A 70,646-nucleotide genomic window follows, 5' to 3' on the forward strand; every position below is an offset into this window, starting at 1 on the left:
TTTGTGTCCGTTGCCTCTCCCGAATGCATCATGATGATAGTCTGCTTCAGAAAGCTTGAGGGTGGGGAGTGAAAAGTTAAAGTGCACACCTTGCCTAGACTAGGGGCTGGCCTGCTGTAAGCGCCCAGAGATGGCGGCTGTGTCTGTGGGGCTGGCTACAAAATCGCAGAACCAGGCCCTGGAAACTGCATTTTTGTTATATTGTCCGTGTTTTATAAGCTTTCGTCTACCAAACATATTTCAGTCAGTTGGCATGGTCTTACCACAGATTTGGAAAAGTTTTTTTTTTTTTAAGTGTATTTATTTATTTTGAGAGAGAGGGAGAGAGGGAGAGAGGGAGGGAGAGAATGAGTGGGGCAGGGGGAGAGAGACAGGGACAGAGACAGAGAGAGAGAATCCCAAACAGGCTCCACACTCAGCGCAGAGCCTGATGCAGGGCTCGAACTCACAAGCCATGAGATCGTGACATGAGCCAACATCAAGAATCAGAGGCTTAACCAACTGAACCACCCAAGTGCCCTGCAAATTGTTGACTTTAAAACAGTTAATTTCATGTTATGAGACTTTCATCTCAATGAAAAGAAAAGAAAAGAAAAGGAAAGAAAAGAAAAGAAAGAAAAGAAAAGAAAAGAGAAAAGAAAAGAAAAGAAAAGAAAAGAAAAGAAAAGAAAAGAAAAGAAAAGAAAAGAAAAAAGAAAAAAAAAGCTTATGGGTCTATGGGCCCTCCTTCCCCATTCTCTCTTTGATGACTCTTAGGGATTCCAGTTAAGACTCGATTGGAAACCACAAATCCCTTAACATTATTAAGGGGAGCCTTGGGAAATGGAGGGGAGAGGCTCTCTTGGGGACAGAGAGCGGTCCCAGCGAGAATACTGAGAACCAGTCCCTGTGCTAAGCACTGAGGATTCAGCCAGCCATGAGTAAGACCCATGAGTCCTTTCTCATGGAGTTTGCATGCCGGTAGAAGAAGGCTGACAAACACAGGGAATCAGATGTCACGCAGGGATAGAGCTGTGAAGAACAACAAAGCAGGTAAATGGTTAGGGATGAGGTGGCTGGGGAGGGCCTCCAAGAGGCGGTGACATTTGAGCAAGCAATGCAGAGCAGATATCAGGAGAAGGGTGTTTCTGGTGGAAGGACCAGGACCAGCAAATGCAAAGGTAAAGCGAGGCAGGAGCACACTTGGTGTGTCAAAGGACCGTTAGGAAGGCCGTCTCAATCTGTGCCATTTCTGAAGAAAAGGGACTCATTCTGTCCCGGAGAACATAGTAGGCTGCTCCGCGCTTAATATACGCTGAGTCAATATTTAACCGATGCTCACTGACGGAAGGAGGTTGGGAAGCTGAACAGCGTCTGGGGTGGGGGTTGGAGCTACCCGGGCTTCCTGGCGCAGCTCCCAGCTCCCAGCTCCCCAGCCTGCTCCCTGGCCCCTGAGTGGGGAGCTTCTGGCAAGCAGCTCCCTGAGGCTTCCTGGGCAGACTGCTAGGGTGGGGGGTGCTTTAAGCAGTACTGAGTCCAGCAGCGCCACCCCGATGCTTGTCTTTAATTGGCTTCTCTGAGTATGGAATCCTCCATATGCCACCCCAGGGAGACGGTGCAGCTGGAAAAAGCCGCTCATCACTTCTCCACCTGTATGCTGGGGGTGGGGGGGGGGGGGAGGGCGGTGGGGAAAGAGGAGGTCTGGAGCTGGTAGGGGGTGCTGGGCAGAGGCGGTGAGCTCGGAGATGTTTCTCTGCTCAAATAACCAGATGCAGCTCCTGCCCCGATTTGGGTAAAGAAGAAAATGGAGAATTGTTTCAGGCAAGGGTGGAAGCTGACTTCTGCTCCTGAATATTTATTTCACTTTCCTACTCACCCTTGCTGGGTTGATGGGATTTTAGGCACAGAGGGTTAAAGACTGAAGACTCAGCGATTAATTGTAAGGCTCCCCAACTTCCCGGCTGGTTGGGTGATTTGCCTTATCTCTCCGAGACTTACTTTTCCTGTCTATAAAATATGGATTAATAGGGGCGCCTGGGTGGCGCAGTCGGTTAAGCGTCTGACTTCAGCCAGGTCACGATCTCGCGGTCCGTGAGTTCGAGCCCCACGTCAGGCTCTGGGCTGACGGCTCAGAGCCTGGAGCCTGTTTCCGATTCTGTGTCTCCCTCTCTCTCTGCCCCTCCCCCGTTCATGCTCTGTCTCTCTCTGTCTCAAAAATGAATAAACGTTAAAAAAATTAAAAAAAAAATAAAATAAAATATGGATTAATACAAAAGGGAATGAGCCCAGTAGTTGGCATATGGTGGCACTCAATAATCCAAATCTAAAACCCGAGGTTGCCTTTCCTTTCTTGTCCGTGGTTGAGAAGATTCCCTACTTCCTCCTTCCTGAGCAGACACCTCTTCACGGGGACCTCTGAGTCAAGCACCATTTCTCCCAGCTTTCCTTGGTAGCACACAGGACTGCTTCATGGGCAGGGTAGCAGCTGACCTGTCTGTCCCCTGGGCATGGGACAGCATTTTGGGAAATGGAATGGAAACAAGGATCTGCCACCACCACCCCTGTCCATGACCCCCACCCCACCCCCAGTCCTGGTGGTTTTGTTGCCCAAGATTCCTGATCCCTTTCTAGAAATCTCTTCCGGATCCTACCTAAATGGGCTGCAGGCTCCTATGGCTCTGTCTTCCTTGCCTCTCATTGACCATTCAGAAAGGGCCAGAGGCTGTTCTTGGTTTTCACCATCCACCAGGCGGCTTGACAGGTGCTGGGCAGGCTTATTGGCCTTCTGGAGTTACAGAGAGTAAATATTCCTTAAAATGCATTGTGGGTAAAACACGTGGTTCTCTCTCTGCTACCCTAAGCCCTGCCTAGCATCATTTAGGGAGAGGAAAAAGGAAAGAAGCAATGGGAGAATGGAGGGGGGCAGAAAAGTGCTTAAGATAAGGCTTGGCACAGAGTAAGTACTTAATATCTTTTTTTTTTTTTTTTTTAAGTAGGCTTCATGCCCAGCGTGGAGCCCACATGGAGCTTGAACTCAAGACCCTGAGATCAAGACCTGAGCCGAGATCAAGAGTCAGACAGACGCTTAACGGACGGAGCCACTCAGGCACCCCCTTAATATCTTTTTATTATTATGTTTTAATTTTTGTAGTTAATTGTATACACCTTTGACCAGGAATTTGGTTTTGTTTGCTTAAATTGTTATCTATCTGGGCACTGGAATTACAATGAGGGGAGACAGACATTAATCCCATACTCAGAGAATTAAATGGAAAGTTGCAACTGGGATCTGGGCTTTGAAAAAGGGGCACGCGGGGCTCAGAGAATGCTCAATGGTGACAATGGACCTAGCCAGGCTGGTGATGGAGGGCTTCCCAGAGGAAGAAACTTTAGGACAAAGATATGAAGGGTGACAAGGAATTAATTAGTCCAAGAAAGGAAGGAAAAGTATTTCAGGCAGAGGGAATAGCATATGCAAAGACCTTACAAGTGTGAAGGGCAGGCCCACATGATGGGGTGCATAGAGTGTGAGGGAGTGTGTTGTGAGATGTAGAAGGTGGGGCAGGCAGGGCATGTAAGCAGGTGTAGGAGTTTGGTTGTTATCTAAGAGAGAGATCCTTTGAAGGCTTTAATCGGGGAAGTTTATTTGACTAGATTTGCTCTTAGAAAAGTTCACTTTAATTGAGGGGAGGCCAGGGAGGAGGCAGAATGGCCATTTTGGGGGCCTACATTTTTTTTTTTTTGTTTTGGTCATTAAAATAATCTTTGGGCATTAAAGAGGGCACTTGTTGGGATGAACACTGGATGTTGTATGTACGTGATGAATCACTAAATTCTACTCCTGAAACCAATATTACACTATACGTTAACTAACCTGAATCTAAATGTAAAAAAAAAAAAAGAATATTTTTTTCCAGTTTTGGTAGGAATTTACCTATTTCTATGAAGACTTCAAATTTGTTGGCATAAAGTATGCCCTTTTTTAATTTTAGTAATAATCTCATTTGTGAATATAGCTACATGAAAAGACAAAATCTTCAGATATTTGGCTGTCTTTATCTTTAAAATTTTTTTTTAGTGTTTATTTATTTTTGAGAGACAAAGACAGAGCATGAGCGGGGAAGGGGCAGAGAGAGAGAGGGAGGCACTGAATCTAAACTGGACCCAGGCTCTGAGCTGTCAGCAGAGAGCCCGACGCGGGGCTAGAACTCAGAAACGGTGAGATCATGACATGAGCTGAAGTCGGTGATTTAACCGACTGAGCCACCCAGGTGCCCCGGCTGTCTTTATCTTTTAAACCTCTGTTTTAACTATAGTCACATTATCCTTTTCATTTATGATGTTACATATTGTTTCTTTTCCTTGGCCAGTCCTTTCTAAGATGCATCTAATTTGTCTATTCAGAGAATCAACTCTTGGCTTTGTTGGTCTCCATTGCATTTTTTTTTTTTTTTATTTTGTTGATTCCATTTGGTTTCTTATCATCTCCTCCCTTGGATTGTTTTGGGGTTTATTGTATTTTTAAAAAATATTTGTTTTGGGAGAAAGAGAGAGTGCGTGCACATACACGTGAATAGGGGAGGGGTAGAGAGAGAGGGAGAGAAGAATCCCAAGCAGGTTCCACGCTGTCAGCACAGAGCCCCATGCAAGGCTCGATCTCACAACTGTGAGATCATGACCTGAGCCGAAATCAAGATGCTCAACCGACTGAGCCAGCCAGGCGCCCCAGGGTTTACTGTACTTTCAAAAAATTTCTTAGATTGGATGCTTAGGTCATCAATCTGTTCTTGAGGGTATTTGCCTCGTAGCTGAACTCAGCTGAACCACAACTGGTTTTGAGGGAACTGTGGGGTGGGGACCCTCCACATGAAGCAGGACTCTAAAGGCCTAACCTTGGTGCGATTTTGCTTTCTCCCCAGACTGTAGTAGAATGATTAGAAAAGAAAAAAGAAAAAAACCATAAAGAGAAGAACCATATAGAGGAATCATTAGCCACAGCGCTTTGGAAGTTGGAAAGTAGATGGATTTAACAGGCCCGAGAAAAACCAAATCGCAAACTTGAAAAAGAAGCTGACTTATGCCACAAAACCATTAAGAGGCCCTGGAACCAGGCACGCCAGTTATATTGGAGCTGGGCACTTGGGCTAGTGGGGGTGGGGGGGACAAAAGAAAGCTCCTACAAGTTTGCGGACAAAAAGTAGATTTTATGCAAAGGATTATGGCTCAAAATGTCATTGGACTTTTCAAATAGCCTCAGCGGAGACCACAACACGATGGAGTAGTGATATGTTCGACATTTTGAAAGAAAGAGTTTGTGGTTAAATTGGTGATAAGTATTAGCAAACTAAATCAATGAGAAGAACACGTTAATTATTAACTCCAGGGAAAGCAAAATGTTATACAGAAAAAAAAAAAGAATAAAAAAGATAGTATCCTATAGAGCTCGTTTGACAATAGATTCGTAGTCATAATGAGGCAAATAATGAATATTGATCGAATCAGAATTATAAATAACTGTATTGGGAGGCTGATGATGGAGGAAGGGAGAGGTATGTACATGTTTTGTGGGATGTGTGTGTAAAGGCAGGGGGTTGGAGAGCGACCAAATCGTCCCTTTCCATGATGAGAAATCTTTACGTAATGCCAACACCTGAAAACTCAAGAAGTAGCAAATAAACTTGTTCTTTAAAAAAAATATAGTAAATACCAAAAGGACTGAAAACAGCATCTCTGGGACTGAGAAAGGGAGGGGGGCAGGCCGGCAGGGGGGCAGGTAGGGTCGGGGAGGGGCTTCAGGGAATTGCTAATTTTCATAATAAACCCTGTAGAATTTTTCAACTTAAATAATAATCTTCGGGGCGCCTGGGTGGCTCAGTCGGTTAAGGGTCCTACTTCGGCTCGCCATTCCTGAGTTCGAGCCCCACATCAGGCTCTGCGCTGACAGCTCAGAGCCTGGAATCTGCTTCAGATTCTGTGTCTCCCTCTCTCTCTCTGCCCTTCCCCTGCGCATGCTCTGGCTCTCTCTCTCTCTCTCTCAAAAATAAATAAACATTAAAAAATTTAAAAAAGCAATAATAATCTTTGAAAAGAGACAGAACAGGTTTATAATAGTATTCAAGTATTCCTTTACAATAGTAATTATTACTTGCCCCAGTCTTTTAAAAAACTATGGTACAAAACACGTAATTTAAATCTATCATTTTGGGGGCGCCTGGGTGGCGCAGTCGGTTAAGCGTCCGACTTCAGCCAGGTCACGATCTCGCGGTCCGTGAGTTCGAGCCCCGCGTCAGGCTCTGGGCTGATGGCTCAGAGCCTGGAGCCTGTTTCTGATTCTGTGTCTCCCTCTCTCTCTGCCCCTCCCCCGTTCATGCTCTGTCTCTCTCTGTCCCAAAAATAAATAAAAACGTTGAAAAAAAAATTAAAAAAAAATCTATCATTTTGTCCATTTTTAAGCATACAGTTCATTAGCGTTAAGTCTGTTCACAACGTTGTGCAACTGATCTCCAGAACTTTTTCATCTTGCGCAACCGAAACTCCCTACCCATTCGAGGACAACTCCGCATTTCCCTCTCCCTGCAGCCCTCGGCAAACAAATTCTACTTTCTGTCTCTGTGAATTTGACTACACTAGGTGCCTCGTACAAGTGGTATCCTACAGTGTTTGTCTTTTTTGTGACTGGCTGATCGCACTTAGCACAAGGCCCTCAGCTTTCATTCCTGTTGTAGTACGTGTCACAACATCCAGGAGGCTTTTGTAGGAGCCTGAGTGGGAGCCGATGGGGGCTTGGACTGGGGCTTTGGCAACACAGATGGGGAGAAGTAGACAAATCAGGGAGGTTTGGGGGAGGTGGTGAGACGGGGTGAAGCAGTGCTCCTGTTTTCAGCCTTGACCTTCAGAGGGGGCAGTGGACAGGTCAGTGGCACTCTGACTTGTGGGCTCCTTTGGAGGATGTGGGTGGAGGCGAGCCAGAGGCTGAGTTAGGAGCAAAGGAAGTTGAGAAAGAACCTCTTCTTTTGAGGAGACCAGAAGGCACAAAGGGCAAGCAGCCACTCTGGCATCCTTGCCCCTTTGGTTATGTCTTCCTACAGAGTACGGACCTCACTTCCGTACTTCCGGGCATCCCAGACCAAAGGCAGGGGGAGGTGTGTCAGAGTCCTGTCCTCTGTCCCTATTCACATACCACCAGACTGGACACCCCGGGGGTCTCCTCTGTTGCCTCGGGTCTGTTTTATCTCCCCACCCCCCCCACCCCCACTCCTATCTCCTCCAAGAAGTTGTGGGTTCTCCCCTCTGAGAGAGAAATTGCAGAGGAGAGAGTCCTGACCCGGACCCCCTCCAGCTGTGTGGCATCTGCTGGGAGCAGGCCCCGCAGCACACCTAGGGATGCTGGGATCCGACGCGAGCCCACCCTTGGAGGAGCAAACAGCACATGGATGTGGCGATTTGAATGGATGCAATGGTGGCTCATGAAAGGGGCCGTTAGCTCTATTTGGTTTGTGGGTGGGGGCGTGTCTGTGGGAGGGAGTTGTCAAAAAAAAAAAAAGGGCTACAGAGAAGGTGGGATTTTCTGGACCTGCGTCTGGGAGGATTTTTATCAGTTTGGAGGAAAAGGTCAGGGAGTCGAGGCCGATAAGGGAATTACAGGCAGAGGGAACACAAGAAACAGGTCCCGGTCTTCAGCTTGCTACCAGCTGGGATCTGCTGAGAGGTCCACAAGGTCGAGGTATACCAGGACTTTGGCATTAATCTCTCTGGCTGGGTAGGGGTGGGGGCGGGGTGGGGGGGTGAGGAACTTACCGCAGGGAAGCCGTTTAGGGTGGTGATAACTAAACGCATTTCCCGATTTTGGACACTTACTAGGACGCTTACTTGGACACTTAGTAGGTGTCCAAGGCCGTTGTGGGAGCCATACGAGTATTCATGTGTGTAAGAGTCCCAGCAGCCTTAGGCACTATTCGCCTTGAGGGTTCCCAGTTTTCCGAATGGGAGGACACCCAAGGTGGCACAGAAAAGCAAGGTAGGATTTGAACTGGGAAGTCTGGCTCCAGATCGACCACCGTCACCTGCTGTTTCCCAGGGCTGGAGGGGATTCGGAAGGAAACCCGTCCGAGAGTCGGCCTCAGGAGTTGGGATGTGGAAGAAGGGGAGGGGCTGGGGGTTGACGAGGGTGAGGGTGGAGACACAAGTCTCCCAGAGGTCCTGGTACCATTCACTGAGCTGTGGAACCAGGACAAAAGAGGGCTTTCCTGGCCTCAGTTCCTCTGTATGAAAAATGGGGACAGAAACACTATGGCCGCGAGCATTGAGGGTGCTCTGTCAACGTAGCCTGCCCGTTGCCGCTTCATCTGGGCCCTGCCCGCCGTTACACACGTGTCTGCTGTCCCCTCTGTCCCCTTCCTGGCCGCCTCTCTGGCACCCTGGGCACTGGGAATTTCTTTCTTGTGTCCTCACGGAGCTAGAAGTGGCTTTGAAGCCTGGCTCTTTAGAGGGAGAGAGGTTCAAGGGATGTAGGTTGGAAATGCAGATGGGTGGCAGGAGCACCTTTTATTTTGGTTCAGAACATCTGAGTGTCTCCGTGGGGCACTCCCCACCCCTGAGAGTGTGGCCTCCCCTTGTTGCAGAGAGGATGTGAAAGCACGGGGTGGGGGGGGGGGTGTCTGCTGTGAGCCTGGGGCAGGCAGGGCTGGACAAGACTGTCATCTTCCCGCCCTACCCCTGCCATTCCACCAAAATAGAAGGACCGAGGTGTCAGCCCTAGGGAGGGACGCCTTTGAAGCAGGAAACAGCCTGGGAGGGAAGGCTGAAGGAAGCAAGTGTGTTAATATTCACAGGGCAGCAGCGGTCATCACTGGGTTTTCTGTGTTTCTACGGCAAGCAGACAATCACCGGCCTCGCTCAGCGATCTCAGGGCCTGGGAGGCAAGGCCTGGGCTCGGCTTACAAATTGCTGGGTGACTGGGCAACTCACCTCCCTCTCTAGGCCTCAGTTGTCTCATTGGTAGCCTGAGGGACTGTGACTAGGTCCTTTCCTGTTGTGACATTTGTATCCTTGACAACTTGGTGGCCCATCCCTGCCTCAGCATACCCCCTCCTATCACCTGGGTGGCCCGGAGACTCTGGAAAGCAGCAGGGACCCACGCTGAGGGGTGGTGGGTTTGCCTAGAGCCCCCTCCCTGGGAGGTGGGCAGGGGCAAGAGGGGCGCAGGGGCACATTCAGAGACATTTAACAGCCAGGGGAGCCCAGGCATGGACCAATGCATTTGGGGGAGGGGGCTGCTGTGTCAGCTGGTAACCTTTATTCCTGGGGAACCAGCTGCGGGGTCCTGGGGGAGGGCTCAGGGAGTCAGAAAAGGGAACCATGTGGGGGGCTTGGGGCAGGGCATATGTATCAACCGGCGTGGAAACGGTTCAGCATTTTGGCCACCGTGTGACTGCACGAGAGACCTGCTGTCTGTCAGCCCTGTGTGTGGAGGGAGGGACGGGAAAGGCTGCTGGGGCCCAGGAGCGGCTTTCTGGCCATTTCCGCCGTCAGAAGAATTCCTTTCACTCAGAGTGGGTGGCAGGTCACTGTTTCCACTTGGCCCAGCCTCCCAAGGCCCGTGGTCACAAGGAAGGGAGGCTTCCTCTCCTCCGCGCCACCCCCCACCCCTCCCCGCTCTTTCCACACAGCACTGTGGCTCCACAGCCAGGCAGCGCTGGGTCCTCTGTGGCTGCCTCCCTCAGCCCTCTTCCCTCCCCCCTTGGCCCCCCTCCTCACTCATACCCCCCCACCCCCCAGACAGGGACCTTTCCCCTTGGTTCTGCCTGTCTGGCAGAGGAGAAAGTTGAGGTGGAGTTGCAGGGGGGGGGGGGGGCGGCAGGAGCAGGTGCAGGTGAAGGGCAGCTGGTGGGGAGGGAGACCCTGGATTCTTGGTGCAGGGCCCCTTCCCTGCCTGCTGCCCCGACTTCCCCGTGCGGCAGTTTCGCTTTCTATTTTAAACAGTTTGGGTTGGCTGCTTCCCTGCCTTCCTGCTGGGTGTTTATAGTGAGGAAAGTAATTGGTAATATTTGCACAGATGTGCTAGCGCGGCAGCTCATCACGGGCACCTTTACCCGGGGGACCCTCCCTGCCCCCAGCCTCTCTCTGCCAGCCTGAGGAGCCAGCCTGCAGGGGGTAACGGCAACAGCAAGCTCCCCCCTCTCCCAGGAGCCTCAGGCGCTGAGGCTCAGGCCGAGAAAGCGCCCTAGGCGCACCCAGAGGCAGGCCTCAGCTTGACCTGGGAGGAGTTCCTGCCCCTGCTGCAGGGACTGATCAGAAAGAGCCCAGGCTCCACAGGATGTGCCCTTTCTAAGGGACTGTGTGGGAGGGGAGCCCCTGGGGTCTCCGTTTCTGATTCCATTTTCTCCTGCAGAGTCTGAATTTGCTTCTGGGGTAAGGGAGGGGGTAAAAAGGAGGAGGAGCAGGTGATCATAAGATATCATCTGGCTTCTTCTCCCCTGTCTCAAGGCCTGAAGGCAGCATTCTGGGGGGCTAGGAAGGAGGTGGGGATCATCTGGGCTGTGAGACAGGGGCCTGGACTGCCCGTGTGTGCTGCCCACTGCCCATTCTGGGGCCTGGCCAGGCTGGCGACGGGGTGAGACTGCACAGCGGGCAGGGCCAGATGAGACTCCTTGGCCGCCACGTCTCCTTTACCCCTTACCTGTGTGTGTGCACCTGTGAGTGTGGGCCTGCATATTTGTGCACGTGTGGGCTGTACCTGTGTGTGTGTGTGCATGGCTGCACGCCTGTGCCTATCTGTATATGTGTGCACGTGCATGTGCCTGCGTGTGCTACATGTATGTACCACACACATGCATACATGTGCTTTGGTTTGTGTCCCCCCCATAAGCCGACCCAGACACAAGGATTCAATTGCACGTAGATGGCCGCAGATAGCAAAGCAGGGGAGTGAGGAAGAAGGTGGGGGGAGGAAGGCGGCCAGTGAGGGCCGTGGTCTCCAGCAGAATGCTGCCGTGGGCAAGTGTAGGACATGGCTTGGTTTCTCCCAGCCAGAGGGCAGAGAGTCGGGGTTATCTGTCCACCAGCTCCCATCGTCACTGATTGAAGCCTCCTGACAGGGCTGTTGGCTCTCTGGCACTTTGGCCCGTCCTTGGCCTGGAGCTGCAGAGTTCTCAGGGAGCAGCCTTCGATGTGCTGCGGAGGTAAATGCTGAGTGGTGCTAGGTGACGCCGCCGGGTCTGTTGCCGTGTGGTGGGTGTGGCCGGTGTGGCGGGGGCCGCTGCAGAGGTGGGGGGAGCTGCAGGAAGGACAGGCTTGGTCCTCTAGCCATTGGAGGTGAGTGGCAAACAGCCTCAGGCCAAGCCGCCGTGGGGGGCTTCCCCAGCTGGAGAAAGCCTCCTCACCCTAGGCCTCTCTCCTTTTTTGGATGGCCCACACCCAATGACTGTTTGCTGGGGGGGGGGGGGGGGTATAAAGGCCTGGCCCTTTGTCCCAACTTGGGTCAACTCTGAAGGGTATCCTGGCTCCAGACCCCACTGCGTTCAGGCCTGCCTCACAGTCTCACCTCCCCCTGCCCAGATCTGCCTCCTCCTCCCTTCCTCAAATGATATCCCAAGAGCAGCCCCTAATATACATCTGGTGCTAATCTCTGTCTCCGGGGCATCCAGCCCACGCAGCATGTGTGTGTGCAAGAGAGCATAGCTGTGTCTTGCCGGGAGGACATACAGGTGTGGGTGCGCCTGTCCCACCTCCCCCAGGGCCCTCCTCGCAAGGTGATCTAGACGCCAGGCTGGTCCCTTTGCTGGCCCAGGCAGGCTCCTGGGGGCCTCGGGCGGGGGCAATAGCTACAGGCAGCTCAGTGGAGCCTCAATCACCTGCAAGCTCTTGACCTAGAAGGGATTTTTCTTCAGGCACGGACCTTGTCTTGTCCTGCTTGGAGTCAAGTGCACGCCATCACCCTACATCCAGGCTACCCTGAGCAGAGCAGTGGTGGGGTGGGTGGGTACTCTGGCCACCCCTCCTCCCGAGACCTTCTTGAGAAGACTGCTGGGGGCCCAGGGCAGCACACGCACAGCTGGAGGTCAGTCTTGGAGGACGGTGGGCTGCAGGCAAAGATGGAGGCAGGCAAGGACACGAAGAGGCCCAGAGGGCACCAGTGTTACAGAAATGTTTATTACAAGGATAAATATATACAATAGGGGGATATTAAAACCACTGATCCTGGGCCTGTGGGACTTCAGGGGATGCGGGGAGTGGAGGGTGAGGCAATGCCTGGTTGGGGAGGGTGATGGGACAAGGTGGGTCAGTGGTCGATCCACAGTCCTGGCCTCTGGATGCAGCCTGGGAATGACCAAGTCCCCAGATCCTGCACAGTTGGGTCCTTTGCTTGAGCCTGGACAGGCCTGCCCTCCCAATATACTGCCTCCCCCTAGCTGCCTGGCTGCCTCTAAAATTCTGGATGTTCCCTAGTGGCTGGAGGTGTTGAGAGCAGCCCTGGTTAGGGACGTCAGTGAAGACGGCTGACCCCCTGCATTCAGAGGTGGGAAAACATCACTGGTCTTTGAGAGACATGTTGCCTAACCTTCTTCTCCGAGGTGGTGGGGTCCTCAAAAATGGCTGTAGTTTGGCTCCAGCCCAGATGCTCTAGGCATAATCCAAATAGTTTGGGAGACTCCTGCCATGTCCCTGTTTGTGAATACGAAGGGTTATGGGGAAACAAATCTAGATAAATTCTCCTCATCCCTCTAGACCTTGCTCAAGGAACACCTCCTCCAGGAAGCCTTCTGAACCCTGCTGGGCTGCCAGTCCTCTATCCTGCCCCTCATTTACACTCGTGACTCCCCAGGGTCTCTCCTTGCTGCTTTCCCACAGGGCTGGATCTAGGGCCCTGTGCTCAGTGACTGGTGTGCTAAGGGCAGTCTCTGGGATAGTATTAGCTCAAGACCTCCCAGGAAGAGCCCAGAAAAGGGTGATGGAGGTGAGGACCTGGTGTGGAGCAGGGAGGCCTAAGTAGTCTGGCAATATTGCAGGACCTCTGTCATTACATCTGCCTTTTGTTCCTGCGCAAGGAAGCTCTAAGACCCTGCCTTGGGTGCAGAGCTTCCGTGCCCGAGACTCTTCTTCTCTATCTAGACTCTATGGTGTCTTACAAGCCCGCAGGAGAGAGCCGGAAAGAGCAAGGGGTCCCTGTGTCTCTATGTATTTCGCTCCGGGTTGGCTGGGGGTCTTGGCCTCATGGGGCCAGAGAGTGGAGTTGGGGAGGCTCAGGTTGTCCCCAGTGTGGAGACTCCGATTAGCCAAAAGAACTGGGTCAGGTCCCCTACCCCCAGGTGTCCTTTTATCTCCCAGTAACCTCCTGCTTTTTCTCTGTGGAGAGGCTGGCAGAGTTGGGGAGTGGGCTTCTGGCAGGGCAGGCAACCCTTTGTCGCGGGGGTGGGGGGCGGGGGGCAGAATAGGCTGAGCTCCCGGCCGGCCTCAAGCCAGAGGTAGGTCCTGCCTAGATGGCTTGATGGGCAGCCCTATTCTCTCTTGCTTCCTGACATAGCCTGGGCTAGAGGGTGGTGTCCCAGACTCTGCTCTGGGGCTGGGGGCTGTGGACAAGAAGAAGTGACAGTGGAGCCGTGCAGGCTGCAGCCTGGGAGGCCTCCCCACAACAAGCCAGGATTGTGGGTTGTCTTCAGGGGCCGGGGCTCTCCAGAGAGTCTGCAACCCCAAGCCTCACTGCCTCCTCAGGCGGAGCAGGGGAGCCAGGATGCCAGGCCCTGCTGGCTCCTAGCCATGGCCATTCTGGGACATGTAAGCTGCCAGAGCCACCACCACGGCCACATAGAGACCGGCGCCCACGGCGATGGAGAGTGTGGCCAAGAAGAGGGCCCTGCGGGAGGTGGTGCTGGCCAGGCGGAAGTCTCCCTTGGAGATGGCCTTGCTGGTCTAGGGAGAGAGAGGTGCTGGTGAAAGGGGGTGTCCCCACGGTTGGGAACCCAGCCCCAGCCTGCGGGGGCTCTGACCCGGTCCTGCGCATGGAGGGTCAAGCCCTCCAGTGGAGGGAGGGAGCAGGAGCAGATGCCCTGGGCCCCTCGTGCTCTTACCCCCTGGGAGAAGTAGAAGGCAGCGATGCCCAGGGGCCAGAAACAGCAGAGCATGGAGAAGATAGTAAGGCCCAGGTGATCCCTGGGCGGCAGCGCCACGAAGTTGTCTTCACTTTCACTGTCCGTCGAGGTCACATCACTCTGCAAAACACGGGTGGGCTTTTGCCACCGGGCCCAGGACCACCAGTGGCAACGATGTGGGGCCACAGGTAGTGTCATCTGCTGCGGGGGGGGGGGGGGGGGGGGGGCGTGTCGGTTGGGCTCGGCCCGCTCTACCCAAAGCCTGAACTGTGGCCCACTGATTCCCTCCTTTGGAATTAGCACAAGCATACAAAGAAAGAATACAAGTGTCAGTGTGCAGGCTTGTGTATCATCAGACAGTAATTGGGAAAGAGGAGAAAGTCTCAACGCCCAGTGGCCAGGAGATTGAGTTAATAAGTGAAGGAAGAACATACAATGGGATACCAGGAAACCCTTAAAAATCACCTCGTAGACAAATATTAAATTACGTGCAGCTATACTGAGATATGGTGCTTGGAGGGGAAAATCTGGTTATAAAACTATGTGCAGCAAGATCTTTCAGGGGGGAGTAGGGTGGGAGAAAAAGATTGAACAAAAAAAGACTAGAACATCATCGACTAAAATAATAATGTTCTCTTCCAGCGGTTTTCTGTATTTTTAAATTACTTATGTAATTAAGAAAACAAGAATGATAGGGGCGCCTGGGTGGCTCAGTCGGTTAAGCGGCCAACCTCGGCTCGGGTCATGGTCTCGCGGTCCGTGAGTTCGAGCCCCGCGTCGGGCTCTGTGCCGACCGCTCAGAGCCTGGAGCCTGTTTCAGATTCTGTGTCTCCCTCTCTCTGACCCTCCCCCGTTCATGCTTTGTCTCTCTCTGTCTCAAAAATAAATAAACGTTTGGGGCGCCTGGGTGGCGCAGTCGGTTAAGCGTCCGACTTCAGCCAGGTCACGATCTCGCGGTCCGTGAGTTCGAGCCCCGCGTCAGGCTCTGGGCTGATGGCTCAGAGCCTGGAGCCTGTTTCCGATTCTGTGTCTCCCTCTCTCTCTGCCCCTCCCCCGTTCACGCTCTGTCTCTCTCTGTCCCAAAAATAAATAAACGTTGAAAAATAAATAAATAAATAAACGTTAAATAAAAAAAAAAATTAAAAAAAAAAAGAAAACAAGAATGATAAATGCTATTACAAAATTAAGCCATTGGAGCACCTGGGTAGCTTAGTTGGTTGTGTCTGACTTTAGCTCAGGTCAACATCTTGCAGTTTGTGAGTTTGGACCCCACGCTGGGCTCTGCACTGACAGTATGGAGCCTGCTTGGGGTTCGTTCTCTCTCTTTCTCTCTCTCTCTCTCTCCCCTCTGCCCCACCCCCACTCACGCTGTCTCTCTCTCACTATAAATAAATAAACGTAAAAAAATGAAGTCATCAACCCAAGTTTGTGTTTCTCAAAGTATGGACACAATCTGTGCCAGAAACATAGATTCCTGGGCCCCAAGCCAGGCCCACTGAATCTCAACACCTAGAGGCTGGCCTGGGAATCTGCATTTTAAACACAGCCACTCACCTCCTCCTCCTCCTCCTGGTCATTCTCCTGGCCCTGCTGCTCCTCTTGAACCCCGTAGGACACAGTCTGGATGGTGACATCCTCTTCTGCTTGGCCAGGTTCTGTGGACCGCAGCGTCGGCCCCGCCTGGGGCTCCCTGTTCTCTGTGAAGCTGGTCTCACAGCTGTTTGCCCTGGCTTCCTTGACCTTGTCCCTCCCCAGGAGGCAGGTGGGCCTGTACCAGGCCTCCACGGCCAGCTGCAGGGATCCTGGGTCCAGGAGCTGATGGGTGCGAGCCGAGCCAGCACCACCCAGGAGGTAGGAGTAGAGCTTCTCCTGGCATGACCAGCTGGGCGAAGCCTCGGGGTAGGGGTAAGGGCCATGGAGGGGGGCGGGGCTCCGAGGCAGCAAAGGGTTCTGCAGTTCACTCAGACTCTCCATGGTTCTGGGGGCAGCTCCAGGGAGGGGAGCCTGGGCCAGCTGAGCTGTCCTCAGAGGGCCTGATGGGCGAGCAAGACAGATAGATGCTGAGTCCGGGGCGCTGGATGCAGGACGGGAAATGTTTAAGAACTCAGGCCCTCGGACCCTGCCTTTACCACTGGCCAGCTGTGGGACCTTGAGATGGCCACTGAGCTTCTCAGAGTTTCCTTTTCGTAGTCTACAAATTGGGTGTAGCCACAGTACTCACCTCATAGAGTTGGTTCATTCATTTATCCTGTCCACACTTATCGGTTGAGCATCAGCTCCCCACCAGGCACTGTACAGATACTGGGGACACGAAGGTGAGAAAGGCAGGGAGCAGAGAGAGGGAGGAGGATGCACTGTCTTCACGGAGCTCACGGTGGCGGAGAAGACACCTGCCCTGAAGGGGAAGGACAGCAAGGGGCATAAGAACGTGCAAGGCACGGAACGGACACAAAGGTACAGGGAAGGCTTGGGAGCTGAGATGGAAGAGGACCAGTTGGCAAGGCAAGGGGAGGGGAACACATTTCATGCAGAGGCCTCGATAAGGGATGTTCGCTCTGAGAGCCTGGGAGAAGGCTGGTGCCTCTCAGGGTGGAGAGGGAGGGGTGAGATGGGGTGTGTGGCCAGACCACGCAGCCCTGTTTAGGTCTAAGGGGGCTTCAGGGGTCTTGGCAGGAGCGATAGGATAGGGTTTGGGTCCAGAAGCTTCCCATGGCTGTGTGGGGAGAGTGTCTTGGAGAGGGCTGAGCTCATTGTGACACCGATAGGAGGCTTTGCCATGGCTTCAGGTAAGCTGAGGACAGCTGGGACTCAATGGGAGGAGATGCAGAGAAGGGGAGGGGCCTTGGGAGATAATGGCAGGACTTGGTGGCCGGTGGGATACTGGGTTGAGGAAGATTTGTTGTAGGGTTGGATGGGACCACGCTTGGCTCAGAGCTCAGCATAGGCCACGTGCTAACTGCTGTCGATTCTTCGCAGAGGAGGATGCTTCTCTCCAGTTATGGTCTTAAGGGGACGCTCCTTAGACTAATCTTCCCTCTAAGGTTAGTTGTGGCTTTGGGAAGTCCTGTGGGATCTAAGGCAGGGCCTCTGGAGCACTAAAGTCTGGACTTGCACATCCCAGCTTGAAGTGTAGACACACTCATGGGCTAGAGTGTAGATGCCCACCTGGGAAGGACACACAGTAGGTGCTCAGGGTTGATTGAAGGAGGGAAAGGCAGCCTATAAATGTGTTTACAGCAAAGCCTACACACATGCCGGGTGTGGCATGTAGAAGTGGGGGATGGAGAAAGGGGGCAGGCCCCCCCAGGGACCCTACTCTCTCTTTCCCAGTCCCATCATGATGCTGAAGGGTGAGAGGGTCATGTCTTGCCCTGGATTTATAATCTGAAGATAGGAGAGTCAGTCTTGGCCTTGATACTTTGGGCAAATAATCATGCCCTTCTGGGTTTCTTCATCTGTAAAGTGCAGATGATAATTCCTCCCCAACCCACAAGGTTGTTCTGAGGATCCAAAGAGATGGCTGATGCGTCATTGTACATTGTAAGTAGGAGGGGCTTCTGTGCCACCCTAGGTCATTTCTGGCCTGATGGTAAAGGGACAAGTGTGGAGAGGGAATTCTGCCCCCAGGGAAGGTTTGTCTAGGCCCCTTCTCCACTCCCACCTCCTATCAAGAATTCACAGCCAGAGGGGTGCCTGGGTGGCTCGGTCGGTTGGGTGTCTGACTTTGGCTCAGGTCGTGCATGATCTCACGGTCTGTGAGTTCAAGCCCCGCGTCGGGCTCTGTGCTGTCAGTTCGGATTCTGTGTCTCCCTCTCTCTCTGCCCCTTGCCCACTCACACTCTGTCTCTCTCTATCAAAAAATGAATAAACGTTAAAAAAATAAAAATAAAAAAGAATTCACAGCCAGAGCCTGGCCATTTCTCTTTCTTCCCCCAGGGAAGTGGTTCGATTCTAGAAAGTTGGTTTTGGGGAAACCTGAAGACAGAGCATGGCCCCAGGAATAATGGGGAATGGGACAGAGTGAGGGGCAGGGGAGGCCCAGGCAAGACCAGGGGGAGGCATTGAGGGTGGGTCCATGGGGGGCCAGGGTCCCTTGGCTGGCCTGCTATGAGGGAGGAGTGAGGGCTGTTGCCTGCCTGGAGGCAAAGGAGCAAGAGAAGGCTATCCTGGCCATGTCTCAGAGGCTCTGAGCCCGGAGAAGTGTGACCTCTGGGGCTGGGGCTCCAAGAATGTCTAACAGAATCCTGGAAGGACCCAAAGAACGGCGTGTGGCCCGAGTGCCCAACTCTTCACCCAGGGAGGGCACGGATGGTGCTGGGCTGCCCTACACCTGGGGGCTCTGTTGGCACATTAAGCAGTTACAAGTTCCATTTGGGCTGTCACCCAGCTGTGGAAGGAGTTTCTCCGCATGCAGAGATGGGACAGCAGTTCTTGGGAGGGGCGGAGCTCATAAATGCCAGGGTCTCACTACTTCTCCCTCTTCTTTCCTCTCTATGGATCAAAATGCAGGGAGCCCCTGGGACTATAATAGGTGGACGGGTTCCTTCCTGCAGGTGGGGAGCTTGGAGTACCCAAGCTTGCTGGACTAGGCTTGTGCCTGAGCTCCTCTGGGCAGATTCCCAGCGGGACTGGTCTCTTCTGACCCCTGAGGGCAGTTTTTGAGTCCTTGTCGGAGCCTCCCCACACCAGCAGATGTGACGTGCAGATGTACAATTGAAGGGCACGGGAGCACAAGGCTCATGGGTTTGGGAGTCAGGTACACTGGGATTCCATTCCGATTCGCCCCCATTAGCTTCTTGATCTGGCACCTCGGTTTCCCTATCTGCAATAAGAGGGGTTGGATTAAATGATCGCTGATGGTGGCACTAGCTCTCCACGGGCCCATAGCCTCAAGGAGCCCTGCAGAAGTCAGCTCCCCCACTCCCTGTCCTCTGTCAAGGCTCAGGGATAGATGAGCACGCTCAGAATCCAGTGACGTACCACCTTCCCTATCGTGGCGCCTCGAGCACATTGAAGGAAGCAAAGGGAAGGCAAAGCATCTCCTTGTCAGATGCACAGCGGAGCCGTCGCACCATCCCGTGGCTTCCCAACTCCCCCTGGTCCTGCCCTCCATCTTGCCCACCCTATGGGATTCTAGGACATGGCTCCCAAAGGTCCCCGGCCTCTCCTCTAGCCGGTCTTAATTAACGCCCCCTCTGCTTACAGCCTCAAGGGTCCCTGTTGTCATCTGCGTAGGCAGAGGTATGTGGGCGCCTTTTGGCAGGGTGTGGTGGGGAGGACCGGCCCCAGGGCCCTCACAGCAGACTAATGCATCAAAGTCACCCTGCCCTATGTCCTGAAGGAGGCATAGGAGGCCTTGGCAATCACCTGTCCGATCCCCCCAGAAGAAAAGGAAGGATCCTTGTGGCCAGGAATCAGGCCCCAGAGCTCTGGAGAATGTAGGGGCACTTGCAGGGGACGTGTCCAGGACAGGAAGGGGCAGCTGGGTCCCAGCTCATTCCCCCATTCTTGCCAGCCATCCTCTCTTGGTCAAAGTACACCCAGCTGAGCTACTGAAACCCAAGCCACGAAGCCTTTCCTGGATTACGCTCTCCTCCACCACACCGTGCCTCTGGGCAGGGGCTTCTCGGCTTCATGTATAAAGATGTATGATCCTGGGTTTGCACAACAGGGACAAACTGAAAGCCACCCGAGTGTCCCACAATCGGGCGCAAGTTAAATAAATTGTGGTACAACAATCCAGTGGTACAAGGCCTTCGAACAGGTTTACAAAGAGGAATGACATGAGAAAATGCTCATTGCGGATTCAGTGAGAGGGAAGAAAAGAAAATGCTATGTGCCTGCAATCTTAACTCTGCCAAAACGTCAACAGTGATTATCGCCAGGGGTGGGAGCACAGGTGCTTTTCATTTGCCTTTTTACACCTTTTTTTCCTGTTTCCCATATTTATTTTTTACACTGAGCATGTACTTCTTTTAAATCAGAAAAAAATTGAGTGCGCAGATTTCTTCCGGGCCGAATTACCTAAAAGTGGTTTTAAGCCTTGCCAGGTTTGGGGGTTCCTTCTGGGTGTAAAGGCTGAGCACAGTGTCAAAGCCTGCCCTGACACAGACAGACAGACAGACACACACACACACACACACACACACCCTCCGCCTCCATAAAGCAACCAGGTTATGGGCTACAGCACCTACTCACAGTCCAGCCAAGGGTCACAGTTCTTTAGCAGGTCACGTTCACCTCCGAAACCTGCTCGGGCCACACGGGAGTCCGCTAAACTGATCCTGGGGACCCAGCACTGAGCCCTGGCCAGAAGGAGGAGGTGGCAGGTCTCCAGGCCCAGGCTTCTCTATCCTTAGCCTTGCCTGACATTTTGGCCCGTTGCTGAGGGCTACCTCTCCCTGTTCTTTGGAGTAAAGGACCAGTATTCAGAGGATAATTTTCATCTCCACTTCTGCCTGGGGCTCATGTGGGCTGTGTGTGCCTGCTGTATAGACACTACTGTATGTCTGCTTACTTGCTGGTGAGCGTGCCTCTGCGTGTGTGTGTGACATGTGCACACATGTGCACACGTGTGTGCATTCTGCTCCAGAGGGAAGACATGAGATGTCTGCAATTCTTTTCTCTTTTTTTAATGATTTTTAATGGTTTTTTTGAGAGAGAGAGAGAGCGAGAGAGACAGATCATGAGCAAGGAAGGGGCAGAGAGAGAGAGAGAGACACAGCATCTGAAGCGGGCTCCAGGCTCCGAGCTGTCAGCACAGAGACCGACGCGACGCTCGAACCCATGGACTGTGAGATCATGACCTGAGCTGAAGTTGGACGCTTAACTGAGCCACCCACACGCCTCGAGATGTCTGTAATTCTGAAGCTAAGGAGATTGCTCTCGATTGTACAGTTGGGCAAGAGGTCCGGGCCCCACAAAAGGAGAGGGAGGGGAGGACCTGGGAGGCCACAGCCCCCGGTTTGTTTCCTTTGGAGCTGAGAACTGAGCTGGGCCCTAATGTTTTCCACTTCCTGATTTAGAGACCGAGAGCACAACGCCACCTCCAGACTGGGGACAGGACACCATACGGGAATCCACTGGGATCCAATTACAGCCTCCACTAGAGTCTGATTGTTCTGGAGTCCAATTACATGGTGTAACATCAGTTTGCTTATCTATAAAATGTGTGGAAGGGTACAAGGGGTTCATTTTTAATAGCTCAGCTCAATACGACCCTGAGATTCTATTGGGAGAGGAAGAACAATAACTTAACATTTATTGAGCTTTTCATCACGTGCCAGGAACCTAACTGCTCTAAAAGCTCATCTGACTCTATCATTTCTAGTGGGAGAGTCACAGCTGGACAGGGGGCTTCCTCTTCTAGGAAAGAAGTGGCAGTGTAACCTATGTCACACCCAATTGCCAAGAACAGTTAGAAAAACTAGGGAAAGATACGAAGGCATCAAAGAATCACCAAGGGAGCAAGAACTTGAGAGGTCAAGTTGCCAAGATCCGAGAGGAAAAAGAAACACGGGGAGGTGAGTGTGACCCTTGGTGCCACTTTCCCCCTCCAGCAGTATCAGAGGCCGAGGCGGGGAGGGGATGGGAGTTCAGGGCCTGTTAAGGAGGGGCCCCAGGAAACACCCCTGGTTTTCAACTGGGACTTCTTATGGGGTAACCCCAAGGAGCAGGAGCAAACCAAAAACAGAGCAGCCTTTACAGGCACAGAAACCAGGCTTTGAATCTGCTCCCGCCTAACTGGATTAAGGTGATCTACATGCAGCCTCTGAAGCAGAATTGCCCAGGGCAGCGGTTCCGGTCATCGGTGTGCACTCACATCACCTGCACGACTTGGCCCAGGCTGCTGGGCTCCACCCTCACCGTTTATGATTCCGAAATAGGCCTGAGAATTTGCATCTCTAACAAGTTCCCAGGTGGTGTCGATGCTGCTGGTCCAGGGATCACACTTTAAGAACCGCTGCTCTACTAGTCACTATAAGAATAGTAGGGGCGCCTGGGTGGCTCATTTGGTTAAGCGCCCGACTCTTGGTTTTGGCTCAGGGCGTGATCTCACGGTTCGTGAGTTCGAGCCCCGCATCAGGCTCTGCGCTGATAGCACGGGGCCTGCTTGGGATTCTCTCTCTCTCTCTCAAGATAAATAAATACACACAAAAAAAATAACAGCTATGATTTACTGCAACCCCACATGAGCTAGGTGTTTCCTATGCTTCATCTCAAAACCATACAACCACCAGCGGGGCTGGTTGTGATTATGTCCCATTTTTCAGATAAACTGAGGCTCAGACAGGTCAAGTAACTTGTCCAAGATTAAACAGTGATGGAGACTGGAATTGAACCCAAGTTTCATTGAATCCAAAGCCTGGGCTCTCACTTAACTGCGCCTTTCAGAGCCTACTTGTGTGCCGAGGGCTGTGATAAATAGTGTGGGTGTGACAGTGTCGAAGACTTGGTCTCCAATAGGTTAAAACCGAGGGCCTCAGTGAAGGGAATGGGAAATGGGAACTTCGTGAAAAGATTAGGAGATGGGGGGGGTGAGTTAGCAGCCCAGGGGTGGTTCCCTAGATAACCTTAAGGTCTGGGTTCATATAGATACAGACTCATTGTGAGGACGTTCAGCTGTTGGCCACTATCTCTCGGCACAGCAAGAGTGATTGCTTCTAAACCGAAAGATAAAAGCAAGATCTTCTTGGCAAGGCAGAGGATTAAATATAAATGATTAAAATCCAGGGAAAAGGTGAAATTTTTACGATTGGGTGCTAGATCATCCCCTTGTCAGATAATGTGTAAACCATACTGCAAATTGTGAAGTGCTGTGGCTACGGTGGTTGTTTGCAGATGGCTTGAGGCTGGATTTGACGATCTCTGGTCTAGAGTCTTGGCTGCAGCTTGCTGCATCTGACAGTGGAGAGAGAAAGCCAGGGGTCTGGGTGGGGAGGAGGGCGAGGCCAGCGGAATCAGAATCGAGGGAAAATGAGAACTTGGCTTTCTTTGCTTCAGTTTGCCTCTTCAGGGAGCTAACACAATTGATTATCCTTTTTTCCCTGTTTTCAGCTGCTCCTCACTCCTGATCCTTCCTAATGGCACTTAAGCATATTGTAGTCTCTCTCGCTTAAAAAAGAGATCAATTGCGATGATTGCAAAACCCAGCTGTAAATACTTTGATACTCCTCCCTTCGAGAGGAGGGATACAGACCCCTCTCTCTAATCTTGTGACTGCTTCAACCACAGAGCACAGCAAAGGTGATGCTGTGTGACTTCAGAGGCCAGGTTATAAAAGGCCATGCATCCTTTGCTCACTGAAAGACTCACTCCCCCAACCCTGAGCCACCCTGTCTGTAGCTGGACTACTCTGAGGTTGCCCTGCTGGAAGGTCATGTGTGTAGAAGTTCTGGTGGATGGAACCTGCTGAGCCAAGCCTTCCAATCTTGCCAAGATGTTAGACATGTGAGTGAAGCCATCTTGGACGCTTCAAACCAGCCCATCTGTCAGCCAAATACCACTGCGTGACCTCTGTCCCTGCCATGTGGAGTGGAGTAATCACACAGCTCAACCCTGCATGGATTTCTGACCCTCAAGGTCATGAGGTAGAGTAAAATGTCTTTAGTTGTAGCCACTAAGTTTTGGGGGTGCTTAGGCAGTGACAGATAACTGGAATGCCTTTCCTCAGTGCCATTTCCCTCCGACAGCCCCTGTCCTCTCTTTCACTTCACAGTCGTGTTTCTCAGGAGCATTGTCTCTACTCACATCAGAATCCTTCAGCTCTCAGCTCACAAGTCCCTTCCTCAGGGAGATGTCCCTACATCCTCAGTCTAGATTTAGGCTCCTTGTTTATCTGCTCTCCAGGCTCCAATTCCTCCTCTCAAAGAGCTTAGCACAGTCTTTTTCTATATGTGTGATTTGTTGATTAGCGTCTTTCTCTCTCACCAGATTGTGAACTTCAAGAGGGTGGGGACTGTATCTTCCTCATTCGTGCAGCACCTTGCCTGGCGTATACTAGGCACTCAGTAAACAGTTGATCTCATGAATAAATGAGTGAATCAGTGAATGAGTGAGCTAGGTGTGCTAAGGCTCCCCCATAAGAAAGGACTTTCTAGGATCTGGGGTGGGTGGAGCATATCTGCATAATTTCTTGAGCAGTTAATTCAGACCAGTTCTTGGGATGCAAGAATAAACAAGAAGTGGTACCGGCTTTGAGGGGGAATACAACCAGCACATACGAAATTTCAATACAATGGAGTGAGTTGTGCTAAATACGACCAAGTGCTAGAGGTACACTGATAAGGGACTCCTATCCTGGGATGGGAGAGGAGGCAATGTCAGAAATTAAGAAGAGGCTTTCAAAGCATGTGACATATGAATTGAATCTTTTTTTTTTTTTTAGTTTATTTTTTGAGAGAGAGAGAAAGAAAGTGAGCGAGCAGGGGAGGGGCAGAGAGAGGGAGATAGAGAATCCCAAGCAGGCTCTGCACCGTCCGCACAGAGCTCGATGCGGGGCTCAAACCCACGAACCGTGAGATCATGACCTGAACCAAAATCAAGAGACAGACGCTTAACAGACTAAGCCTCCCAGGTACCCCTGAGTTGAATCTTCAAGGCAGAATCTGAGTCATCCAGGTGAGACAATGAGAGAAGGGCATTTCCAGCTGAGGAACCAGCACAAAAGCGTGAGGTAGTGGAAAGGAGGGGAAGCCAGGGAGGTTTGGTGTTGGTGGAATAAGACGGGAGAGGTGGGAAGGCCTTGAATTCCATGCAGAAAAGCTCTCTTCTGTGGGAAGCGGGGAGCCAATGAAAGTGGTAGCAAGAAAGTGACATGGTCATACCCAGTTTTAGAGCTCTCTGGCTGGCTGCAGTGGATACAAAGCACGGGAGGTGAATGAGAATGGTGGCTAAGAGTCCCATGAAGAGATGAGTACAAAAATGCAGGCAGGAGAGGATGGGGACCTAACCCTGATCTGTGGCAAAATGGATGGAAATGAAGAGTCATAACCAAGAAGGAGTCAGGAGGCTGAATGAACGGAACTTTGTGGCTAACTAGAAGTGAGGGAGAGGGAGGAGCCTAGAATGACTCCCAGCCTTCTGGTTTTGTCAATTAAGTAGAAGGTGAGGCCACCAACTGAGACAGAAAATCCAGGGGAAAGATCGCTGGTTCAAGAAGGCAGCCTGAGGGGTGCCTGGGTGGCTTAGTCGGTTAAGCGTCCGACTTCAGCTCAGGTTGTGATCTCATGGCTGGTGAATTTGAGCCCCACATCCAGCTCTGTGCTAACAGCTTGGAGCCTGCTTTGGATTCTGTCTGTCTGTCTCTCTCTCTGCCTCTCCTCTGCTTGAGCTCTGTCTCTGTCTCAAAAATAAATAGGCATTAAAATTTTTTAAAAAAAGAAGGCAGCCTGAGCACTAGTGATGACCTCTTCTCCTTCAGATTCTATTAAAGTGATAAAGCATATATTTCTAAAAGAATGAAATCATAACAAAATTGGAAAACAACAAAAAATGGTATCAGTGGAACAGAAACACTGAGGAATTTCTGGAAGATAAAGAGCAAATGAAATTCTTTGGTGAGGAAATCAGTGTTGAGAAACCTGCAGCCCCAAACAGAATAAGAAGTAAGAATAAGTCTCATTCAAGGGGGACGTCTGTTAGGGAAACAAACTTACCCAAGTTCAGAGGAAATCCGTACCAGTTGCCTATGCTAGTCAATACCTTCCTTTATTCGTAAGTCTGAGTGGACACCAAAGGATAATGAGGAACAACTCTATGAAAATAAAAGAGAAGGATTAAATACACAAATAGAACAATTGACCCAGTAAGATTGAAATCATTCAACTTATAGAAGAGATCTCTAAATTTTTTTCAATTCATATCCCCTGGGAGAAAAAAAAAGAGGACATTGTATCCATAAAATGAGAGCAGCCTGCTATGAAAAAGAACAAAGAATATGAAAGTGTTTTGGAAAATGAAAATAACTGTCTACATTTTCAAAAAATTTAATAAAGTGGGGTGTCTGGCTGGCTCAGTCAGAAGAGCATGTGGCTCTTGATATTGGGGTTGTGAGTTTGACCCCCATGTTAGGTGTAGAGATTACTTAAATAAATACAACGTTAAAAATTTAATGGAGAGACTGGATAACAGAATGGACACAGTTAAAGACTAACTTTTTAATGTGAAAGGACAAGTTAATGAAATATCCCAAGACATAGAGCAAAAAGACAAGAAGATGGAACATATGAAAGAAAGGTAAGAGACATGGAGGAGAGTCCCAGAGGTTCAACATCCATCTAATAGAAATTTCGGAAAGACACAGCAGAGACTGAATGGGAATGATGATGAAAGGAACAGAAACAGGAAGTGGTTCCTGAGCTGAAAAAACAAAAAAGAATATTTATATTAAAAAGGCCCACGAAGTACCAATCCAGTAAAATGAAACACACACACACACACACACACACACACACACACACACACACACACACTAACACAACAAGGAAGAGCAGGATAGGAAGGAGAAGTGGATGAGTTGGGTCTTGGGATGCTAGGGTAGAAAATCCACCTGACAGTTAGATGTATGCAGTTGAATCCCTGGGTCATGGTCAGGGCTAGAGAGAGACTTGAGAATTATCAATGGAGCTATGAAGAAAAGCAGGGCAGAGGAGAGGAGAGGGTGAAGGAGGGAACCCAGCAAAGAGAGATAGGATGGCTGGAACACTTCTCAGTTCCCAGGGGAGGCTTCCTAGGCACTTCCAGAGACATCGGTCTACCTTATTTTCTATCTGCTGCCAACCTGGGCTTCCCCTCAGAGCATAATTCATTGGCTTGGGGATGGATTTGTGGCTAACAAAGATGAAAATTACCGGGAGGATTGGGACAGCGGCACCACTACTCAAATTAGTCCATTTTCAAGCAGGAATCAAATCTTTATTCTTGCTGAAACAACCTGTCTCCTCACTGAAGCAGCTTGTTCCCAACCACTTAGAAGCAAATAGTACATCTAATGGCAGAAGATAACACACCTAACAGAGAGGAGAGGTAGAGCGTCAGGTCCTCACTCCCTGCTTGGTTTGCTTGAGGGAAGGGGGTGGTGGGTGCTGGTGGCAGCTGTAGGAAGGACGGAGAAGTGAGAATAAAGGAGGAGCAAAGAGAAGAGAGAAACTGAATACAAAGAGCAGGGTTGAGATTAGGGATGAGATTAGTCTTTATTGTCCCCCCACCTTGCAGCAGGGGGGACCTTATTCCAGCAGGATGCCCACCAAGCCCCTGAGAAGAAAAGGGGGTTAGAAAATGGCAAAGGTTTAAAGAAATCGGATGCTTTTTCTACTTTCTCCTTGGAGTGGGGTGTACTTTGGGACTGGAAGTCCCTCTAGGATTCATGGATGAATTGGCCTTTGAACTTGATGATAATTAATAATGTGCAGATGTCTCTAGATATTTTATTCTCTGCTTCTGTCATATGTGTGCCGCCCAGCAGAAGGGACCTGCATGGGTATATTTCAATGTTTCAATCTCTCTCTTCTTTCTTTCTTTCCTTCTTTCTTTCTTTCTTTCTTTCTTTCTTTCTTTCTTTCTTTCTTTCTTTCTTTCTTTCTTTCTTTCTTTCTTTCTTTCCTTTCTTTCTTTCTCTCTCACACACACATACACACTTCATTTCTTAATGACCATGTTACATTTGTCTATTCCTCTTCTTTAGATTCTCCCCACCCCGCCCCTGACCCCAGATAACCAGGATCACCTAATCTCTTCTTCCTTTTGAGGTGTTGCAGAAGGGGTCAAGTAGGACCCCCAGCAGGAAGTTGGCAGGTGGGGAACACAAGGAGTAGCCAGTGGGTAGTTCTCCCTGGTTGAGAGAGGAGCCAGATGTGTCTACCTTGGTGACCAGAGATGCCCTGCACTCTGACAACTCTGGGGGTGGGGTATCCACCCAAAAAGCTGCAGACGGTGGGAGTGGGGGTGGTGAGTTGTTCTAGCCCCAGCAGGAGGCCAGCACCCCCACAGACTAGTCTTGTAGATAATAAAGCCCCTCTCTATGCTTGCTGTGCTGCGCGGTTGCCATTACTTTTGTCATGAGGGTTAGTGACTGTCGGTTAATTCTGGAGAGCTGATTTTTGCCAGTGCTGCACCAACATCTGGGAGCCAGAAAGTGCTGACATGGGGTGGGGGGTGGTGGTTGATCCCCCACCCTGGCGGGGCGCTTAAAGGGTAAGTCAGGGGGGTCACTGGCATGGCTTACTCAGCTCTAAAGAAGTGCCAATTAGCTGAGGTTTTTCTGGATATTGGCTGGGCCTGCCACAGTTGAGGAAAATTGTCAGAGGAGCTCGTTTTGTTTTTATATAAAAAAAGCTCTCCCCAGGGATGGATCTCTCCTGACTGTCCCCTCTTCCAGTCTTCTTAGGAGAGGGGATCCAGCCAGGCAAGGTCCCTAGGAGGACATGGCTAAGAACTGGGCTCCTGGCTCTTGGCTACTCACAAGGAATGTGGTGAGGGGGGTGCTTTCCTAGAATCTTGTCCTGGAGGCAGGGGCCCTCCCAGCTCTGCCACTCTGTACACACTCATGGCCTTCCGGGAAAATAAAGAAGAGAGGGGGAGCTTAAGGAAATATCAGAAACATAAATGGCTTTTTCAGGTTCTTACTGCTCCCTTCCACTCCATTCATAAAATCCAGTTCTTTGCTGAAAGGATATTAACTTAGTCTTAAAACCAGGTTAATGAAGCTGGTATGCTGTGTTCAAGAACTGAGGGATTTGCGGTCTCAAGATGGCCATCAGAGAGCCTCCCAGAACATCAGGAATGTTAGAACTTATCTAGTCCAACCCTCTTTTACAGAAAAGAAAAATGAAGCCTACAGAGGGAAAAGAACTTGCTTGAGTCAGTGGCAGATCTGGGACCAAACATGGGGCTCCCAGACGTCCAATCAAATGCTTTTATTCTGAGATATTTTAACACTCCATTCTCTTATTTTACACCCAATTACCGAGTCCTTACTATCTTCCAGGTGCTATGGGGGAGGGGAAGTGTGCAGGGAGGCAAAGAGATGAAAACAACACAATCCTTGCCTTCAAGGAGCTGTTTCCTTAGATCTGTGATTCTTGGGGGGGGGGGGGGGGGAAACAACGAAAACTGTGAGTCAGACTCTCACCCTATATTATCTTCTATAGGTGATGATGAAAGAGAAGGGGGGAGGGAACCCTTTTGGCTCCTCAAGATTTATAAGTTGGGTTTCACGGACCCCAGGGAGGCCAAAGACAAAGCAAACCATGGTCAGGCTGGGAGAAAGGGGGTAGGGGTAACAACGATCAGATTACTTCCAGCCAGACTGGCTAGTGGATGGACAGCAGCTCATCCTGGTATGATGACCCACAGATGACAAGCCTTCAATCAGGCACATTGTTTCACTGAGTTCAAGGCAGTTCCCTGAGGTGGGCACAACAGCTACCTTATCCCCACTTTAGGGATGAGGAAACTGAGGTTCAGAGAGTTCAGGTAACTGGCCTCAAGCTGAGAAATGCCAGCGCTCAGCCAAGAACTCCTGGTCTAGTGCTCTTTCTCTCGGTGGGGGTGGAGAATTTGTGCTGGGTTGAAATGATAGGGACAAAGCAGTGGTCAGCCACAGTGATAGGCCAATCTTCCTCTACGCAGTTTTATTTTGATCACTACATTCTGCCACTCAGAGAACTCTGCTCTGAAGAATTGGAAGCACTTTGCAGGCCTGAATGAGCTCATTCGGCACACTCTTGCCAGTAAGAGGGCAGACTCCAAATGGAGGCTGTCTAGGGTGACCAGCATTTGGGCACATAACAGAAAACAAGGCTCAGGTATCTCCACTCTCTGCCCTTATGCACCAAGCAGTATGAGGCAAAACCAGCCTTCTTCCATTAGAGTCAAGAGGGCCATAGGACAAAATGAAGGTATATTCTGCTACCTCCTTCCTTCCCTGGAGAAATGGGTTAATCAGTCCTAAGGGGCCTGGCCCATCCTCGGCCCAAGGGCCATTACCGGGCAAAGAAATCTTGAAGCGTGGGGTGAGGGGAAGACCACAGCCACTCCAGTCACCCTGATGAGCAGGCTTGGGGAGGAGAGGGATGCTTAGTGAAGCTGGCTCAGATTTCCCTCATGAGCAAAACCATGGTGGGCACTGGGGTACAGGAGTCCGGGATACTCTCCTTACCGTTCTTTGTGGGCAGGGTGTCTAAGAGCTGTCTCAGGTTGGGGTTAAGGCCTGGCGGTGTGGGGTCAGAGTGTCCAGGTGACTACCTGGGCCCCAGTCCCACAGGCTCCTCCCAGCATCCCCAGTCTGTAGGGTGAGGGGTAGGGATAGACTTGGCAGTGATCTCTTGCGGAGCGCAAGGTGCAGTCAGCAGGGAGGAAGATCCCCCATCCCTGAGAGGGGTCCCACTGCACTCCCCAGCTCGATCGGGCCTCGGCGTCTCGCTCTGGGTTCCCGCTGTGCCCCCAGACGGCCCCTTACCTGTCCCGCCGAGGACGGTCCCGCCTCCTCCGCGGGGCTCGGGGGCCCAGCATGGGCCGGTGAACGACGGCGCCCCCGCCTTGCGGCCGCGGTGGAGCTCCCAGGAGGGCGCCTCTGCTCCCGGCCCCGGGTCCCTGCCTCCGCCGCCGCTGCCGCCGCCGCCGCCGCCGCCGCTTCAGCACCGCGGACAGCTCCCGCCCGCCGCCCGGCGCCGCCGCCCGCCCCGCCCGGCGCGGTCCCGGGAGCCCCGCATCCTGGTCCGGCCCCGCCGCCGCCACGCAGCCCTTAGCCCGGCCCGAGGCGGCTCCGCGCCGACTTGGGAGAGCAGAGAGGAGGATTCCCCTCCTCCCTGCCTCCCGCCGCCGCTGCCGCCGCCGCCGCCGCCGCCTCTTTCTCCCCTCCGTCTCCCTTCCACGCTCGGGAATCAGCCCACCAGGCACTCCGGACCCAGCTCCGGGGCGGGGCGGGGCGGGGCGGGGCGGGGCGGTAAGTCAGGGGAGCCCAAAGGAGGCGGCGGAGCGAGGGGCGCACAGCTGGAAAGGTCTCTCTGATTCCTGGAGCCGAGCTCCCTTTCTCAGTCCTTCTCCTTACCCTACTTCCCCATTCCCCCAGGAGCGATGGGCGGCCCTCGGGTTTCTTGAAGTATTTTGGAGGTCCTAGGTTCCCAAGCTCTGAGTTTTAATATTAACCTAAAGAGAAGAAAAGCAAGCAAGCAGAAAGCATTTATTGAGCGCCTACTATATACCAGACACCATGCCAGGTTTTTATGTTTGTAACCAGTATAATCTCATTTAATTTTCTTAACAACTCTATGAGGCAATGTAATCCTCCCCTCCCCCTGCCCTTCCCCCTCCATTTTACACAGGAAGACGCTGTGCTCAGAGCTTAAATCTCTTGATTGGGAGACAACAGTGCTATGCTGGCAAGGGCACAGGCTTTAAAGACCATGGGCCTAAGGTTTGGTCTTAGTGTCTCATTAACTGTATAACCTTGAGCGAGTTAACCTCTCAAAGACTTGGGTTTCTCATCTGCAAAATGGGGGAGCTGTATCCACTTCGTAGGGGTCATATGAGGACAAAGTGAGATGACAGATGTGACATATTGGTCTCAAATAGGCCCTCAGTGGGTACACATTCTCCTCAGTTCTCCCAGAGGGAGATCTGAGATCTGAGCCCAGGGCTTCGTCTGCTTTGTCTCCCCTACTGTGCTGCTCTTTATCTGTCCCCCTGCATCCTGCCTCCTGGTTTCCTTTCCTTTTTTTTTTTTTTTTTTAAATCATGGGGGATACCCTCATCTTCAGGATTACGGCGTAGATGGGGCTATTTTTCAAGTTCCGTGCCAGGTCTTGAGTCTCACCACAGTACCAGGGGCTTGGGAGGCGAGAGTGTTCCCATTTTCTGAAGGCAAATAGGGGCAAAGTAAACCCCAGAGCAGAATGAAGCAGGGGCTGGGGGTGGAAGGAGGCCCTGGGGACCAGGCTCTGGCAGTGGGAGTCCTCTCTCCTCCTATCCAAGGGTGTCACAGCACACTGAATAGTGAGCTCCAGGAACCCCTTACTCCCACGTAACACGAAGCATCTGGGGAAGTTCACTTTAGTTCCCAGCATGCACTGTAGGAGCCAGGAGCTCTTGTCATGGAGTTTGGGTCTCCTCCTCTCCACTGGACAGAAAACTCCCCAAGCCTTGTGTGGTGTCTGGGCTGGGCTGATGATATTGGTGTTTAACCTATTGGGTGCTAAATATATTCTTGTTCTTCTTGCCCCTGCCCCATTAGAGTGGAGGCCCTGAGGCTAGGAAGGTTCTTGGACCACTCATCTGGAGCCTACAGAGCATCTGCAGAGGCATTTCTCCCTTCCTTACCCCCCCCACCCAAGACCCTGTCCCTTGAGTCTATGCACCCTCTTGCACCTTTGCTCCCCCGTGGCCTTCCTCTCACAGGGTCTCCTGGCCTTCTACTTGGCCTTGGCTCCCCTCTGCTCCTTCCCTCCCTACCCTGGCTTTGCTCCATGCCTGGGCTGCATACCGAATTACTAATCAAAAGGATAATAAAAAAGCCAGTGCAGCAAAAGCTGCATATAAATTGCAAATACTAATGTTGATAATCATATGCTGTTGCCTGGAGGGAAAACTTGTGGAGCGGCCCCTGATGTTGTGTCAAGGACCCTGGCCTGGGCACCGAAAGACCTGGGTTTCAGACTGGTTTTCGTCCTGAATTGGCACAGCCTAATCTCCATGGACTTTTGCTTCCTCAGGATTCTGAGCCTCCTCAGCAGCTTTGAAGACACTGTAGGGGCAATCAGCACCATGCGAAATTGTGACAGAGAACACGGGCTGATGCAGTGGTAAGTGTTTCTTTGAGGGAATTTCCCTCACAGGATCTAGGGGGTGGTTCAGGAACTGTAGACTCTACAACTATGCAAAATTTCCATTCCATGTTCCTCTCCCTTTTCTTCCCCTCTCTCTTCTCTATCAGGCATGTCCTGCTATGTAATGAAGGTCTGCTTCCCTGCTAGACCCTGAGAATAGAGGTGTAAGCCATAGTCTGGGTCCTTGAAGGAGCTGCCTCGAAGGGTGATGAGGTGGATAAACACGTTAACCAGCCATTCCAAAACATTGAAATAAATGTTATCATAGGGTAATCGAAAAGGACACAGAGAAGGAAACAACTAGCCTTGCCTGAAGAAGTACCAGCAGGCTTCCTGGAGGAGGTGACATTTGAGCTGAGTTTCACTAAACAATGAGACATCCACCAGGAAGGCCAGGAGAGGAGGACATTTTGGTAAGAAAGGCTGGAGAGAAGAGACGAGGCTGGAGGACTGGTGAGGCAACTACAGCAGAGTCCAGGAAAGAGACAGTGAGAACTTGAATAAGGCCGAGTCAGAGGGATGGGGAACACAGGATGGGTTTGAGACACTTCTGGGGAGAACAGAGAGGAGAGATTGGTTGTGAGGAAAGGGAAGAGACATCAAGGGTAAGACTGGGGCCTCCTGTTTCTGGGTATCTGATGCTATCTAAGTTGGGCGTTGGGAGGGGAGCGCACTTTGATTACCCGGGTACTGCTGCTGACTGCCATAAACTCCTCAGTTTCTAGGCCTTTACACTTTCAATTTTATTCTCCCTTTAGTTCCTAGACATTTTTCTTTTTTTAGTTTTTATTTTTCTTTTTTAAAAAATGTTTATTTTTGAGAGAGAGAGAGTGTGCATTTCCATGAGGGAGGGGCAGAGAGAGAGGGAGACTGAAGATCCAAAGTGGTCTCTGTGCTGACAGCAGACAGCTCCATGTGGGGCTCGAACTCATGAACTGTGAGATCATGCCCTGAGCCAAAGTTGGACGCTTAACCAATTGAGCCACCCAGGCGCCCCTCTAGGACATTTTCTTAAGCCAAAAAAATCTCCCATTTTACCTTGATTGTCTTAGTAGAAAAGGGAACGGCCCAGGCTTGGGCTGGGAGAGCTCAGTGGACAGAAAAACCCTGGAAGTCTTCCTGGAGGAGGCAGCAGGTATCCATCCTAGCTGGAACTAAAGCAAGGTCTATAGAGAAGGGAAGGAGTAAGGCATTGGGTGAAAGCTTGGGAGGAAATGCCTTCATGTCCTGTTCTGCACCCACCTCTGATATCCTCCAAGCAGAATCCAACACAGTGGACTCTGTTTATGTTGGTATTAGCTCTGGTTGCTAATTTCTTTCCACCTGGGGATTTCTCTTCATAAGCTCTTTTATGCACAAACTCTTAGCTCTTTATACAAGAGGTTGATTTGCTCACAGAATTCCCTAGGGAATGTAAATCAGCACCAAGTGTGGGGAGATCTTCTTTACTCGCTACATCAATAGACCACACAGTAGAAGAGACTCTCCCCATAAAAGAGAAGGCGGGTCTCACTCCCAGCCCAGTGGGCTCAGTACCTCTGAGTCAAACTCGTGGTCAAGGCCACATAGCTGGGACCTACAAAGCCCTAGGTAATGGGGTGGGAGGGAAGCAGACTGGTATAGAATGCAAGGTCAAGTGGGCCTTTGGGGTGTCCATCAGCCAAATCTTACCCCCGTGGACATGGCTCCAGAATGACATGGCTCCAAGAAGGGGTTCATTTCTGGGTATAAGCAGGTAATGGGAATAAATTCTTGACTCTGTACTGGAGAGAACCCTGGAGATCCTCACTGCTTCTGAGTCAGGCTCTTTGGTTAGAGGCAGACCCCCACCCCTCCAACAATGAGGTCTGTAGTAGTCTGTCTCTTAAACTTTGGGCGGCTTTGGAAGTACCACAACTACCCACTTCTCTCCATAGGGGATTGCAAAACTTCAGATGAGGCAATTTCTTTAGCAGCACACCGATTCATGCAGGGAAAGAAGCCAGGAGAGTTCTCAGCGCCAGTCCTGCCCAACTTCTTGCTCTCCTACGGAGCACAGGTTCACTCAAGCCTGGGAACGTGCATGGCCATTCCTGCCGTTTTGAGACCCAAAGCCAGAGCATGAGGAGGCGGAATAAGGCAACCACAGACTGCACAGCCCAGAACTCCATCCACGTTAACTCTGGCATCCACAGGCTGCCTTGGGGGCATGTGAGCGCTTGCTCACTGGCAGAGGAACCTGCGCTGCTGGCACTTTCCCACTTTCCCAGAGCAGGATGTGTGACTGCATATGTGTGAGGGGTGGGGGAGGGGCCGGGGGGGTGAGACTTATCAGCAGGTGGCAACTCCACCAGGTCTTTCCTCCGATGCAATAATGAAAATGAAAACGAATGGAAGACCAAGAATGCTTTATATCTGCCTTCCTCTAGACTTTTTGAAGCATTTGTTCAGCTCTTATCTCACTTGACTCTCATAAATGTGTCTCCTTCCCAGGCAACAGATGAGGAAAAGGAGTCCCAGAGAAGTTAAGTAACTTCCAACTCGGGGAAAAAAAAAAGTCAGAGATCAGCCAAATGAAAAAGAAAGGAAACTGATGCATGATTCTGCCTTTTTTCTGCGCTTGAAGCTACAGCCAGCCAGGTGAGGTCTGCAAGGGGAGGCCTTCTTTGCCTTCACCTTGAACTGAGACCGCGAGGAGTGGGTCCCAAATTCTCATGAGGCCCTGCCCTGGAGCCCTCCGAAGAGCTATGGTCCAAGACCTAGGGCAGCGACCATTTTTGAGACAGGGTGGTGCTGGTGGTGTGTGTGTAGGTTGGTATATACTTGCTCCAGGGGTAACTTTCTTTCTCTTTAAGTTTATTTACTTGTTTGTGTTACTTAAATAAGCCCCACCCAATGTGGGGTTTGAACTCATGACCTCGAGATCGAGAGTTGCATTCTCCTCCAACTGAGCTAGCCGGGCGCCTCGACCCCAGGGGTAACTTTCTGAGCCAGGAAAGGAAAGACTTTTCTCCCTCTGTGTGTAGGAAGGCACTTTCCTACAGAAGCTGGAGTACTTTTTATATTCTTCAGCTCAGGATAAGTAGGAGAGAGAGACCCATTCTGGATGCCTACTCTGTGTCAAACGCGTACCTTTTAATCCTCAAAACAATTCAATTAGGCTGTTTTTAATCGAGGCCCGTGGAAGTTAAGTTAATGTGCCACATGCATACATCCTAGCAGATACAGGCAAGATTTGAAGCCAGGTCTGTCTGATGCCAAACTGAGCACTCTCTACTCTCTTCCCCAGCAACCCTGCTCACTCCCATCATTGTCCAAGGGATTGGGACGTTTCATGAGGGAGCAGAAAAAGAAACCTGAGGAAATAACCTCAAAGTGTAAAAAGAGCCTTTCTGAATGTCTCTTTCCCCTCCAGTGGAATGGGAATGGCGCAGGGCCCTGAATTCTCTGCTGGGTCAGGAGCCTATACTTGCCAAACTCTAAGGCTGAGAATTTTCCTGTGCTTTCTTTGTTTATTTCCCTTTTGTTCTCCCTTAATTTTTCTGATGTTCCTTTTGAAAGTCATGGCCTGACTCAGCTGGTTAAGGGGACCCAAGAGTGAATGGGTGGGGGAGGAAGGAGCAGTGGCAATGTAGCCTTAGGGGCCGGCAGGGTGTGCCAGCAGAAAGGAAAATGACAAATTGGGAGGAGGGGACGTGAAACACTCAGCTTGCTGTTTTTTCTCTTCCAGAACACCCCTCCCAAGATCTTTTCTCCTGCCCTGGAAGGTGTGTGTGTGTGTGTGTGTGTGTGTGTGTGTGTGTGTGTGTGTGAAAGGGACAAGAGATAGGTCCTCAAAGGCCAAGTTGTTTGCAGTTACCAGCTTCTTGATCCCTGGTCCCCCACAGTCTCAGTACGCTTGGGGCATCCACATAAGGCCCTGCCTCACAGTGAGCCCACATTTGGTTTCACTGCAGCCTGTGCCCCATCTGTCACGCACATCTCGATATTCAATCCTCTCCCTTCAGCTCCCAAGCCTGTTATTCCGGCACAGACCTTGGGTACCGACTCCATCAAACTGGCAGGGCTCTGCTGTGTCAATGAGAATGTTAAGAGTGATGATGGTGAAGGCACACTGCGCCAGGTTGGGCACTGGAGAGCTAGCAAGAGGGTAGTACGATGGATGACAGAAAGAGAGCTGGACGGGCAGATGGATGGATACACCGATAATAGATTATCTAAGTGCCTACCATGTGCCAGGAACTGGGCTAAGAGCTTTATGTGCATTATCTCAATGACCATCTAATAAATATGTGAAAGGGGCATTCACTCCGTAATGTAATTCAGATTTATTCTCAAATAATTTAATAAGTGCCAGGCATCGTGCAAGGTGCTTTCTACAGTCGTAATGCTAATCCATTTCTTCGGCATTAAGAGAACGATTACTGCAGGGATTCCTAGCACTCGCCTGAAGAGGTATTGTAGAGGGGCTAGTAGAAAGACTGTGAGCCTTGGCATCGGTCAGGCTGGAGTTCAAATCAGGATAGGTTTGTCAGTACAGGTTTGTTCTTGTTTTGGAAAGCAATTTGGCACTATGTATCAAGGACCAAAGTAAGTCCACTACTGGTAATCTGTCTTAAGGCATACTAACAGGTAAATATTTACTGAGTAATTACTATATGCCAAGAACTGTTCTGACTGCTTTAGATGAATCATCTTATTTAATTCTAACAGCAAACCCAGGAGGAAGGTACTATTGTCATCCCTACTGTACAGAAGCGAAAACCAAGGCACATAACTTACCCAACCCTTGTAAGGGTAAAGCCCAGATTTCAATCAAGACAACCACTCATCAACCCTACACCATGCTGACTGTATAAGCTTTGCACATAAAACTGCCCCTTACAGTATAATTATCATTATAGGAAATTTGGAACTCCTGTAAATGTCCAAAAAGACTGGGCAAAGAGAAAGCAAATTTAACTAATGTCTTTAAAGAGTTTATAATACCACGAGGGAAATGCTTATGTTATAATACGAAGTAGAAAAAAGCAGGCTACAAAATTATACATGCAATATAACCACAAGTATGCAGAAAAGCCCAGAAAAACATCCTAGCATGGATTAAAGTAAGATCTGCTAAGGGTTATCTCTGGAGAGAGGCAACCATGGTTCCTTTAAATATTTCTCTTCTTTTTCCTGTACTTTCTAAATTCTCTGCAATATACATGCATTACCTTAAAATTATTTTAAAACTTACATAAAAACAAGTATTTGCTGAATAAGTGATTGGTCTGTTGGGTGCCTTTCGAGGACTCATCTCTTTTAATCTCAGCACTGGCAGCAGGAACAATGGTGGGGTTGGGGGGTGACCTCTACCCCTGGCCTGCACAGTGTGAGAATTATAGTAAATGAGGTCACATTTCTAAAGGGTTATGTTCCCCTTACAGCTGGGTGGACTGAAGCCCTAGTGATCCTCATCAAAAAAGGAAGGCAAAGAAGAGAACAGCAGGAAGAATGCACGGAGTGTGAGATACAATGGCAGCGGAGAAGGAGGACGTGGGGGAGACAGCTTGGGGGCAAAAGGGGAGGAGATAAAAGAAAGCAGGAGCCCAGAGAAGGGTTGGGGAGCCGTGAGGGCTGAAAAAGCCTAGGGGGGCAGACTGACAGACAGACAGACAGACACAGACACACATATACACACACAACACAGCAACCTGGTAAGAGATATAAATTCTCTTGACCCACCAATGTTCCTGCTGAACTGCAAGGGATCGCCCCAGTGTTACAGAAACCATTTTCTACAGTGAAATGATGCTTCCATTTAGGGGAAGCCTTTTCCCCGGGCTTGCAACTTGAATCTCTTCTAGCTGCCTGGCTACTCCCCAGTCCTCAAGGCCCTCGCCAAGAAGGACCTATGTGCACTGTAGCCATTGCAATTTGCCAGGGACAATTAGACCTATCCCTGCTGCAGCCATTCAATCAATGTTGGGAGCTTTGGTGGATAGGAATCATGACATAAACACAGGATTAGCACCCAGAACACAGTTTGCAAAGGCTGCCTAAGGCTTCTAGTTTGTAAATTAAGGTACTAAAGAACAGAACAAAAACCATGGGGCAATGTGAGATCTGTGATGGTCACCTGAGGAATCTGCCAGAGGGAAAGAAGTAAGACCCAGAGAGAGAAAGAGCTGACCAAGGCCAAAAGCTGGCTGGCGGGGGAGACTGGGCTTTCTGATTCTAACCCAGTAGACCAGTCCTTTATGAGTTATAGTTTTTGTCTGTTTTCAAAGGGCTTGTTGTGACCCTACCCTTCATTTACCTTTATAATATGTCCCTGAGGTAGGTAGGGAGCCAGCTCTTGTTTTGTGGGTAGAAAATGTACAGCTCAGAGAGGCCATGGAATTATCCCAGTATCAGTGGGCTGATGGATGATGTGCTGGGGCTCAGACTAAATCTCAAGAACATGAGTGCTGGGCCACACACTTTCCTGAGGAACTTTCAGCCATGGGAAGTCAGGAGCAACTTTAGTTTCTGCAGTTTTCTGGCGTCCTCAGGCCAAAATTCCTCCTTGGGGTGGCCTCGGAAGTATTAGAGGTGGAGTGAGTGTGTCCCAGTTTCCGCTGTGATATTCCGTTTCTACCATGAAATCATCTGCATGGCTATAGTTCTGATGTGAGGCCTTAAGCCCATTATCGCTGACAACCACTGGTCAAGCACTAACTATATACAGGGAACAGAGTAGGTTCTGGGGATACACAGAAATATAAGACATGGCCCTGGTTATCAGAGACAAGATTATTTTAGCTTTGGAATAAGGCCAAATACGTACAAATGCAACAAGATGACAAGTCTGAGGTCTCTCACGGTGGCCTGTCTTCACACGTACCGTTTTGCTTCTTTGAAATCCCCTACCGCACCCACCCGCGCAACTCAGGTGTTTTCCTCCTTGGGCATCTTTTCCTCTACTCCTCAGCCTGGATTGGATTCCCCTCTACTGGCTTCCTATAATATCCTGTATGTCCCTCTACTGCAGCACCTAACATACCAACCATACTTTTAAATCTTACCTGCCTCGGGGCGCCTGGGTGGCTCGGTCGGTTAAGCAGCCGACTTCGGCTCAGGTCACGATCTCGCGGTCCGTGAGTTCGAGCCCCGTGTCGGGCTCTGTGCTGACAGCTCAGAGCCTGGAGCCTCTTTCAGATTCTGTGTCTCCCTCTCTCTGACCCTCCCCCATTCATGCTGTCTCTCTCTGTCTCAAAAATAAATACACGTTAAAAAAAAAAATTAAAAAAAAAATCTTACCTGCCTCTCACTCCCATCTCTAACTCTAAGCTTTGGGGAAGAGGATGGGGTGTATTTCCATCCCTGTTCCTAGTTTGTGTCTGACACAAGCCAACACTTAATAAATATGTGCTGAATAAAGAAAAGCGACCATTCTGCTTCTGCTGCCTCCAGCAGATAAGCTCTAAGGTCCCTTGCAGCTCTATCATAGTGTGACTTTATGTCACCATTTGAGGCATTGTTTTTTAGTCACAGTGGTCTCAATCTCATTGAGGCTAGATATGACCTCATTTAGCAGTAATGGAAGCCACCTCACTGCTCCCCTCCTTTTCTCCTAAAGGACCTAACGATGATAATCTGAGCATGAGTAACAATGGGAACATGTGGCTTATTCACTTCCTTTTTATTAGAATTACGGGACCTGGCAAAGTCCACTGGGAACTTTCTGTCCACTCCTAGCAAAGTCTCTGCCTAGTTACCTAGTTGCTGGGCAGGTAAGGTTGGGAAAATCCGGTGGCTAGGCAACACAGAACACTCAGGAAAGGAAAACAGCCAGAAATATTTGCAGACTAGAAAGGCAAGGAAAACTTGATGGAAACAAACATTCAAAGTACCTGCCAGGCTTTTAATAATGTCAAAGGAAAAGAGCCTGGAACCAGCTGGAGGAAAAAGATAAGAAACACATTTATTTTCTCTGCCCAGACCATATCAACTGTCCCCCAACCCCATACCTTCTGTTTTACTGTTAGAAAAAAATGGCCACATTTCTCAGGCGAGCTGCATTGTGCCAATCTCTCTCTATACGTAGGAAAACTGAGTCTAAGAGGTTAGCAAATTTATTTGGCAGCAACAGTGGGATGTGCCGCTGTCCATGGTTCTGAGTCCCCCCTGGGGCCCTGAGGCATCTGAGTCTTAGCCAGGTTCTTCTGCCCCCACAGATGACCCAGCTAATGAATGACAGGAAGAAGCTGGGCTGTGGACAAAGAAGACTTGAGAGCTTGTTTGGAAATGCAGATCTACAATGTATTATCTGAAATCCCTGGGGTCAGATGTTTTTCAGAATTCTGAATTTTTCATGTTTTTAACAAGGTAATATAATGTGTCTATTGAATATTATGTAAAATCCTTAGTGAAGTCCAGGGCAGCACCACATAATCAAACGCATCGATATTTCCTCAGAAAAATGTGTGACTAGTCATCCCAAATATGATCAATAAAGACATTAAGTAGCCTCATGGCAGTTCAGGGTCTTCCTCCAAATGAGTTCATTTGCATTAGTCTTGTGAGAAAACTTCTGGTCCTAAAGTGTTTTGGATCCAAAATTTTGGCTAAGGGATTGCAGTCCCACAGTAGTACCAGCCCGTGGATTCTAACCTCGGGTCAAATAGACCTGCCAAAATTCCTATGGTTGATCAAACTTTCTAAGCTTGTAAATTTCCTGACTGGGGGTTGCAGGCAGGGGATGGATGAAGAATGAAACTAAACCAAAGAAAATCAGCTTGACCCATCTAGTCCTCAGACCTCCCCACCCCCAAAGATGCACAAGTATAATTTTCTCTTTAGGACAAATAGCTGATAACTCTGAAAGTATATAGCTGGATATCCTGGAAACCCTATAGATGGCACACAGATTGAGGGGTGGGGGAAGAGGCCATTAGCCTTTTTTTTCTACCCACAAGCCTGACTACAGCTCACATCTCCTATCACGTAAGCATGAGCATAGTTGGCATGACTGTGACGGGGGAAGAATATTTTGTCGTCAGTACATAATGATGATTATTAGTCTTGTGGACTGTCTACTAGCTGCTAAGCTCTGTACTAACTGCTTGATATGCATTATCTCTCCTCTCCTTACCCTGTCCTGTGGAGACAGGATTTTCTCCATTTCACAGATGAGGAAACTGGGCCTCATAAAGGTTAAATAGCCCCCCCTGAAATCATAAGCTGGTAAATGGTGGAATCAAGGATTTTAACCCTGACTAAATTCTACTATGACTGCATTACTTTCCCTCTTTCCCTTTGTCTTCATTGTCATAGGCGTTGGTTTGAGTGTGAACAAGGGGATTAAATTGCTGCTAGTATTGAATCAGTTCAGCTTGTGGTAGGGTGTTTGTTTTTTTTTTAAGTTTGGTTATTTATTTTTGAGAGAGGGAGAGCATGAGCTGGGTAGGGACAGAGAGAGAAAGAGGGAGAGAGAGAGAATCCCAAGCAGGCTCTGCACCATCAACACAGCGCCCGATGGGGGATCAAACCCATGAACCTTGAAATCATAATCTGAGCCAAAATCAGGAGTCAGACACTTAACAGACTGAGCCAGCCAGGCACCCCAGTTTGTGGTAGGATTTTAGTTAACTGTCCTGTGAAATGACTTATATTTACATTAATAGTATGTTTCAAGTTTTAAAAAATTTTACAAATAATAATTGTTCTTGGAGTGGGGGAGTGAAGTATAAAAGGCTGCTTTTGGCTATGTTCTTCCCAGGCCCACTCCCAAGAAATTATGGTTTGCTGTGTATCCTTCCAGAAGTATATATGTACTTTTTAGTACATAGGAGATCATACACAGGCCACCATGGCTTTTTTTTTTTCCTGCCTTAATAATATATCTTTCCAGGGGTGCCTACTGGTTCAGTCAGTAGAGTGTGCAAGTCTTAATCTCCAGGTTGTGAGTTTGAGCCCTATGTTGGGTGTGGAGGTTACTTAAAAAAATAAATTAAAAAAATATATCTTTCTATATCTGAACATACAGAATATCTCATGTTTATTGTTATTAAACTAGTCCCCCCTCCTCCAGAGTGCCCTCCTCATACATGCTGTTTCTTTTTTTAAAAAAATATTTTATTTTTTAAAGTAATCTTTTTTTTTCAACGTTTATTTATTTTTGGGACAGAGAGAGACAGAGCATGAACGGGGGAGGGGCAGAGAGAGAGGGAGACACAGAATCGGAAACAGGCTCCAGGCTCTGAGCCATCAGCCCAGAGCCTGACGCGGGGCTCGAACTCACGGACCGCGAGATCATGACCTGGCTGAAGTCAGACGCTTAACCGACTGCGCCACCTAGGCGCCCCATTTAAAGTAATCTTTACACCCAACATGGGGCTTGAATTCACAACCTCAAGATCAAGAGTTACACGCTCTACTGACTGAGCCAGCCAGGTGCCCCTTATTAAACTAGTTTTATTTTTTTTAATTTTTAAAAAATGTTTTTATTTTTTGAGAGAGACAGAGTATGAGCAGGGGAGGGGCACAGATAGAGGGAGACACAGAATCTGAAGCAGGCTCCAGGCTCTGAGCTGTCAGCCCAGAGCCCGACGCGGGACTCGAACTCACGAACTGTGAGATCATGACCTGAGCTGAGGTCGGACGCTTAACTGACTGAGCCACCCAGGCACTCCATTAAACTAGTTTTATAAATGAAATGATAAATATACTAGGCAAATAGTAGTGAAAGGAATGGATTTCCAATTACTAGACTAATACAAGTATGCATGACTGCTTGTTTTTGAGGGAGCTTAGTATAGTAGTTAAGAGCCTAGACCTAGAGCATTTTGGATTCAAGTTCCCACTCTGTCCTCATAAACTCTGCAACTCGATAAATTACTCAATCTCAATTACTCAAGCCTCAATTTTTTAAATCTGTAGAGTGGGTTTAATCATGGCACCTCTCTTGTGGATTTGTATATACTAGAAGAGAAATGCAGTTAATGAGTTTAGTGGTTTAGTACAGTCCCTGGGACAGAACAAGTTATGTACATAGTTCAAATCTGAAGCAGCCACATTCTGGGCTCCTGGCTGGCCTGGTCAGCAGAGACTCTTGATCTCAGGGTCATGAGTTCAAGCCCCACATTGGATATAGAGCCTACTTAAAAAAAAAACAACAACAAGGTGTAGCCCCATTCCTAAGGCTAGAATAGATGTATAGGGATCTCCCTATATGTGCTTATAGGATAGCCCTGAACTGATAGCACTGAATTCTTTTATCCTGGAAAGTGAGAATAGATAGGTCCAGGGATCTCTTGCTCTCCATTCCCCTTTCTCCTATCACAAATTGACCACAGTAAAAAATTTGAAGGTCATTGCTTATGGCAGATTGAACCTTGGACCTTGGACACTAAGCTGCTGCCCAGGGTGTCTATATGGAATTCAGCATATAAAGCACTGAGTTTGGAGTTTGAACTTCTTACCCTAAATCTGCCATCATCTTGCTGTGTGACTTTGAACAGATTGATTCTTCTCACCCGAGAATTTCTAAGTCCCATCCAGCTTTAGGATTCCAGGATCCTTTTCTGATATCTAGGATTCTGGTTTTGATTTCCAGGATTAAACAGATGTGGCTACGGGGAGCTTATGTCCTTAGAAAGCTGCTGGTTAGTCTGGTTTTGGTGTTTGGTCTGCTTGGGAAAGCACAGTGCTGTTTAAGCATTGCAGGTTCTGGATCAGAAAGGCAGGTTCAAATTTTGACTCAGCCACTTCTTACTTAGGCATATTACTTAACTTATCTGAGCCTTAATTTCCTAATTGTGTAAATATGGGGTTAATAATAGTACTTACCTTAAAAGTAATACTTACGCTTTTTGATCCTTCATTTTGCAAATATTTGTTGAGCGTTCACTGTGAGCCAGACGCTGTGCTAGGTACTGGAATACAATTATGAGAAATAACAGATGGACTTATAGTCTAGCATGGAACACAGACAATGACACAATCTAAGCTAGAAAATATAAAATCGCAACTGTGACAAGTGTGGCTAAGATTTGCAAAATGGTGTTGTAAGACTCTATAACACAGGGATCTTTTGTGATAATGAATTTCAGGTAAGGTTTTCTTGGGAAGGGGATGTTTGCATTGAGCACATAAGAGTGAAGAGAAAAAGATATGACTTCTTTGAAAGACCGAAGTATTTGATTTTAGAGCTTCCACATGACATTAGTGAAGCTTACATTCTAGAACTACAAAGTGGACTCAACCCTCTTGAAAGGGAGACCTGGAGGAGAGCTGGGAAGGGAAGAGATTAAAGCTACTTTCTTTAGGAGTCACATGCTCCCAGAGTCAGGGTCAGACAAAGTTAGTAACTGTGGTTAGGGGAGAGGGGTAGGGAGAGATGATTTCCCTGTGAAGGTCCCAACCTCTAGGGCATCTCTCCTTCAGCATATCTCGGTCAAAATCCATGAAGTTTTCATGAACTATTTCAATTCACTGACTTCTCTCAACTCCTATACCATTTAGGGCCCTATATAATTTATCAATTGCTGATTGAGGTTCCAATAAAACAAACAGATAAAATAGAATTTATTAGAAGGAATTTATAAGTTCAATTTTTACTTATTTTAAGATCAGTAAATGAGAAAAATGAGGCTGTTCTAATAATGTGAAAGGAAGAAGGAAAGAAAGAAAGAAAGAAAGAAAGAAAGAAAGAAAGAAAGAAAGAAAGAGGAAGGAAGGAAAGAAGGAAGGAAGAAAGAGAGGGAGGGAGGGAGGGAGGAAATCAGGAGTTCTGTTGGCCTCGGAAACCAACTTGTTTCTTTATTTTGTTTTGACTATAAAAGAACTCCAAAATACTAACTGATTCAGTAGTTGCAAATAATAACAGTTTTAGCTTGCAATGATGGGATATTCTTTAATTAATCAAAGAGGAAAGAAGAAAGAACATTTATTCTAAGACCTGCACAAAAATGAGCTAGTCCAGAGAACAAGCTGGCTTCCTGTGTGTGTGTGTGTGTGTGTGTGTGTGCGCGCGCATGTGCGTGCAAATATATACACCAGCTCAAATATTTTATGAATACTATATTATCTGCTTGATTATATATTTTTATTCCTTAAAACAACCCTATAAAGTAATTATTATTATCATCCCCATTGACTGTACCAGAAAATTAAGGCTCAGAGAGATTTCATTTCTGGAGACATGAAAGTCTAGATACACTAAAAAACCCATTTACTGAAAACAACTAAAACTTTGGGGTAAAATAATTGTAAGCCATCAATGATCTGGCAAGAAAGTAAAGAATCTACAGAGTAAAAGAAGGAACTAAGTAATTAAGCAGACTATTGAAGCTGCTCCACTGTCACCCTGAGGATGTCTTCTCATCTTAGTAAACTTAAGTTTGAGATTTTACAGACTTCCGGGGCTCAGGAGACAAAGCCTAAGTGTTCCAAGGTTCTTGTATGATTTGAGAAGAGGGTAAAAATATTGATTTATCATAGATTTCAATCATTTAAGCATGTGGACGTTTTTGAAGATAATCATTAAAAGAATAATGATAGAGAACATGTCTTCCAAACCAGTACCAGAAATAAATGGAATGAAAAAAAATTCAAATAATGCAAAAGAAGTCAAGAAAGGCGGGGGGGGGGGGGAAGGAGAGATAGAAAGAATGAGACAAATGTAGTGTACAAATTACAATGTAGAAATTAATCCAAGTATTGTTTATTGCAATTACAATAAATATAAATGTATTAAGTACTACAGTAAAGGATTCTTATATATATATATATATATAATTTATTATCAAATTAGTTTCCATATAACACCCAGTGCTCATCCCAACAGGTGCCCTACTCAATGCCCATCACCCACTTTACCCTTTCCCCCACCCCCATCCACACTCAGTTTGTTCTCAGTATTGAACAGTCTCTTATGGTTCGCCTCCTTCCCTCTCTGTAACTTTTTGTCCTCCCTTCCCCTCCCCCCTGGTCTTCTGTTAAGTTTCTCAGGATCCACATATGAGTAAATACATATGGTATCTGTTAGGATTATCAAACTAGATTAAAAAAACAACCCAGTTATATGTCATTTATTATTTATTTATTTATTTATTTATTTATATATAAAGATTTTATTTTTTTTTTAAAAAGGGGGTTACACCTGGGTGGCTCAGTCAGTTGAACAACTGACTCTTTGATTTTGGCCCAGGTTAAGATCTCACAGTTTGTGGGACAGATTCCTACATTGGGCTCTGTGCTAACAGTGCAGAGCCTCCTTGGGATTCTCTCTCTCTCACTGTCTCTGTCCCTCCCCCCCCCCCAAAATAAATAAATAAACTTAAAAAAAATAAAAGAGACACACCCAAAACATAAAAATACAAACCAAGTGGAAAATAATATGCTAGATAAGCACTAAATAAAAAACTCTGTTGTAGCTATAGTAATAGTCAAAATGAAATCTAAGGCAAAAAAAAACCCAAACCCACAGTATGATTATAGATAAATGGAGTCACTGCATAATGACTCAAATACAGAAAACAAAGTGAGGGTTGCTGGAGGGGAGGTGGGTGGGGGGATGGGATAAATGGGTGATGGGCATCAAGGAGGACATTTGTTGGGATAAACACTAGGTATTATATGTAAGCGATGAATCACTGGGTTCTACACTGTATGTTAACTAACTTGAATTTAAATAAATAAATTAAAAAGAAAGTTTAATCCATTAGTCAAACAATAATAGCAAAGAGAAAATATTCCTAATGACATAGCCCTCAAAAAAGTTACAAAGTTAGAAGGAAAAACCAGAAAATCCACTATTATAGTGGGAAGTTTTAGCACAACAATTAATAAATTAAGCAGATGAAAGATTAGGAGAGTATAAGAAATTTGAAAAACACAAGTAATGAGCTTGGTCTAATGGTAAAATATAGATAATTATACCTAAAAGTACAGAATACAACCATAATAAAAATATATTGTGTGATTTATAACATATATATAAGCAAAATGTATGACACTAATAATATAAAGGCCAACAGCTGGGAAATACAAGTATACTATTGTAAGGTTCTTATACTCTATGTGAAGTGGTATAATATCAGTTGGAAATAGATTGTTATAAGTTAAAGATGTAAACTATACACCTTAAAGCAAGCACTAAAGTAACAAAGAAGAGTTACTGCCAACAGAGACAAAATAGAAGCAGAAAAATATTCCAATAATCCAAAACAAGACAGGAATGAGGAAAAAGGAAACACAGAAGAGATGGGGCAAAGAGGAAATAAACACTAAAATAATAGTTTAAGCCTAATTATATTAATAACCATATTAAATGTAAATGATGTAAATACTCCAATTAAAAGGCAGAGAACATCATATTGGATTAAAAAAAAAAACCACGACTCAACTAAATGATGCTTAAAGAAATACACTTAACAGATAAATGCACATATGAGGTAAGAGCAAAAGGATGGAAAAAGACATGCTGTGCTACCATTAATCAAGAGAATGCTGGAGTGGCCATATTGAGCAGATTTCAGAGCAAAGAATATTAACAGAGATGAAGGTTATTTCATAAGAAAGGGGTTAATTCATCAGGAGGACATAAAAGTCTTAGACATTTATATACCTTAATTATAGAGCTTCAAAACACCTGAAGCAAAAACTGATGGAATTGCAAGGAGAAATAGAAAAACCCATAATCATACTTGGAAACTTTAATACCCTTTTCTTTTTTATTTTATTTTATTTTTTTAAATTTTTTTTTTCAACGTTTATTTATTTTTGGGACAGAGAGAGACAGAGCATGAACGGGGGAGGGGCAGAGAGAGAGGGAGACACAGAATCGGAAACAGGCTCCAGGCTCTGAGCCATCAGCCCAGAGCCTGACGCGGGGCTCGAACTCACGGACCGCGAGATCGTGACCTGGCTGAAGTCGGACGCTTAACCGACTGCGCCACCCAGGCGCCCCTTTAATACCCTTTTCTATATCCATTCCTTTTACGTGCACACAGACCATTTACCATGAAAGACCAAATTCTGGATCATAAAGTGACTTCAATAAATTTAAAAGGATTCAAATCATATAAAGTATGTTTTGGGGGACACCTGTGTGGCTCAGTTGGTTAAGCTTCGAACTCTATCTTGGCTCAGGTCATGATCTCATGGTTGGTGGGATTGAGCCATGCATTGGGCTCTGTACCGACAGTGTGAAGCCTGCTTGGGATTCTCTCTCTCTCTCTCTCTCTCTCTCTCTGCCCTTCCCCTCTCTCAAAATGATAAAATATTTAAAAAATAAAGTATGCTTTCTGGCCATAATAGATTTAGTATGGAGTGCAATACTGGAAATCAGCAACAGAAATATATCTGGAAAATCATCAAATATTTGAAAACTAAACAACACACTTATAAATAATCCACGAGTCAAAAATAATACATGTATTAATAATTCAAAATTAGAAAGCATTTTTAACTGAATAAAAATGACAACACAACATATCAAAACCTGTGGAAGGCCACTAAAGCAAAACTTAGAAGAAAATTTATAGCACTAACCACCTATATTAGAAATGAACAAAGGTCTCAAAATGATGACCTCAGATTCCACCTAGAAAAAGAAGACAAATTAAATCCAAAATAAGCAGAAGAAAGGAAATAATAAAGATTAGAACAAAAACCACTAAAATAGAAAACAATAAAAGAGAAAACCAGTGAAACCAAATGCTGGTTCTTTGAGAACGCCAATAAAATTGATAAACCTCTGGCCAGACTGGGAAAAAAGAGTAAAGACACAAGTTACCAACATTAGGAATGTAAAAGATAACATCACTACAAATTCTACAGATATCAAAAGGATAAAAACGAAATATTATGAATAATTATGCCAATAAATTTGACAACTTACATGAAATGGGGAATTTCCTTAAAAGACACAAGTACCAAAACTAACACGAGAAAAGCGTATAACATGAATATCCTTGTATCTATTAGAGAAGTTGAATTTGTAGTTAAAAACATTCCCACACAGTGTGGAGTTTCCTCAAAAAATTAAAAATAGAACTACCCTATGACCCAGTAATAGCACTGCTAGGAATTTACCCAAGGGATACAGGAGTGCTGACGCATAGGGGCACAGGTACCCCTATGTTTATAGCAGCACTTTCAACAATAGCCAAATTATGGAAAGAGCCTAAATGTCCATCAACTGATGAATAGATAAAGAAGATGTGGTTTATATATACGATGGAATACTACTTGGCAAAGAGAAAGAATGAAATTCTGCCATTTGCAACAACGTGGATGGAACTGGAGGGTATTATGCTAAGTGAAATAATTCGGGCAGAGAAAGACAGATATCATATGTTTTCACTCATATGTGGATCTTGAGAAACTTAACAGAAGATCATGGGGGAAGGGAAGGGGGGAAAATAATTACAAACAGAGAGGGAGGGAGACCAACCATAAGAGACTCTTAAATACAGAGAACAAACTGAGGGTTGACGGAGGGGTGGGGGAGAGGGGAAAGTGGGTGATGGGCGTTGAGGAGGGCTATTGTTGGGATGAGCACTGGGTGTTGTATGTAAGCCAACTGACAATAAATTATATTTAAAAACAAAAACAAAAACCTTTCCATAAAGGAAACTCCAGGCCCAGACAGCTTCACTGGTAAATTTTATCAAACATTTAATGAAGAAACACTACTTATTCTACATGGGCTCTCAGAACATGGAAGAGAAAGAAACATTTACCTATTCATTTTATAGGACCAGCATTATCCTGATAACAAAATCAGACAAAGACATTATCAGAAGAGAAAACCAAAGACCAATATCCCCCATGAATACAGATGCAAAAATTCTAAATAAAATTTTAGCAAATCAAATCCAACAGTGCACTAGTAGGATGATACATGATGGCCAAAGTGGAGTTTATCCTAGGAATGCAAAGTTGATTTCACTTTCAAAAATCCATCAATGTAATTCATCTTATTAAAAAGTCTAATAAAGAAAACCCATAAGATTTTCTTTAAAAAATTTTTTTTATGTTTGTTTAGTTTTGGGAGAGAGACAGACTAAGCATGAGCAGGAGAGGAGCACAGAGAAAGAGAGAGAGAGAGAGAGAGAGAGAGAGAGAGAGAGAGAGAGAGAGATACAGAATCCAAAGCAGGCTCCAGGCTCTGAGTTGTCAGCCCAGGGCCTGATGCAGGGCTCGGACTCACGAACTATGAGCTGAGGTCGGGTGCTTAACCAACTGAGCCACCCAGGATCCCCTATTTTATTTTATAAATTTACTTATTTATTTTGAGAGAGAGAGAGGAGCGGAGGGGCAGAGAGAGAGAGAGAATCCCAAGAAGGCTTTGCACTGTCAGCAGTGAGCACAGAGCCCAACGCAGGGCTTGACCTCATGAACATAAGTTAACATCAAGAGTTGGACGCTTAACTGACTGAACCACCCAGTTGCCCCCTGAGCCAATGTTTTAAAAATGTTTATTTATTTATTTTTGAGAGAGAGAGAAAGAGAGCATAACAGGGCTCTGAGCTGTCAGCACAGAGCCTGACGTGGGGGTCAAACTCACAAACCATGAGATCATGACCTGAGCCAAAGCTGGACGCTTCACCAACTGAGCCACCCAGACGCACCCACCATGAGCCAATTTTAAAAAATAAGTGTTAATATATACACATCCCCCTGTTCTTTTTCCCTGGAGGACTCTGGCCTCTACACTCACCTATTACCCATTTCTTCCGCTCTTCAAGTAGGGCAAGAAGGAAACAAGTGTTTGGAGAGGAGGGGAATGAGAGGTGGTGGGTCAAGTGGGGCCAGATGAAGAATCCTCCCTCTGTGGTGTGAGGAATGGAAAGGCAGGAAGCAGAGTGAGCAAGCCTCTCCGTCTCTCTGAGCCTCAGCTATTAACTTGGAGGGATGCGGACAAGAAAGGGAAGCATATCAGTCCCCATGAGGTAGATCATTCTTAGAATCAGAGCCCGAGAGTGGTCCAAGGCATTTAGAGATCATCCCCCCTAGTTCACTCTCTCTTTAAAGAGATGACACCTCACACCGTGGTGGCTGCCAGAGGGTAGGGAGGTGGGGGGATGGATGAAATAGGTGAAGGGGAGTAAGAGGCACAATCATCTTCCAGTTATAAAATAAATAGGGGCGCCTGGGTGGCGCAGTCAGTTAAGCTAACGACTTCAGCCAGGTCACGATCTCGCGGTCCGTGAGTTCAAGCCCCGTGTCAGGCTCTGGGCTGACGACTCAGAGCCTGGAGCCTGTTTCCGATTCTGTGTCTCCCTCTCTCTCTGCCCCTCCCCCATTCATGCTCTGTCTCTCTCTGTCCCAAAAATAAATAAACGTTGAAAAAAAAAATTAAAAAAAAAATAAAATAAATAAGACATGGGGACGTAATGTACAGAAGAGGGAATACGGTCAATAATATTGCAACAACTAACACAGATAGTAACTCGACTTGTCTGCGGTGACAGTTTTGTAATGCATGTAGATATCACATCACTATGTTGTACATCTGAAACTAATACAATTTTGTATGTCAATTATTCTTCAATAAAAATAAGTGGACAGTGCCTGAGCAACGAAGTCACCTGCCCAAGGGCCCACAGCAAGCGAGGGGCTGAGCCACGTGACTCCCAGCCTAGCTGTGACTCAGTCTCCTCTGTTCTCTAATTAGGAATCTTGGAGCTGCCCGCGGTGCCACACTCCCACCCGTTCTTGTGGTCTCTAGGGATGGCCATACCAGGGAATGAGAGACACAAAGGACCGGCTGCACCTTAGAATCCCCCAGGGAGCTTTTTCAAAATTCCAATATCTGAAGCCTACCCCAGACCAATTCTATCAGGATCTCTGGGGGACGGGGCCTGAGTGTCAGTACTGGCTGAAAGGTCCCCTCGGTGATTCTAATGTGCAGCTGGGCTGTGAGCTACTGGCTAGGCAGCCCAGGGATTGCCCAGCTGCAGCTTCGCGTCACATTTTACTCCCCGCCCCCATCCTGACTCAGGGCTGTCCTTTCTTGTCATTCTTTGTGCTCTGCCTAGGATGAAAGAGCCAGGGAGGAGGCTAGCCTGGCCAAGAACACCTGCTCTGTCCCTGCACTTGCCCTGGAGTCGGGCACAGCTCACCCTTCTCGACGCCGTCCCATGTGGAGCTGGTGCCCCATTGAAGCAGAAAATGCTGGTGCCCTCCCTTTCCCCCAGTCTGACCTGTCTTCTAAGACTTCCTGCCTCTTTAGCCTCTCATCCCTTCTCTACACCTCCAACCCCCGACGCCCTTCCTTTCTCAGTCTTTATCAGAAGTTCCAAGCTCTTTTCTTGGTTCCCTTCCCTGCGTGCAGTTCTCCCTCCTGCATCAGTGGCTGAATTGAGTTGCTCTCTGGTGCTTTTCTTCAGGAAGGGGACGTGATTCTTTTCAGTAGATGACCTGGCTGCCCCAACCCCACGCCAGCAGGGAGCAGCTCCCCAGATGTGTCACTGACTTCAGATGTCGAGAGAGGAGGCGTGGCCACCTCTCACCCTATAATACAGCCCATGTCCCCTTTTCTCTTCCTTCTCTACCCTGCCTGAGAAAATTCCTGATGAGAAAACTGCAGTGATAGCCCCACAAAGGACAGAATCTTCTCTTGAGGCCCTACTATGTGCCAGACATTAAGACTACAGAGATGGATAAAGCTGTCCTTTCCCTCAAGGAATTTATAGTCAAGTAAAAGGTAGAATTTGTTATGCTCAGGGGAGAAAGGAGGGTGAAAGTGTGGTGTGGGAAAAGAAAATTTTAGTACCTATCACGTGCCGGGAAAATACGATCTTCTTATATGATCACAAAATTCCATGTAGAAGATGCCATCCCCCCCCCCCCCCCATTATATAGATGAGGCAATTGTGGCAAACAAGGTTAAACAACTTGCCAAGCTTACACAGCTATTAAGGGCCAAGATCAGGGTTTGGACCCACATCATTAGACTTCAGTTCCACTGTTTTCTAGAAGTCTGATGGTTATACCATACCCGATCCCAGCACCCTTCACCAGACTGAACCCTGGGGACAGCAGAAACCTCAGAGTTAGAGGCCTGGCTTCTTGTCCTGGCTCTGCTGCTAACTAGCTGTGTGACATTGGACACTCACATCTCCTCTCTGGGCCTTGGGTTTCTTACACATAAAGTGAGGGAGGTAGACTAGGTAATTTAGAGGATCTTTTTCAACTCTATGCTTTTCTTGATTCCATTTTCTTTCCCCAATCAGTTATGTATTCATTTTGCTTCCATCTTATAAGAAGGGTCACTGGAGCTCGGGGGTGGGGGTTGGGGGTCATGCCATCAATTTCTTGCTGGGTTGGAGCTGGAACCCACAGTCCAGCAGCTGGTACACTGCAGTGTTCATCAGTCAGGGCTGGGTGAGTGCAATTAGACTCCCCCGGGAGGCACTGAGAGTCCTGGCTGCAGGATTCCGGGAGCCAAGGCTATACCCCTGCGTGAGCCACCAACAGCCACCACTTAGTCCATGAAATCAGGCTGAGGGGAGGAGAGGATGGCCCAGAACTAGTCACTGTGAAGCCTCCCCAGGCGTTTCACGCTTTTGAAAATGGCCCTGAGAGAGATGCTATCAGGAGGCGTATTTAATGGGTTTTGGAAATTGGCTAATTTTGTTGCAATCGTCTGGATGTTGCCCGATGCATGCTAAGTATCTAGGGCCAGCGTGGGCTTGTGAGTAGGGCCAAGGTGTCCAAGGCCTTCAGAGATATGTGGCACAGGGAGGGCAGTGTGGAATGGCTGCTCATTCCTAGTTGCCTGAAAGATCCCAGGTGACCTCAGGTCATCAGGCTGCGTGTTGGGTCAGTGCCCTCTGCTGCTCCACAAGGTGTCATCCCTGCCTCCCTCCTCCCCGCCTCCCCATTTCACATTGGCTCTCCCTCACCTTTCTCCGCAGGGCCTCCCTTCTCACCTTTGCCCATAGCCCCTGCCTCCCCCCTGCCCCCAGCCAGCCCCAAGTGGCGTTCTCCCTAGCCACCCTCTCCCATGCCTTGGGTCAATAAACCATCAATACCCTGTACTGAGAAGGAACACAGAGCTCTTTGCACGCCTGATTCACCAAGAACTGCTCTTCCAGCCCCTCCCTGGGCCTCTGGCACGTTCTCTCCATCCTTTGGGCCCTGCCTTTCCTCCTCCAGAGACATTGTCATCCATCAGCTCTCTGCCTCATTGGTCACAGTTCCTTCTCTGGCTGTCTTCAGCTGGGTTGTTTATTTTCTTCCTTTCTCATCTTCCTACACCCTCTTCCTCCCCTCGTTCCTGGATTTGGGTTTTCTGTAGGTTCCTTATCAGGGTTGTCCTGCAGAATGGGGCAGAAGAGAGGTCCAAAGCAATGCACTCTTTGATCTTTGAGGAAACAGGGCTACAGCCTCCTGCAGTGATGCTGCTTAAAGGGTCCAAGATTTGGAACCAGAAGACTCAGTGTCAGAACTAATTCCAGGAGTTTTGGACAGGTTCATTACCCTCTCTAAGCCTCAGTCCTCTCATTTATGACATGGAGCTGTGGTGGCCAAGTGAGAAAATAACAGCTATCATTTGCTGAGTGTGTTTTGTATGTTTGGCTCCACGTTAGGCACTTGCGAATATGCTTGCATTTCAGTATGTTTCTGGAAGTGCTTTGTGCATTAGAAAGTGCTATGCGAATGCCAGTTACTATCAGGAAACCAGAAAGCCATAATGCTGGCTCTCCTTTGTACCCAGAAAGTGATTACATGGGCACTTTCGAACAGTTCTGTTAACAAAAATTTTATACATACATCATCTCATTGACGTTCACGTGACTACTCTGAAGTAGGTAAGCAGATGTGATTAGCCCCGGTCTATGGATAAGGAGTCCCAGACTCAGAAATAGGAGCCCAGACAGCTCTGCCTGTTTTCTCCACTTGCCTCAGTGCTGGGAAGTACACCTGTTCCACCTCACCTGATGGTCGGAGGGGTGGGCAGTGTGGGAGTGTGCGTGCGGCACAGGCAGCATCTTGAAAGACGGAATGGAAGGCCAGGTGGGGAAGTTATCTGAAACAGTCCCAGTGGAGCTCTGAGAGCAGAAGAGTTTTCCCAGCTGGCTGGGGGGTCTCCACAGGGAAAGGGGCTCAGTGGGGAGAGGCCTCAGGATCAGAGTGTTGGCAAGCAGGCTGATACTGGACATAAGCCAGCAGGAAATGGGGCCACCTAAGAAAAGGCATGGTGTGTCACATGAGCGAACTTTCGAACACGGGGTCCAAGCCTGAGAGCCTAGCAAGGATTTGTTCTTACTCTCTGCCAACCCCAGGCCAGATCACCTTCCAAACCAAACCACACCTGGTATCCTCAGGCCACAGGGCCAGACTCTGTCCGGGAGCCTGTGTGTGACCCTGCAGCCCCTTCCAGGGAGCTAGCGTAATTATCCAAGCCTCAGCTAACTCTTTCCTACACGGGCTCATTCCTACACGGGCTGAAGTCATGGTGCCAGCCTGTGCACATGGACCAGGGCTCCCTCAGAAGTACGAAGAGCGATCAGGGTTGTTGCTGACCCCTTCAGAAAGGCTCCAGTCCCCCCATCCCCAATAGCTCACTGCATGGGCAGATTCCTTTGAAAACTACAGCCAGGGAAATCTACCAGGCCCCAGGATATATAGCTCCTTCTGCCAGCTACACTCTTCATTACTCTTAGCCCCACTGCACTCTGAGCTTCCCCTTCTGACCTCCCATAGCCCCTCTCCCTCCAAAATTTCCCCTGGGCCCCTGGGTTCTCCCTCCCCCTCACCTCCATGGCCTGATGCACTATGACTCTTCCCTAAGGGGCACAGCTTCCCTTTGGGCCATCTTAGGCGGAAACTACCGTTCTCTCTCAGCGCTTGGGCTCAGGAGATGGGATGGCGGCCTGAGTTCAACAAACCGCTGAACACCACCCTCTCTCCTGCAAACCAGCTCCGGTGGGTTCCTGCCACCTGCTTTCCTCGGCTTTGATGCTATCGTGGCTCCACCTCATTCATGGAATGACATCACATTTACATGGACTACCTCCTCAAGACCTTGGTTTTTCCATTGTAGTCCCCCCTCCCCCAACTCCAGAGCCACCTCCTGAACCTAGTCATCTTGGAACTGCCCCTACCTCTGTAATGTTAAATATCAATGTCCTACGGGCTGGCCATGATCCCATTCCCTTTGTGCTCTCCATAGCCTTTCCTGCAACTGTCTTGTGATATCATTGCTCTTCTGATTCCTTGGTCTTTAATTTTCTCCCTGTATCAACCCCATGCATTTATCCCTCCAGCCTGGAATCCCTATTCTATTTCTTCTAACAGCCCCACGTCCATTGCCCCCTTATCTTTTCGTGACACTCTTTTGGCAAAGCCCCAGCCCAAAGTTAATTCAATTATTTGCCTTCTCTGCACTTTCTCTGCACTATCTAGGGTACTGGGTGTTGTGGGGAAAAAAAAAAAAATCACACAGCTGCAGACTGAGGGGACTATACAATTATAGCCTCCATCACAAGTGTGCCTTCAAAGTGGCCCAGAATTTTCTTCCCTGCCTTTGTCTGCTCTCTCCCTAGAGCCCATCATCAGCTATTTCAGACCTTCTCATTCTCAAGATACCACCTTTCCCAACATGTCCCCCCCACCTCCCCAAACACACACATTCTCCATAGATAACTTTAGGAGAAAGTAAGAGTCATTTGGCAGAAATCCTGTCAACATCCTGCCTTCAAACAGATTTTATCCTTTCCTTTTTCGCTCTCTGGTCACAAGAGGAGAGATCGGGGTCCAGATGTCTCTCCTAAGAATTTAGGCTAATCCCTTCAAGTGCTTTGGACCCTCTCCCTGACCACCTCCTAGAAAATCTCATTTAATTGATTTTCCATGCATTTCTCCCTAAGTTTACAGTTCCTCCTCTCTACTCGCTTCTCATTAGCATTTAAACATGTTTGGGATTCACTCTTTAAAAACAAAACAAAACAAAACAAAACAAATCCTCTCCCTTAACCCCATATCCTTATTTCAATCCCTGTATTCATTATCTATTGCTCATGCAACAAATTTCCCCCAACATTTGGAAGCTTAGAATAACAAACATAAAGTAATAAACATTTATCATTTCTGATACACAGTTTCTGAGGGTCAGGAATGGGATCAGCTAAGCAAGATGGCTCACGTCTCTCATGAGGCCGTAGTCAAGATGGGGCAGCAATTATCTGAAGGTCTGACCTGGGCTAGAGGATCTGCTTCCACCATGCTTCAGTCATATGGCTGTTGGCAGGTGGCTTCCACTCCTCATGACAAGGCAGCTAGCTTCCCCAAAGCGAGTGCTCTGAGAGGAACCAGCTGAACAGGAAGCTACAAAGTATTTTGTACTCTACTCTTGGAAGTGACATTCTATCACTTCTGCTGTATTCTATTGGTCCCACAGACCACCCTGGTATCATGTGGGAGGGGACTGACAAGGGTGAAACTACTAGGAGGTGGGGTCACTGGAGGCCATCCTGGAGACTGACTACCACACCCCACTTCACAGCAGACCAATTCAAAGAGTTGTGCCTATTGGTTGTGTCCACCCTGTGCTCTCACCTCTTCACTTAGACTGTTCTTACTGAGTCCCCAGTGACTTCCTTAGTCTGAAATCTAATGGCTTCTTCTCAGCCCTTATCTTAGGAAGGCTCTGGAACATTGCACCATGTTGAGCCCTCCTTCCTTCACACTTTCTTTTTTGGCTCCTGTCATATCATAAGGTCCTGATTCCCTTTACCTTTTGGCTTCTCCTTGGTTGTATTCACATACTTCTCTTCACCTATCCACCCATCCCTTAGGGTTGCTTCACCTCAGGGCTCTGCTGGGGATCCCTGCTTTGAATAGCATCTGGCCTCTGTCAACCTCATCTCCCACACTCCCTGTACCCCTGCATTCTCCTTGCCAACCCTACAGAAAGTCCCATGGTCCCTGCCCTCTTCCCACTCCCATCGATTTAGATCAGCACATCTGGGCTACTCTTTGTCCAGTTTTGGATCCCTCAACCAAAGGAAGTGGGGAGAGGCCTGAAGGGTAAAGGGTAAAGCCATAAATTAACATGGGGGGCAAGTGAAATTCACCAACCACAGATGGAGAAGCGTGAGGGGTGATTCGATTACTGTTTTTAAGTCTGCAGAGGCCTCTTGTCTTGAGAAATATGACCAATAGCTCTGTCTTCCCCATGGACCAAATAAGAACAGGCTCAGTTTTCATAATGACAGAAATGACAGATCCAGGTTGGAGACAGAGAAACGTTAAATGCCAGGAATTAGCTAGAGCAACGTGGAGTCTGATCAGCAGATTTTTTTTTAAGTAGGTTAGGATTTTGCACATCCAGGATGATTCCTGCATAGACCAAGCTGAGGGTGGGCAGGTGGTGGATTGGGTAGTCTGCCACACCCCAGGATCTCTACTTTCCGTGGCTGAATGAGAGGCAAGTCCAAGTGGAGCTGAGCGCGGAACCCATATCCTGTCCATTTCCAGCAGTGGAGTATGATTGCGGCAGCCCCTGGGCTACAGGACAGGTTCGTTTTGGCCTGCAGACTAGATACTGCCACTTGGTTGTAGCAGTCCTTGAAAGAGGCCAGAGGCTGGCGTTCTAGGCAGGCAGGAGTGGAGTAAGGATGGGTATGGGTTGGTATTTAGGAGAGGAGCACCATCAGGGAGAGTAACCTCGGCTAAGGAGCTGGTTGGAGCATCGCCTCCTTCAGGAAGCCCTCTCTGCTACCCCCAGGCTGGCTTAGGGTTCCTCTTCTGTGCTCCACAATGCCCTGTGCTGCCTTGGTCCTTAAATGAACCCTGTGGTACTGAGATGGCCTAAGCATTTGTCTCTCTTTTTTCATCAAACTGTGAGCTCCTTGATGGCAAGAATTGTTTTGTTGCTGTTTCTCTCTGGGACCTGGCACAGAGAATAGATAGAGAAGCGCTGGGTAGATCAGTCTTGACTTATTGATGTAGGGGACAAAGGCCTTGGGGGACTTTGAACTACATCCAAATGTGTTCCCCCCAAAGGTGACTTCAATATAGCTCAGGAGAAAACCCTGTCTTTTTGGAACCCTATTCCGATGGGACAATTGAAGAGATGACCCAGAGAGATCTGGGTTCTTGTCCTGTTCAGTCACATGTATGACTGATTATCACATGACTATCCTTTCCCCATGCCTCAGTTTCCTTATCTGTCAGATGGGGGTGATGACCCCACAGTTTCACCGAGGTGACATGAAAATCAAATGAGATCATGGGTGTGCAGGCGGTAAAAACATCTAGAGAAAGGTCTTTAAGACTTATACAGAGGTAAGAAGTTATTAATAGCCTCATTATTATTCTTACCCAGAATGCCCATGGAAAAGCAGCATGTGGCAGTCCCAGCCCCCGCACCCCACCCTCCCAGACTATTTCTGTCCCTGGAAAGCAGGTTCTTGGAGTGGTAGTCCCCGCTTTGCCACTGTGGGCGGAAGGAGGTGAATGTCAGGCAGGGCTGTCCCCCTTCCGCCCCAGCTCTCCAGCCTGACCCTCCTTGGGCGTTGCCAAACCCTTTGATTTAGAGAGTATGGCTGACACTGGCACACCAGCCATCTGGAGGGTTGTGGGTGGCGTCTCTGTCACTTCATTTGATGCTGTGGTGGTGTTGGTGAGGTGCCGAGGTAACACCCCATTCAGGCTCAGGTGCAAGGGGAGGCAGTTTCATTCTCCTTCTGCACTTCCGGGGAAGGGTGAGTGACTCAGGTGGCTCATCCTATCTGTCTTCCTGCTTTTCTCCCCATGGGTCCTCCACCGCCTACAGTGCACCGTGCCTGGAGAGTGGAGAGCTTCAGCTGGGAGTGGGGACAAATCCAGGTTTCTCTCCTCCCCCACACCACTCCCTTCCCTGCCCTGCAAGCGTGATGCTTGTGCACATCAGCTGGCCTAGTACTAGGGAGCAGCAGAGAAGCAGGTCTGCTGGTGACCTCACCCTCCACAAAGTTCTGGAGGCCATATCCAGGTTCTGCCGGCCAGCAGAATCCCTCGGGACGGAAGCCCCGTGGGCTCTCAGCAGAGGGCCTGACCTCCCCAGCCTTGGGCCTCATCTCTCCATTTCCCCTGACCCCAATGCTAACCTGTGAACACAGCGGGAGGACAGAACAGAGCTGTGGAAGTGGGGGCTTCACTGGATGTGGCAATAACCAAAGCCCCAGGGTCAGCAAAGCAGTGGGGCCCGAGGAGAGAGAGCCAGGAGAATATACGTGAGGCCCAGGGAAGGCTGGCATCTGGAGCGAGATGTGAGGCTCAGGCTCCACCTGCCCTGTCCAGGGTTCAGTCCGCAGGAGGAGGAAGGCCAGCAACACTCATTGCCAGTCTCATGGGAATGGGCCACTGTCAGAGAAAACACACTCGGCTGCTCGAGGAGGTCCTAACTCTGCTTGGCTACCCCTCCCCACTCGGCCAGCCAGGTCTGCTCACTGCTGACTTAAAACGCTGCCCTCAATTCTATCTTTAGCTCTGGCTGCTGGGAGCCTGAGTGACAGGCAGGGTGGGGGCTTGTGCTGGGGTGGGAAAAATTTGCTCAGGTTTGCTGAGAAGGTGGCACTGACGGTAAGGAAGCAGGGCCCACGGCGTGCTGCGTCTGTGGCCAGCGCGGCGGTGGGCACGGAGCTCCACCGATAGTGGCAGAATGGGGGGTGGTGGCGAATGCACCCAAGCACGGATGAAGCAGAGGCCCCCAGAGGAGAGGATGCGAGCGGGTCCACTCGGTCCATAGATCAAGTCACGGGCCCCGCAGGAACTCTGCATGATCTTGGAAAAGGCACTTCCCTTCCTAGTCTCAGTTTCTTCATTTGGAAAAAGGGACCAGATAAGCAGTTTTCAGCCACCTTCATGGACCCCCCACTACTACGTCGACCACCGCTTCGCACCCCTCCATCCCACCCCCATAAAGAAGGTGCTGCCACCGGGCTTGATTTGGAAGGAAGGGAAGTGACGGATTGACAGAGCTCTCCTACCCCTTCTATCAGGGTTGAGTCGTTTTTATCAATTCTGGATATTGAACTTCCTGAAAGGACGCCTCTCAGACAAAGGGCAGCTCAGTTCCCCAAGCGCATGCAGACTTGAGGAGCCGGAATGAAATTGCTTCTTGCAGCAGGTGGCAAGAATAGCCCCTCAACAGTCTCTTATCAGGACTGATATAAAAATCCCCTATCTGAGCAATAAAACACTGGGCAAGCACCCATCCAGCCAGTTGTCTTTTCCAATAGGAGAAAGTGAAGTGCCCAACAAAGGACGGGGAGGGGTCGAGGGGAGGCCCTTGCAGGGCTGTAGGAGGTAGATCGGGAGGGGCTGACCAGAAGATGATCCAACCCCCAGGTGGGCCTAGCGGAGAAGCAAGGTGATGTGCAGCTGGTAAGGAGCCTTGAGGCAGGGAGAGCTCAGAGACGAAGTGGAGTCAGGGTCCCTCTGTCCTGTCTGTCCTCAGGTAGGAGGGCACAGCAGGCCTTTGTTGGAGGTCCTAAGGGAGATCTAGGAGCCTAGCGTCCTGGGACCTGGATGCCAGCGTGGGGCGCTCACCCAGTGGAGCCCAGGGAACAAGGTCATTGGCGAGTCAGGAAGGCCCTCTGTGGAGAGGGAAGTCCGGCCCACCGAACTTCTCATTCTTCCTCTTGGCCTGTCTTATGAGAGGAAGAGGGTATGACTGGGACCTTGGACAAGTTACTTTAACCATTATGGACCTCCATTCCCTTACTTATTATATGGAGATAACCTTTGGCCCCGCCTACACCACAGAGGTGTTGTGATCAAACCAGATTACAGATGTGAAAGTCTTCCTTTTTAATTATGAAAACCGCTTTAGAGGTATTCTTCCACGGCCAGAGGGCTGGGGTCTAGCTAACAGGTCCCTGCTTCTTCTGGGTTCTTCTTCCTCCTGCTCTTGCCAGTGAAGCCTCCTTCGAGCTTCCTTCCTTCCCAAAGGCAACCTCCTCCCACACCCTATCTTTCCCAGCCTTTACCCCAGTCCAGCTTCTGGTGCTGAGCTCCCAATAAGGAGAAATTCCTGATTGAATTCCTTGCTCCAGTCTCCCAGCTCCAGCTCATCCCACACACTTCGGCTGGAATCTTCATCCCTCTCTGCTTGGAGGCCTGCTGTGTGTTGAGGTGTGCGTCCCACATCAAGCCCAAGTTACTCATCAAGGACTGGCACAGGCCCGCCTGCTTCTCACTGACCCGGCCACCCCAGGCGCCAACCCTGCCAGGGCCCCTCTGTAAGCAATCGGCTTTCTACTTCCTCTGGCCTCCACGGCCTCCAAGCTACCCCTCCCCTCCACCCGAAATGCACTCTCCTTTCTCTCTTCTAAATCAAGAAAATATCCTCTGAATACTTGGCCGGATATCCCCCTGCCAGGGAACCTTCCCCAAATAGCTTCACTGAAATCTTGACCTCCCTTCTATGTCTGGACTAAAACAGGATTGGAATCCCTGTAGCATGTGTACATGTGAGGTGTGTGTCTGTGGGTTCCGGTAAGTCCCGTGAGAGCCATCCTTCCCAGAGGGACTGTAGCCATTGGTTCCCCGTGGTGGGATGGGTACAGGTCACTGGCTGACTGGCAGACTCATTATGTAGGAACACGACCAGGTCAGGTTTGGTGTTGGGGAAGATGGCAGGACAGCATCAGGTGCAGAGGCCAAGGTTAGTTTTATGACAGTGAGACTTCCCAGAGCCTTTTCACTGAAATGTGGTCACAGGGCATCCTTTTCCTATTCTTGTTCTTCTTCTTCTTCTTTTTTTTAAGTTTATTTATTTTGAGAAAGAGAGAGAGAGAGAGAGAGAGAGAGAGGGAGAGAGAGAGAGTATGAGCAGGGGAAGGGCAGAAAGAGGGAGAGAGAGAATCCCAAGCACACTCCACACTCAGTGTGGAACCTAACGCGGGGCTCAATCTTATGACTGTGAGATCACCACCTGAGTTGATATCAAGAGTCAGCCACTTAACCGACTGAGTCACCCAGGTGCCCCTAGATCTGGCAATTTAACCCAGGGGAACCTTTAGGTGCTTTCCAACCCTGTAATTTCTTTCCAAGCCTGCAATTGTTCTGGTTGGAAAATTAAAATCCCTCTCTGCCAGCAATTAATTTACCAAAATAAACAAGAATTCTGTTTTTCGTGACAAAGACAGTCCCTGAATGGCAATCTTAGGGCCTCCGGATTGCAATTTCAAGTGGGTACAGCCAGAGCGGTTACAGTTTGCAGGTGATTTATCATGGAGGTTATGAGAAAAGGAGAAAATGCAGTCAAGAGGGAGTGGAGAAGAGTGTTGCCCCGTTCTTGTCCTCATCTCTAACTTCTCTGGCAACAAGTCTCATGCCCTTGACTCTCCCCCCACCCTACTTTTTTTTTTTTTTTTTTAAACCACAGATGATTCTTGTTTTTCCATTCTGTCCTATTTGGCTTATTTCCAGCCCTTTCCTGACAAGGTTGCAGCCTGGCCTGCTCCTTCCAAACCGCATCACTGCCTGCTGGCACCTCCAAGCATTCCTCAGTCAGGACTCTTGTCTTGCTACCTTTTGCCAGTGGGTCTGGTCCTTTCATTAGACTGCTGGTTCTGGGCTAGTTGATCTGATACGTTCTAGAAACAGTATCCAGACTGCAGAGATGCAACCTCGCTCTTTCCCCTTCCCTGAAAACCAAATGAATAGGCTCAGATGCATTAGAAAGCGTGGGGGCAGCCACGGATCCGAGAGAGTCAGAGCTCCTGAGCAGCTGGGAAGAATTTGCTCAGGTAGGCAGAGTCGGAGGTTTGGGGGTGGAGGCTCTGAGTGGCACCAGCCAGGGACCATTAGAAATGATGTCGGGGGAGTTAAAAAGCAGTGATTAAGTCTGAGAACACTGTCTCCTTCATCTCAGCCCCTGCTGAGAACCAATCCCAATAATCGCCCGCTAGGATCACCAGTGGTTGTTCCCCAGGCTCAGCGCACTCCTTTGTTAGGTAGATTAGGAAGGAAGAGAAAGGACCCACCAGCCTTCTTCAGACACGGGCTCTTCCCACTTCCTGTTTCCTACCGCCTACCTTTGAGAATTTTGTTCTTCAGGGTTTTCCATCTACTCTCGTCCCAAAGATTCCCTGGGCCGGACACTGGGCAAGTATTCACCATGCATGGTTTCAAGATGCCAAGTGTTAAAAACAGGCACAGCCCTGTCTTCAAGGAGCTCCCGGTTTCTCCTGGAGTCAAAGCAAACACAGATAATAATGGAAACACGCAGACTAATTTCTTTATGAGCAATGCAGGAAGTTAAATTCTCTTTGTACTTTCTGCTTTTCATCTCTGTCTTGCTGCCTCCCCACCGGCTCCCCCACTATTCCATCGTGGAAGAGCTTAGACACAACACCCCACGGAGCCTCTTTATCTAGATCCTCTCCAGAGAGACACAGTAGTGGCCCCAACTCTCTCTGGAGGAGTGGGTAGGCAGAGCAATCTTGATAATAAAATCCAATGACCAATTTACAGACTGCACTGAGAGTAAGTTGTTTGCTATGGATGCAGTTCAACACTTAACGTCTATTTATGTTTGAGAGTGAGCGGTGAGCGGGGGAGGGGCAGAGGGAGAGGGGGGGCAGAGGGCCTGAAGCAGGCTCTGTGCTGACAGCAGAGAGCCCGATGTGGGGCTCAGAGTCACAGACCGTGAGATCATGACCTGAGCTGAAGCTTAACCGACTGGGGCCCCTCAGTTCAACACTTAATGTACAACTGTAGGGCACTGTGCTTGGTGCTTTGCAGGAGTGGTAAGCGGTACAAAAGCACGACAAAAATCTTCTAAAGAGTATACCCTCCATGCATTTGTGATATCGGATTTATCAAACTTCAATCATACAGAATCCTGTGGACTATAGTTCTTTGAGGTATTAACGCTTCTCAGACTCACGGAAAGATCACTAAAGTCATTAATGTCTTTCAAATCTCATGTGTTTTTATAATCATGTGAAATTTATATTCTACTCTATATCAGTATTGGTTTCAATATAAAATGATTCTCTTCTCCCCCAATCCCGCAATTATTAAAGTCTAGTTATAACTGAAGAAATAGGAAAATGAGACAGTAATCCTGTCTTTCGTAGCCCAGCACCCAAAGTACACAAGTACTGAGAATCAAGGTAGTAGATATTTAATTCTCCCTCCTTCCCAGGCCACCTGCTAGGTCTGACCTTGCCAGGTGGCTCCAATCTTTCCATTTTTCCTCCCTTGGCTCCCCACTTCTACAAGCTTGGAGAGCCTCTTAGTTCTGGGACATCCCTTCTTTTTACGTCTTTCTCAGGGGAGGCTCTCCATTTGGTTCTGGCCCCTGGATTTGCTATTTGTTTTTGGTTTTGGACACACAACCAAATTTAGGCCCAAGGCAAACACATAGTGGCCAAAAAAATCATTTACCGTTCCGTTAGCTAATTCATATAAAAAATATTTATTGGCCACCTGCTCCTTGGACTGAGAGCTGTTTTAGACCCTGGGAATACAGTGATGAGCAAAATGGAAAATGTTCCCTCCCCCAGAGGGACACACATTTAATCAAAGAATCGTTACAGTATGTAACTCTGAATTGTGCCATGAGGGGAGAGGACAGGGGGCTCTGAGGATGTAGACCAAAGCACTTGATCTGATCAGGGGCAGGTGGTCGGGGAGGGCTTCCCTGTGGCAGAAATGTGAGGATGAGTAGGGGTTAACTGAACGTGGATGAAGTGAGAGGAGCTTTCTGCGCAGAGGGAACAGCCATGTGTAAGAGTCCCGTGGCTGAGGGAGGGGAACTCAGCCAATATGAGGAACTGAAAGGAGACCAGAATGGCTGGAGCATAGACGGAAAGGAGAAGTAGGTCAGATAGGTTGGGAAGTGGTGGCCAAGATTCTAAAGCCCAAACATCATTTTAGCTGGGTGTGTATATACACTGGGTGCCCGGTCAGGGCATGACCAAAGATGCTTAGTTAGTTTCAGAGTCAATTAAGTGAGAGGAACTTTAGGTAAAAGCAAGTTAACCAGCAGTTCAGGAGGAGGTCAATTCGCTACAATAAATATTTCAAAAAGTCTCAGAAGACAAAGGGCAGGGACATGTTTGCTGGCTGAATGAGAGAAGGGTGAGTGAGGGATGAATAAAGATCGAGAGTGCAGTGTTAGACAACCCCGTTTCCAGTCTGGCTCCTAACAGAAGCCTGACCTGGCTCTGCCTCTTCCAGACCAAGTCGTTCTTCCTTCTGGTTGCCTGTGACTGGCATTTGTCCCACCTGTGACTGGTATTGTCACACCGTATCACAGCGATGGCTTGCTGCGTGCCTCTCCCCCTGGACTCTGAGCTTCCTGAAGGCAGGGACCTTGTCTTACTCATTCTTACCACGCCAGGCACAAAATAGGGCCTCGGTAAGTGTGAGTTGAAGGAAAACATGCTGTCTTGCCCATATGGAGTCAACTAGACTGAGTAGTGATCAGGATGACAGAGGGAGAGGTTGCCTAGCCTTCTATACCCTCGGGACTAAGCAAACATTGCTGGAGAGCCGGCTGCATTAAACATCTGCTTTGTGGCCAAATCTCAAACTTGTCCTTAGAGTGATCAAATCCAGGACCTTGGTTTTTCCTGTGGGTTTTCCTATGTGTGTCCAGCTCATCAAGTCAATAGGAACTAAGCAGGAAAATCCAAAGGATGAATTGCCAGCCCTCCACACTAGCCTGTGATATTATCCTGAGCGTGAGTAGCTTTTGTATTTCCCAGCTGCCATGTGCACACCCATCATTTCCTTTTGTTCATGCACCACCTCTATGAGATATTCAACTAAAAAAGGCTAAATGATTCATCCAAGGTCACATGGCAAGTCAGGCCGGGAGGATTTTCTCCTACGTTCATTCTGCTGCCTTATTCCCTACCCCAGCACTTTGCTTTACCTACCGTGTGAGGAGACAGTTCTCAGCAGCCACAGTCTGGGAGAGGCTCTGGTAGCTCTTTGGGCCTTGTTTCTGCTGAGGAAGCACAGGCAAGCTCTGGTGGGAAGCTGAGGTGGGGGGGGGGGCGCTGGGGGTGTGTGGGGGTGGAGGATGTGTCAGGGGCTGCAGGGATTTAGCCTACCAGAGAAGGGAGAGATTTGGATAAACCAGATCTGCTTTCTCTCGCCTTTCCAGAGGCGAGCTGATAGGATGTGCGGCTACAGAGCCATCATCATGACCCAGACAGGAGAAGCCAGGAGAAGTCAGGAGGTTTGCTGAACTGCATTGAAGACAGACAGCATCCAGGCGGGGCGGGGGAGCCATTTCCTCCTGAGCCCAGAGTCAGGCTCGAGACAAGCTAGTGTTGTCAATGAGTCTCGGACGCAGATGACAGCTGGCTTCTGCAAGATGTGAGCCGAGTCCTGCTCTGGAGCCACCCACCCAGGACAGGGCACTACTGTGCCTTCTTCAGGAGAATGAAACCAAATCAACCATCACTCTTCCCGTCCCTTTGGAGACCAAAGCTGCTATAGAACTAAATGGTCAGACTCAAAACCTAAAGAGTCATGACATTTTTCTGTATTAAAAAAATTCATTAGGGGCGCCTGGGTGGCGCAGTCGGTTAAGCGTCCGACTTCAGCCAGGTCACGATCTCGCGGTCCGTGAGTTCGAGCCCCGCGTCGGGCTCTGGGCTGATGGCTCAGAGCCTGGAGCCTGTTTCCGATTCTGTGTCTCCCTCTCTCTCTGCCCCTCCCCTGTTCATGCTCTGTCTCTCGCTGTCCCAAAAATAAATAAACGTTGAAAAAAAAAATTTTTTTTTAATTCATTAAATCACTGCTGAGTGCTGAGTTTGGGGCATTTGCTTAAATATGAAAGGGCAGTAGGAAGGTAAGCTGACACGCAAAAATTATACATAAAAAAAGAATGTGGTTAAGCGTCCTAAAGGGAGGATTCGGATTTGCCTTAACGAAGGCAAACCACAGGGAAGACCATCGGAGGGAACATAAGTCTTGAATGGCACCTGGAATTAAATTTGGAAGACAAATCCACGGCAAATGCCTGAGATTCTAGGCCATTGAGCAGTTTCCATGGCTGCAACCTTCTTATCCGGGAGGATAATAATCACCAGGTACTTATTAGAGTTGGGCGCTGCACTGAGCACTTTGCATAAACCACCTCAGGTCATGGTTAGAACCGCCCCGAGGTGGGTATTCTTATCCTGTTTGACAGCTGAGGAAATCGAGGCCTTCGGAGGTTAAATAACTTCCCAAAGTCAATCAACGGGAAAGAGTTGGAGGTGGGATAGAAACACGGCTTGTATTTAAGATTTTAAATGTTACAGAAATCTATAGATAACTATGTTCCAAAAGTGAAAATCTCCCCACAGATCCTGGGGAAATGCTCAGTTGTCCCGTGGAGCCGTGCGAATGCTGGGTGGCATCGCTCTCTTTCTCTGGTGCCAGGCTCCTAGACTCTAAAACTCCCTGGGAGGGGCTGAGACCAATAACTCCAGGCAGATGGCAAGATTAGGAGGAAAAAAAAAAAAAAATCCAGGCCAGGCATCTCAGAATTCTGGGAGAATCAGGTGAAAGTCCCCTGGGCCAAACATGTCTGAGATGGCCTCTAAATCAAATGCCTTCGTCTTAGTCTCAGTCCAAAGCCCCCCGGGCCCCCAGGGATGTTCTGCACTCTCATAGGTATGATTCGTCTTGTGTCCTCTTGCCTGTGGTGCCGAAACTTCCCTTCAGTGTCTCGATGAACGGTAAACTGTGGGCGTGGCCGAGATTTTAGAGATTAACTAGCCCAATCCCTTCGATTTATACACCGCCCGTTAACAGTTGTTATTGGCGGAGCCACTAGGATGCTTTTTCTTTGTTTCAGTGAAAGGTCATCTTCCCACCAAACACCGACGTCGGTTATTTCCCTCGATCGCAAAACTCGAGAAGGAATCTCACAACCATCGGGCGCATCCGCCGAGACCCCCCCGTCAAACCTCGTCTTTCATATTTTGTTCCATCTGCAGTCCCCTTCTGTGGTAGAGGCATGCAGGTGGTGGGTGGGCAGAGAGCGGGGCAGCACGTGTCTCTACTGCCCACAACAGAGACTGCTGTTCCTGGGCAGGCTTCTGCTTCCTCACCTGGGGCCCTCACCATCTCTGCCACGCTCGAGGCCGGCAGCCGTCCGTTCTGTCTGCCAGGCTCCTTACTGGCCTGCCCCACTGGCAGCGAGATGAGCTCCTTCCACCTGCTGGCTGTTTATCTGGGACACAGGAGGAGTGGAGCACGCCCCCCGTGCACAGAGGAGCCGAGACTTTCCCTCTCAGAGCCCCAGGCAGATGACTGGCATGTCAGGTCTCTCCAAAACCTCACGTTCTTCCTCTCCACTTGGGAGAGCAAACACCTGTGCCCGGTGGCTACCCACGGGACAGCGCACAGAGGACAGGTGGGGAGTGCCCGCAGAAAGTGGAAGAAGTCGCTGCTCTTTCTGTCCCGGTGGTGAGGGGCTCGCCGGGCTCGCTCACCCCACCGCTCGTCCTCTGGCAGGACTCTCGGCACCTGGGCAGCCCATCTGGGCTCCACCCTCCACCCTGCCCTCCACTCCTTTTTCGGAACCAAACCCCTGGTTTGGAGAGCATGGCAGGTTCCCATAGCAATGGGCCTTTTCGCTGTTTCCATGGCAACCAACACCCAGACCATTTAGTTGCTAGTCAACTGACAGCTGTAAGTGAATAGGTTTCAGTTGGGAATCTGAGCGATTGGCCAGGGGATTCTCTTCATGGAAAAAGACACAATCACCCCAGAAGCAGTATCTGTGGAGAGCCAGTGCCGCCTTCCACCTCAGGTCGCATAACAATGCCCCTCCCATTCCCACCAC

At 48.8% G+C, this 70,646-nt stretch overlaps 1 protein-coding gene across 4 annotated transcripts; it reads right to left on the reverse strand.

Moving 5' to 3' along the window:
* Positions 1–12,113: 12,113 nt before the first annotated feature.
* SYNDIG1L (synapse differentiation inducing 1 like) lies at positions 12,114–31,318 on the reverse strand. 4 transcript variants are annotated; one of them, XM_045060230.1, is made up of 6 exons: positions 30,526–31,318; positions 25,724–25,821; positions 16,288–16,461; positions 15,621–16,099; positions 14,046–14,186; positions 12,114–12,642 (listed from the first exon to the last, which is right to left on the reverse strand). In XM_045060230.1, exons 4-6 carry the CDS (start codon positions 16,038–16,040, stop codon positions 12,601–12,603), a joined length of 603 nt encoding a protein of 200 aa, XP_044916165.1. In that variant the 5' UTR covers positions 16,041–16,099; positions 16,288–16,461; positions 25,724–25,821; positions 30,526–31,318; the 3' UTR covers positions 12,114–12,600. The 4 variants fall into 4 exon arrangements, with proteins under 4 accessions (XP_044916165.1, XP_019688857.1, XP_019688859.1 ...); XM_019833298.3 differs by having other exon boundaries at positions 12,114–13,887; positions 30,526–31,307; XM_019833300.3 differs by lacking the exon at positions 30,526–31,318 and adding an exon at positions 27,077–27,646 and having other exon boundaries at positions 12,114–13,887.
* Positions 31,319–70,646: the final 39,328 nt, after the last annotated feature.

The sequence above is a fragment of the Felis catus genome, chromosome B3 (genome assembly GCF_018350175.1).
Source record: "Felis catus isolate Fca126 chromosome B3, F.catus_Fca126_mat1.0, whole genome shotgun sequence".
NCBI classification, from domain to species: domain Eukaryota; kingdom Metazoa; phylum Chordata; class Mammalia; order Carnivora; family Felidae; genus Felis; species Felis catus.

What these genes read in the sequence shown, in the direction of transcription:
- SYNDIG1L (XM_019833302.3), bottom strand. Translation starts at nt 16,040, where the DNA reads ATGGAGAGTCTGAGTGAACTGCAGAACCCTTTGCTGCCTCGGAGCCCC. An exon ending in ACCAGGAGGAGGAGGAGGAG is followed by an intron (nt 14,187 to 15,620) that starts GTGAGTGGCTGT and finishes CGTGTTTTGCAG; the next exon opens with AGTGATGTGACCTCGACGGA. An exon ending in CCTTCTACTTCTCCCAGGGG is followed by an intron (nt 13,888 to 14,045) that starts GTAAGAGCACGA and finishes CTCTCTCCCTAG; the next exon opens with ACCAGCAAGGCCATCTCCAA.